We start from the raw sequence: 59,218 nt of genomic DNA, 5'->3' as shown, positions 1-59,218 counted from the left end.
TGTTGATTCAGCATTTGTACCTTGACTCAGCAATTCTTGTACTTTTCAGGACAATCCTTGGGGACAGCTCCGTCCACCTTTATTTGCTCCCTAATCTTATGTCACTTTCAATTCACAGTGAATTCTGAGTATCAACCAACTTCTGCATAACCAGGATAAAGACTGTTACTATTTGTGTGGTCCCTTATTCTAAGATCAAATGGAGGTAAGGCAGGAGCCCCCATGAGCTTTCCTCCAGCTCCAGTTAAACCCCTTGATCACCTAAAACACTGATTTTAAGAGGATGTTGTCATTTCAGGGTAACTGATTACGAAAGCAAGTTCCAATGGCTACAGTGAAAGGGAAGGTTTATTTCATTTGGTAATGCTGTGTATTCTGATGATTAAAAAAAATAAGTACATAGCTTCCTGCTGAAAATGTTGTGTTAAAAGTCTATTTCTTACCTGCAAATACCCAGACTTTTGTGCCCTTTCTTGCTTCTCTCCTTCGGTTTTGTCCTGGGAAATTGCTTGTTTAGACAAACTTTGGGTGCTTCCAGACAGGGACTTAATACTGTAAATGATCATATATATGTATCTCAAATGGGTCATAGGTTAGCTTTTTTAAAAAAAACTTGCTGTATTTTCCCTGGAAGGGAGGTGGGGATATGGACTGATATTTTGATTCCAGCAATGCCTTGTTGATGCTACAAAACATTTTATGGCCCTTCCTTATTGCTTGTCCAGCAGTAGTTAAATACATACTGCACCTGCAGTTTGATGCCATGGTTAATAGCCAGAGACATCTATCTTCTAGGAATTTCTCTCGGGCTGCACTTCCTCTACACACTTACCTTGGCAGGGACTGGGAGTAAGCCTCAAATAATTCAGTGGGGCTTGATTCTGAGTAGACATGCACAGAATTGCATTGCCAGCCCTTTTTAAATGCCTGATCTAGGCACTGGATTGCACAAAGCTGTGTGTCCACGCAAGCCAAGAATGTGTAACCAAAACCGGTTTGCAAAAGAAGACAAAGTGCTTTCTGTGAATGATAGAGGTGAAGGTATTCAGACAGCCTAAATAAAGATGAATACACCAGTCTTTGGTGAATGAGAAAGGGGTTGCTTTTCAGCTGCTTGTGTATCTGCCAAATTATATCTCAGTGACAGAGCTTTAGCACTGCATGACTGCTAGCAGAGAATAGCCAACAAGAAAGTGGAAGCTGTTTCAGGCTGGGGCATGCCTTTTACCCTCTGGTGGGTTGCTTTTTAAAAAATGTGAACCTCTGCTTTTGTGTGTGTGTGCATGTGAACTTCTGTTTTAAATAAATCAATTCAGCTAAGCAATGACTCCAGTCTGACTAGCTTTAACCATGCAGCAGAGAATGAATGCTATGGTTGAGCTACATTATGGGTAGCATTTTTCAGTTTTAAGACTGTTTGATAATCTACGGGCAGCTGGTTCCCATATGCACTTTTGTTATTTGATTGAATGATTATTTGCAAAAAGCATCATCTTAATGACATTGCTTTCTAGTGGACTTTGTTTATGGCTCCACTGCCAAGCATCATGCTGGGTAATTCCAAGATGCACACATGCATATATTATCCAAGCTTGTGATGACCCTGGTCTACTCTCTCCATGTCCATTCCAATGTGGTGTTCCTCATTCATTGATTGGGTTCATCCCTCCCTCACTTGTGTCCTCTGTTTGCGCCATCCACCCCACCACTCCCTGGTGATGGAAACAGCTTGGCACTGATACTGAGAAGGGTGTGTTTTTATCTCTGAACTGCAGGGTCATCAAGATGGGAAGGCTTTACAACCATTCAAATGCTATCCTATACATAGCTTCAGGGCCACCCAGGAGGTAACGAGAGGTGACCACCTCAGGTGGCCAGATCCATAGGTCCTGATGTAGATCTGCATTCCCCTCTTGTTCCTGATGTAGATCTTCACTTACCCTTTCTTCTTTGGGGGAGGTGGGGGGGTGTCATTTTGTACCAAAATGTTTTGGGCCAGCCCTGCATAGCTAAAACTTATCCCACAGCCTACAGCCATGTACATAATGTAAAATATTAGGTTGGTATACTCAGCAAGTGGACAACATTGCATCATGTCATTCCAACTAGGGTAGCTTCAGTTACCACCTCTTCAGATGGCCCATCCCCACAGTGGAATCACTACTACTTTGAAACCAACCCCCAAACATGACCCAGTTTCAAATGACTTGTGTTGCATGTGTAACAACAGCAGAGCTAATCAAACTTCCTCTCCATCTTCCTGGGACAATCCTGAACAACCTTGGGACCATGGGGATGGATTGGGAAGGAGAAGATTGGGGTTTTTTTCCCTCTCCCTGCCATGGTCCTGATAAAAATCACTTTTCAGAAGCTCTTCTCTGTAATTCAAGGGAAGCTCCTATTGGTCTCAAAGGACTAGGAAATGTTCCTTGGAATGCAAACTGTACCCTTGGATTGGCTATTCTTGTCAGAATTGTAGAAGGAAGAAAGTTAACTCTTCCCCTTCTCCATCCCCACCAACCATAGCCTGCTCAGACTTTCCCGAGGTTGCTTGCTGTTTACGTAACAAAAAGTGAACTCCTTATTTGCATTCACACACTGAATGTCATGTCTTGTTTGGCCGGCCCCTTGACCCTTCGTTGCTACCCGGTACTGCTTGTGTCCTCATTAGGCTAGATTGTAAGGAGATGCAATTGCACAGGCAAGCACAAGGGTGAATTCATGCAATCTCACATGCATGTCCTAAGCACTAGGTCCAGCTTTTTACATGAGTAATAGCAATCTGGAGTGAAGATAGAGCAAAGGTAGCAGATGGGTATGGCTGCTGGTGCCATCTATGCCTGGAGTAGCTAATATGATGTCCTTCAGTTGTTTGTGTGACTCCTGTCAGCCCCAGGCAGCCTGGCCAATGGTCAAGGATGATGGGAGCTGGAGACTGGCAACCTCTGAAGTGCTCCATGTGCACTACATTAGGCCATGTCCCATGTAGTGGGACCCAGGTGGCGCTGTGGTTAAACCACTGAGCCTAGGGCTTGCTGATCAGAAGGTCGGCGGTTCGAATCCCTGTGACGGGGTGAGCTCCCGTTGCTTGGTCCCAGCACCTGCCAACCTAGCAGTTCGAAAGCACGTCAAAATGCAAGTAGATAAATAGGAACCGCTACAGCGGGAAGGTAAACAGTGTTTCCATGTGCTGCTCTGGTTTGCCAGAAGCGGCTTTGTCATGCTGGCCACATGACCTGGAAGCTATACGCTGGCTCCCTCGGCCAATAATGCGAGATGAGCGCGCAACCCCAGAGTCGGTCACGACTGGACCTAATGGTCAGGGGTCCCTTTACCTTTTAATGTGATGCCAGCAGCAGCCATATGTACCATATATTTGGGGGAATTTGCAAGTGAAACAGCTGGAAAGAATCCCAACCAGCCTGGCCAAGGTTCAAATAATTATTCTTCAGAAACATCTTGAGGACCAGATATTCCCATCCCTGAGCCAAAGAGGTGGGGTGGGGAGCTTGTATACTCCTCCCTAGTAACCATTGCATTTTTCGAGTAAAAAGGTAAAGGGGCCCCTGACCATCAGGTCCAGTCGTGTCCGACTCTGGGGTTGCGGCGCTCATCTCGCTCTATAGGCTGAGGGAGTCGGCATTTGTCCGCAGACAGCTTCCGGGTCATGTGGAAACGCCGTTTACCTTCCCGCCAGAGCGGTCCCTATTTATCTACTTGCACTTTGATGTGCTTTCGAACTGCTAGGTGGACAGGAGCTGGGACCGAGCAACGGGAGCTCACCCCGTTGCCGGGATTCGAACCGCCAACCTTCTGATCAGCAAGCCCTAGACTCTGTGGTTTAACCCACAGTGCCACCTGGGTCCCTATTTTTCAAGTACACGCACACACGCACACACACACAAAAATCTAACAGAAACCCAATTCTGATTGTGTGGGCACCTTTTGGACTGCCCTGAGAAGTAAATGATAGGCTATATAGATTTTTATGGTGAAGGTGTCATATCACAATTGCAATTCAATGGGAGAAGTTAATGTCTTGAAATTGTGCAAGTATCCTTGCAAAACATTAAGTAGGGCAGTATCATTTGCAACATCTACACCTCTAGCCATCATTAGCAACTTGCTTGCTAGCCCAGCAGTACTAAATATCCGTGATGTATGAAGCATTCAGAGAAGCGCAGCTTCACAATACTGTCCTCCAAGATCGAGAAAAAACAATGGAAACTAAGAGGGTTTGCTCAAGATCACATGCATTAATAGTTAGGAGAGAGGTGCTACTATTATGCTTACGACTACATTAAAAATATAGGCACACAAGACCCCTATAAATTTTGCTGATGTTTAGGGATGGGAGACAGATTTGATTTTGTTTGCATTTTGATGAAAGACTACCCTATTCATGCTTCTCAAACCAATACACGAACCGAAACACAGATACCCATCGAAATACACACTTCTCTGAGTTTTACAATGCAGTTCTCCAATGAAACAATGTGCATATATGTTAAGGAAAAATGCATGCAAACATTTATGTAATTAGTGAAAATAGCATACAAAAATGCATTGCATTAGGGAAATTGCTTGCAAAAATACGTGGATTCGGAGAAATGTGCTCGAAAGTGATGCAAATTTTTCACGAGGATTAAAATAAATCAATCCAAAGATTACTGTGGAAACAGAGAGAAGCAGAGAGCATTTAAGATTGGAAAAGGGAGAAACAGACATAAAGAGAAATTGACAAATCCATCTGTCCCTAATAATGTTTCTTCCTTTGCCTTGAAATCCCTGCAAAGCTTTCATGTGCTTGAGTTTTGCTTTAGCTGAAATTCAACAGCAATATTATTGAATCATTTTAAAGCTTTTTTGGAATTTCCCGTGGATGCCTTACTTTCTCAAATTGCCCATTACATGAAATTCACAGGCATCTTTAGCCCCTTGACCAATGATAGCCATAGATGCAGTCCCCGCACAGAGCAAAGAATGGGAATGTTGCACTAACCCTACCCCTGATGCCACGTAGCTGGCTAAGCCTCAGTACCTGGCCTCTGTGCACTATGCATGTACAATTACTCATGTAGAGGGGATTCACACTATCAGTAGGGCTATGCAAATAGGGGGTTCCGACCACAGAAACGTGTGAAGGAGGCTTCTCTTCACAACTAATCTAGAGATCTCTGAGACAGTTCTACCCCACATCACCCTTTAGCCTGGGAAGGAGTAACTCCAAGAACTGGGCTTGGAGCCCACATGCTAGAGACCTATACCCCTTTCTGAAAGGGGAGTCCCCCTCACAGTTTTCAGGGAGACTGTGTGAAACCCATGCCTGCCATTGGATTCCCAATTCTGTTTCCACTTCACAAAGACTCTGCTTCTTCAGCAGCTTGGAGAGATTTTGCAAAAGGTCCCATTATGTTGCGCAGCAATGACTTTGCTACATCAAAGCCACCTTTCATCTCCAGGCAGCACATCTGATAATTAAGCCTCTCAACATTTTTGGGTGTGTGTGTGTGTGTGGAGATCATAGAATCTTAGAGTTGGAAGGGACCCAAGGGTCATCTAGTCCAACCCCCTCATTATCTTTGCTAAGAGGTCTATAAACTGAGATGCAGAGGTCACACAGCCAACTGCCGACAAAACCAGGAAGGGGTGTCAACTTCAAAGCCCAAGTTCTTGATATCTGTGTCATAATTACAAGTCTAGTTTCCTCCATGTATAAAAAGGGGAAGGTGGAATCAGCCCTTTAATACAGCATTGTAGGTGCTGTAAAAAAAGGGGGGGGCCTTTGTGAAATCCCTGAAACTCTTTTTCATCTACCAGGTGATCAGCCATCAAACAGTGTGGATGAGCACATGGGGAGTTGCTTCCCTAAATGTCCCAAGCTAATAAATGTCAGAGAAGTTGCTTTCTCTTCCATTTCAATGCTGCCCAAACCCAGCTGTCCCAAACAGATATAAAGGGAGAGTTTCCCCGCAGTTAACCACACTACCTCTGCCTCTTTTGCTCTGCTGTTTCGCTTCCCCCTTTCCTCTTCCAACTTCTGCTCTCCTGCGAAACCATGTCTTGCCACTCAAACTCTGCATGTGGCCCCAGGAATTTCAGCTCTTGCTCAGCTGTCCTGCATCCTGCAGGCCATGCTTCCCGGGTGAGCACTTCCTGCTCTGCTAAGGTCACTGAGATCAGCTATGGAGGAGAGGGTCACTTTAGTAGCAGGAGCCTGGGTGGCGCTGGTTCATGTGGCCCCAGGATTGCTGCCAACAGTTGCCTGCCTCCGCGGTGTGGATATAGCTGTCATGGTGTCGGCACTGGATATGGCTATTGTGGCACTGGATACGGCTATGGTTTCAGGCGCTCCGGAGTCTGCCCACCCTGTTCACCTGGCATCACCCCTGTCACTTGCAACGAGACGCTGCTTCAACCTCTCAACCTGGGGATCGATGCCACAGCCCAAGCAGCGAAATGCCAAGAGAAGAATGAACTCCAGTTCCTCAACAGCAAGTTTGCCTGTTTCATTGACAAGGTGAGTCATGGAAGGGCTACAGTTCAGTGGTAGAGCATCTGCTTTGCATGCAGAAGGTCTGTCCTAGCTTCAATCCCTGGCATATCCACATGAGACAGGAATGTCCATTGCCTTGGAAAGAGACACTGCAATACTGAACTAGCTGTACCCATTGTCTGGCTCTGCATAAGGTGGGTATGTTCCAAAGAGTTTGGCAGGGAATGTATGCAGAATGCTTACAGCTGAGATTGGAAGATCAAACACCACTCTTTGGATATATTTCAGAAGAAGCCAAAGTCACATCATAGATGATCTGAATCTAAGCTGGCATGTTACATGCGGCAGGGTAGAGGAGGCAGGTGGCATCTCATCAGCTTCCTCTGTGTATTGTGAAGACAGTGCCACAAACTCCGTTGTTGGAGATGGATCAATATGTCTTTTCCAAAGGAGGAGAGAAAATAGAGTGCTGTTGCACTCATGCAGGTTTTCCAGAGGCATCCACTGGGGGGAAAAGATGCTGGACCAAATATGGCACTTCTGACATTCTTCTGCCTACAGTAGGGCTGGAGAGCCTGATGTCCTCCAGATGTTGGACTACAGCTCCCATCATCCCTGACTATTGAGCAGGCTGGCTGGAGCTGATAGGAGCTGGAGTACAACAACATCTGGAGGGCTACAGGCTCCCCATTCCTGATACAGTACAGAGGATAAAGGTAAAGGTAAAGGGGCCCCTGACCATCAGGTCCAGTCGTGTCCGACTCTGGGGTTGCGGCGCTCATCTCGCTCTATAGGCCAAGGGAGCCAGTGTTTGTCCACAGACAGCTTCCAGGTCCTGTGGCCAGCATGGCAAAGCTGCTTCTGGCGAACCAGAGCAGCGCACGGAAATGCCGTTTACCTTCCCACCGGAGCGGTCCCTATTTATCTACTTGCACTTTGATGTGCTTTCGAACTGCTAGGTGGGCAGGAGCTGGGACCGAGCAACGGGAGCTCACCCCATTGCAGGGATTCAAACCGCCGACCTTCTGATCAGCAAGCCCTAGACTCTGTGGTTTAACCCACAGCGCCACCTGGGTCCCATACAGAGGATAATGGTAGCTAAATTAAATCTGCTAGATTAGACAGGCCTTTGATCTGACCCATGTTGCTCTTCAAGAATTGGCACTGGGATAGCAGATTGAGCAGACCCACAGGTCAGCTGCGCACAGTCTTCTTCTCTATGGGAAGACCCATTGTATTGCTACTAAAATGATAGTCATTGTTTCTCAGTTTGCATCTATACCTAAAACTCAGCACATGCACATTTTATGCAAATGGGTGTCCCTTATTTAGTGACACATTTCTTCTTGTTTGGCAACGAGCATGTAGTCATTCTGCACTAGTAGGGCTTTTCTTATGCTTTCAATGGTGTCTGCAATTGAATGTGTGCAATTTTACAGTTCTGCAAAACCCACCGAGCTTAGCGGGACTCAGGCATGCACCTGGACCCCGGGAATGGCCCTCTCTTTGCCTTTCATATTGGAATCAGTTCTTGTTCAACTCTGGAATTAAACACTCCTGTCCTGGTGGGGGCGGGATTATTGTTTCCTTTGATTGACAGGTCCGATTCTTGGAGCAGCAGAATCTGATGCTGAAGACCAAATGGGACTTCTTGCAAGAGAGGAAGTGCTGCAAAAGTAACATGGAGCCCATGTTTAATGAGTACATTGCCAACCTGAAGAAAGAGCTGGAGTGCTTGGAATGTGAGAGGGCACAGCTGCAGGCAGAAATGAAAAACTGGAGCAACACCCTGGAGTGCAACAGGAAAAAGTGAGTGAGATCCATCACCCCGGCCTGCTAGCAGAGGGACATGCTGAAATGCAGAGCCCAAACCAGACCTGCACAGTCCAAATGCAGTCATAAGCTATCTATGGTGGCCCACCAGCAGATCAGTAAATGGTGGCTACCTCAGGTCGTGCCTCTTCTGGCCTTGTGTGAAATCTTCTGTGACAGCTCCATATCTGGAGTCCTGTTCATTACAGAAGACATGGAAGGGATGGAAGGCAGAATGGGCAAGAGAAGCCACAACTCTGCCTCATGCTCTGGGGCAGAGATAGGGAACCTGTGGCTTTCCATAGAATCATAGAATCATAGAATCATAGAGTTGGAAGAGACCACAAGGGCCATCCAGTCCAACCCCCTGCCAAGCAGGAAACACCATCAAAGCATTCCTGACAGATGGCTGTCAAGCCTCTGCTTAAAGACCTCCAAAGAAGGAGACTCCACCACACTCCTTGGCAGCAAATTCCACTGCCGAACAGCTCTCACTGTTGTTGGAATCCAACTCCCACCTATCCCAGTCAGGGATGACGGGAGCTGTAGCCCATCAGCATCTGCAGGGCATTACATTGACTAACCTTATAGGCAGGCTGTCTTTTTTGTGATTTGTAAAGCCTAGAGTTCACTCAGCATTAAGCAAAGTCAGTCTTCCAAGGTCATCCCAACATGAACATGAGCAGAATAATTGTGGATGGAATACGCACAAGTACCTGATAAGCACCACCTGAAATAAAGTCCTGTACAGTGGAACCTCTGTGACGGAGGCATGTCCGCAACCCGCAGCATTCGTAACCTGCAGGGCCGTGTCTGCTAACGCGCATGACGTGATTTGGGGCTTCTGCACATGTGTGAGCAGTGAAACCTGGAAGTAACCCTTTCCGCTACTTCTGGGTTTCCCATGGTCCACAACCTGAAAACGCGTAACCTGAAACGTTTGTAACCCGAGGCACCACTGCAAATACTTTGCTCTTTGCCTGGGTTTCCCCTTTACTTTTAAGATCTTGCTTCATATGCTCAAATCCCCTGAATTTTTGTTACTTTTGTTGTTGTTGCTGGCATCTACTTGTCTTCATGCTGCTTTTTATTGGTTTTCGGTATTATTTTTGTTTTAATGACATTGCTAGTTTTATTTTACACCATAAATGGTTTAGAGGTTTTTAAATTATCAAGCAGTCTATAAATGGTTTTATAATAAATAAAATAAAAATTCAGATGTGAGGCCAAACTGTTTCACTTACCTCATCAGGTTCGAAGAGGAGTGTCACCGGCGCACATGTGCTGAAAATGAGTATGTGACTATTAAAAAGGCAAGTGGCAAGTCTTCCAAAATATGGCATTTGTTTCTATTTTTTTTAAAAAAAGACAATTTATTAATTTTTCCAATTGAACACATTAAACAAAAACAAAACATCCAACCACACACAACAACAACACATAATAAACACAAAATTTCCTCTTTTTAACATCTAATCAATTATTACAATTTACTTTGCTCTGCCGAGCTTTGACTTCCCTCCTTCCCCCCATTCGGTTTTCTTGTCCACTCCTATCTCGCAGTTCCTGTATTCCTTCTACTTAAAGTCAGTTTGTAGGATTTATTTCAGTCCTGCAAAATATGGCATTTGTTTCTAGACCTGAGTGGGTTTTAGCACTCTTCTTGTCCTAGCACCTTGAATGGTAATTGTTAAGATTCATGGCTTCTTATCAATATTTCCCCATTTCATTCTCCTGTTCCTGTAGGAGGTGGATTGTGTTTTCATGGACAAGTCAGAAAAGGAGACGAAAGTGGACGCCTTGATGAAAGACATCTCCTTTTTCAGAGCTACCTTTGAGGAGGTAAGGCACTCTCCCATTCCATACAGAGATGGAAAACCCATGGGGTTTTTGGACCACAGCTCCTATCCCTTGTGACAGGTTGTAGCCCAAAAGGCAAACACAAAGAAAATATTTTCGAATTGGGGGGAGAGCTGAGAAAGAAAACCATGTTAGAACTAGATCAGACAGAGATATTCTTGACCTCCCAGGCAGAAAGCAGAAGCTTTGGTGTGAGCCTCCATGTAGCTGAGAGAACATTTGGATTCTTTTTGATGCCAAGACCATCAACTGCCATCACTGCCCATGGTATTCAACCAGCTCACAACACAGCAGTCAGCTGAAGGCAAATCAAACATTTCTTCAGCTGTGCGGAGGCCCCAACTATTCAGATACAGCAGTGGATGATAACAGCATGGTGGGCGTGGATGACTTAGGCCAGGGTCACCGGTAGAGGTTCATGGGATAACTTCATGTACATCATCTTGGGTGGAATAAAATGTGATTGATTAGAGGAGACGATGAGGTAAAGAGGAGCAGGAGCAGAAGCAGAAGGGGGCATTCTAGACTGGGTTGAGCTCATGACATTAAGGGCATTTTAGTGCAAATCCCCCACACCTTAAATCATGCTCACAGAATAATAGGAAGGTAGTATGGGTGGTTGACCCTTACCACAATAGGCTCCCATCAACACTTATCAGGGCAGCTGAAGATTCAAAACCAGCCTAGTTCTGGCCAGTTGTTCTTGACCTCCGATCATCCCTGGCCTTGCTAACTAGGGCTGAGTCCAGCAACATCTGGAAGGTGGTGGCTACCTCTCTTCCAAACAGGCCATCAAAGGCAGCCTCCCACATAGGCTAGAGAACATGGAGTGGGGTGTGGAGTCAGGTATATTCAAAGGAATTCTTCCATCTTCTCTGAAAAGTGCAGGCCAAATCTGGAGGGGATTTCATGAAAGTAAAACTCCGTAGTATTGACAGGCCGTGTTCTGTCCCTCTGGCAGGAAATCCGCGAGCTGCAATCCTGCATTTCGGACACCTGTGTCACAGTGCAGATGGACAACAGCCGAGGACTGAATATGGACTGTGTCATTGAGGAATTCCGGCGTCGGTATGAAGATATTGCCTCTCGGAGCCGGGCTGAGGCGGAAGCTTGGTGCCATTGCCAGGTGAACCCTGTGGTGGAAATATCTAGCATCCCTTAAGGCAGGATTGGGAAACCTCTCTCATTCCATACAGTGGACATACAGCTTCCACATTTCTGCCTTCAGTAGTGGAGAGTTGTTTGCTGGGTTTAAGACAGAACTGTGTTTCCCACATGCAAGGATGTGTACAGCGTCAATGTACTGGAGGAGGAGGGGGAGGGAGGACAACTGGTGGCTGGGAGGAATCACTGGGCATTGGGACCTGGCAGAATGAGGCACTGCAGGGAGAGCAGATTCTCCTGTGGATGGGAAGCGCAAGATAAGACAAGGGAAATGAATGATTGTATAAATAGAAGTGGCTCATGGTATGGGAAACAATATAGAGAAGGGAGTTCCCTCGAGGATGGGTGGATGTCAAAGGATGCTATGGGGGTGCTGTTCAGTTTCCATTGTTTTGAAGTATCTTCTCCCTTTGCTGAAGCCATTTGCCCTGATAGTCATTCACATCCTCCTCTCAAGATTGCTCTGGGTTGGGGCCCTTCCATCCACTTCTCCTTGGCCTCTATCTTTTTCCCACTGAGGCCACATACATTGACTAGAGCTGCACAATAAGAGCTGGGCTTCTGAAGGGAAACAGGGGTGGTGATTGTGTGGCTTCCCCACCACACCCAGCTTTCAGTGGTTCCAACATCTTCTCTTTCACCTTAGTATCAAGAGTTGAAAACAACTGCGGCCAAACATTGTGACAACCTGCGTAGCGTCAAGGAAGAACTTAGTGAGCTGACACGGGTGGTCCACAGGCTGGAGGCAGAAGTTTCAAGTGTCAAAGCCCAGGTAAGACAGGACAATGTCGATTTTTGGAAGTCACAATTGTGAGGTTAGCTGCAGATTAGAAACGTGCAATTGAAGTATCACAGCTGCTTACCAAGGAACCAAGTGACTTCAAGTTCAGTCAAGCAGGAATCTTCTTTGATCGCAAAATATCACTACTGGGTAAGGAGTTCAGCATGCTGAACAAATGCTACTCTCATCTCTCTCTTTTTCTTATTTAAAAAGTTCCAATTTTTTAGTCCTTAATACCGCTTAAAAACAGTTCCAGGTAAATTTGTAGGAGATCTGATGTGAATAAATAGTACGGGAGTAGGGGTGGGAATTCTCTTAAATGAAACTAAGAGTGTTAAGCTTTTAGTTAGGAAACATAGATCTGAATTAAACCATTGTTCTTTGATTGGAGGCAGAGCAAGGGATGGGAGATTTTTTGAGTTTTTATGCATACCAGAGAATATGACATTAGAATAGATGGACCAGTGGCCTGATCCAGCAAAGCCCCTTATGTTTAACCATTTTGAAACGGAATGATCACAGTGTGGGAAAGAATATATGAAGCAATAATGAACCTATCACTTCATCAGCTCACAAAATCTCCAGGGGAACTCCTGAATTGTTGTGGAATATGCAGATAAATTCCTGGAAAACCACTCCTCCTAGTTCTTTAGAGTTTGCAGCAAATAAGGCATTACATTAACTAGGCAAACCACAGTCCAGGGACCAATATAGCTGAGTTCATGTGCTGTTATGATGCTGTTGCCTTTGCCACCACAGAGGGCAAAACTGGAAGAGGAGGTGGCTGCAGCTGAGGAGCGTGGGGAGATAGCTGTGAAAGATGCCAAATGCAAGTTGGCTGAGCTGGAAGATGCCTTGCACAAGGCCAAGCAGGATATGGCCTGCCAGCTGCGAGAGTACCAGGAGCTGATGAACGTCAAGCTGGCCCTGGATATTGAGATCGCCACCTACAGGAAGCTGCTGGAAGGAGAGGAATACAGGTGAGCACCGTAGGAGTGGGTGAATTAGCACACCTGCTGCACTGCAGCACAGTCTAGAGGTCATCAAGGTTTACCTCGCCTGGGTCGGTTCACTCCAGTGGAGATCCCGCTGTGGGCTGGATCGTGTGTGTGCATGAGTGCGCCGGCCCGTGATTTCTGGCGTCTTCACAGGCGTTATTTCCAGTGTCTGCGTCTGCGCAGGCGTGATTCACGGCACTGTGCTGCACCAGGTGGCTCGGTTCAGGGGTGGCTCGTGGGCCAGTTAAACGACCCCCATGGGCCGCTTGTGGCCCATGGGCCTTAGGTTGCTGACCCCTGTTCTAGAGCCCTCCAAGCAAAAAGTAGCACACTAGCTATCTATTGTGTACATGAGGCTGGATAAATGCATTGTGTTCTGTTTTGTTTTTGTGCCCGCCCACAACTGCAAAAATAAGAGGATATCAAGCACCTAGAAGAGCGTAATATGTGGTGCTCAGAGAGCATATGTTATTCGGCAATTGATATAAGTACAGTAAATAAATAAATATCATCAATAAAGAATAGTTGTTTTCTTTATTGATGCTTGACTTAATGGGTCAGAAGTCGTTCAATATCACTGTTAAGTCTCCATAGGAGAAGGAAACAGATGAAATCACAAAACCATTATTGAATCCTTGTGGATTTGTCTAAATAGTTGCAGGCTTTTAAAAGTTGTTTTAGTTCCTTTAACAGCAATCTGCAATGCAGAAGTACAGCAGGCTATGTTTTCCTATCAGTTCACTTGCCAAAATCGTGTCCAGTGGAGGCTGGTCCTTTAGGGTAACTTCAACCTTGTAGAGATGGATTTAGACACCAGGAGAAGATACATTGTTTAGTTATTATCCTTCCTTGCCAGTGATACCAGCAAGAAAGAGTGACAGTGGCACTTAGCAGCTGCCTTATACCAGATCAGACTGTTTGTCTGCTCAAGTCTAGCATTGCCTACTCTGACTGGCAGCAGCTCTTGAGAGCCTCAGGAGGAGGATGTCTTCCCCATTATCTGCTTCCCCATTATTATTTTTTAAAAAAGAAAGAAAAAGAAAGGCAAGCTGGAGATGACAGGATTCGAACCTGGGGCCTTCTGCAAGCAAAGCAGGTGCTCCGCCATTGAGCTACAACACTCCCTTGCTCTGCCCCATGGTGCCTTGGAGGGTATAGGAAGAAGCTTTGGGTGAATCATTGGTGGCCATTGTCAGAAAGCCCCAGAGAGAGGTCATGAGATGAGAAACAAGCTGGCAGTTCCATTCTACATCCTTCATGTGTGATATCAGGCCAAGATGTTTTGGTGAATGATGCATAGCAGTGATGGTGATTTCCTAGCAAAGAACCCATTTATTTACCATTTATTTATTTGCTTTTTTAGGTTGGGTGAGGGAGAATGTGCTGTGAACATCTGTAAGTATTCTGATGACCCCCTTCTTGGGTGGCATTGGGGGTGGTGGTTATTAGAGAAGTGAGATATGGTCATGTTTTCATCAAGAGTATTGGGGTGGGGGCAAGGATAAGGAAATAGCGGCCCAAGCTATGCGAAAATGACTTTTGTGAGGCCAGAGAGTTGAAGGCCAGACAGTGGTACAATTAGATAAGTTTAGACTCTGGAATAGTGGTCTTATGGAGGGCTCTTTAGTTGGTATTTAGGAGGACTCCCCTCATTAGGGGAAATGTGTACATATATATATACTTACTGTCATTATGACATTTCTGTGTCCCACTTCATAAGAAAACCCTAGAGCGGTTCAGAAATATGAAGATACAAAATACACACCCTTAAATATCAAATTCATTAGATGTTACTCCAAAATGTGGAGGCCCTGACCTCTGCCCTAACGTCTCCTCCCCCTGGTCTCCTAGAACCAGTAGAGGCCTGAAGAGGGCAGAGCAAACACAGGCAAGGCTACAAAGTCTCAGATTGCTTAGGAAGCACCTAGGGGAGCAGGAGGCTTAAGGAACTGTAGGAAGGTGGGGACCTTCAGTCCTCACAACTGCCCCATTGGGGTAAGATCTACCAGAAAAGAGTTGCTCAGCTCACTGGGCCTGGTCTCTCGAGCGGTCTTGTTTCTTTGAATACAGAATTAACTTCACTGACGCTGTGTGATTTATTGCTGACCTGTTCCTGACAGTTTTGTGAGTTCACACAGTTATGGAACTCACTCCACGGAAGAGAGGAACGGCTTAGGGAGCTGGGCATGTTCGGCCTGGAGAAGAGAAGGTTAAGGGGTGATATGATAGCCATGTTCAAATATATTAAAGGATGCCATATAGAGGAGGGAGAAAGGTTGTTTTCTGCTGCTCCAGAGAAGCGGACACGGAGCAAACTACAAGAAAGAAGATTCCACCTAAACATTAGGAAGAACTTCCTGACAGTAAGAGCTGTTCGACAGTGGAATTTGCTGCCAAGGAGTGTGGTGGAGTCTCCTTCTTTGGAGGTCTTTAAGCAGAGGCTTGACAGCCATCTGTCAGGAATGCTTTGATGGTGTTTCCTGCTTGGCAGGGGGTTGGACTGGATGGCCCTTGTGGTCTCTTCCAACTCTATGATTCTATGACACCAACTTGGATGGCTTCAAAGGAAGATTGGACAAATTCATAGAGGATAGGGCTATCAATGGCTACTAGCTAGGGGGGTTGTGCCTCCACAATTGAAGGCAGTAATGTTTCTGAATACCAATAGCTTGAAGCCAAAGGAGGGGAGAGGGCTCTTGTGCTCAGATCCTGCTTGAGGTCAGGCCACTGTGAGAACAGGATTCTGCCTAGATGGGCCATCGGCCTGATCCAGCAGGCTATTCTGATGTTCTGATGAGTTGACCTCTAACCACCATGTTGCTTTTCTCCCTCTTCCACACCAGCTGTGCGAAGGAGTCAGGGTGCAGTTGTGTGCGACACCGACCCACGACCTGTGTGCGGGCCCCGCGGCAAGATCACAACAACCTGTGGCCCTCGAGTGACAACCTGCGGGCCAGGCAGAGATCCGTGTGCGGATGCCATGCATCCTTGCAGGGATGGGGTGGCGTGCGTCCCTCCCTGTGGCCCACCTTGCAGAGAACCATGTCCCCCTCCGCAGGGTTTCAGTTGTGGGAGTGGCAGGGGCTCCAGTGTCAAGTTTGTAGCACCCGCTGGCTACTGCGGACGAAGATACTAGGAAGGTCAATAGGCAGCTGGCACGTGGAATACCAATAACGACAACCTCCCCCTATTACTGCCTACCAATAGCAAATACTCAAAACCGCAGAGTTGCCAAACAAACCAACAAACCCCTTTGCAGATGTTACAAATGCCCTCCTGTCAATCTGATATTTATTCAGAAATACTAAAGTGATGGCTCCCACCATACATTTCTACAAGCTATATGAACTACCAATTTCGCTTAATGACTTGGCTGTTGCAGCACAAATGTGTCTTCTTGGTAGCTATAGTAAATTGGCTTAGGTCCAAACATAGCTGCCAAGTCTCCCGTATTCTCTGGGAAATCCCTGTTTTTCCAGCTGTTCTTAGCTGAAAAAACGGATTTTTTTTGTTCCCCCCCGATTTATTCTGGCGCGGTGGCCATTTTGGAACTGGGCGGAGCATGCTCAGAAGCAACTTTTGATGCTGCTCTGCCCAGTTCCAAAATGGCTGCAGTGCGACTTCTGGCGCGGCGGCCATTTTGGAACTGGGCAAAGCAGCACCAAAAGTCACTTCTGAGCATGCTCTGCCCAGTTCCAAAATGGCGGCAGCGCTACTTCCGGTCTGCTACTTCCGGCCCGGTCCCTTATTTCTCGGACAGCAACTTGACAGGTATGGGTCCAAAGAACACAGCTGTACCATCTATGGATACTGGGAGCTACTTTGCAATTTCAACCCTCTTCTCTTACTGTTGGAGGCAGTGTCTCCCTCCGTTAACCTGTCACTACGGCTGTGTTGTTTCAGCCTCTGCACTCCTACCAGCCAAGATAATCACTTGAAGCCCAGACCTGATCAAAGAGCTTGTCTTCCCAGGACATAATACTTGTGATTAAGTACAAAGATGGCCAGAAACTCCTGTGTGGGTGAAAACGTACATGTTCTTTTCTAAGTATTCCAACTGGCATTAACATAGAAGAATGATCAATTTTCATTCCCTATACCAAGGATGGATAAACTTATGGCCTTCCAGATGTTGCTGGACTACAGCTCCCATTGTCTTTGCCCGCTGGGGCTGATGGGAATTGGAGTCCAATAACAATTCGAGGGCTACAGGTTCTCCATCTCTGCCCTCCAATGTGCATAAGGAGACTAGTGTGCCATTCTACCTCCAACTGACTGCCCTAAGCGCTTCTGTATAATACATTTCTGCCTGCATTTTGTTTTCCATCCTGTTTTGGAATTCTGTTTCTAATAAATGGATTGTGCTGAGCAAAAAAATAAAAATAAAAAATAAAAAATGGTTTGAGGGATTCCATGTTTCCCCCCTCTTCATTATTGCCAGACTATTGTCCCTATAAAGAGAAGGATAAAGCATTTGAGAGTGAGAGAGAGAGAGAGAGAGTGTGTGTGTGTATGATTTGTTTAGAAAAAAAGATGACCAAAGACCCTAAGGTATGCTTGCAGACCTGATAAAAAGCACTGCCAAAAACTCTTATGACATTCTTTTTTTGGCTTGGGGTTTTACTAGCAAGCAGGCATGGATTTCTGCATGAGTAGAGTGATACCTTGAAGCTACGAACATGAGTTTGACCAAACTGCGGGAGGCAGTGGAAGACAGGAGTGCCTGGCGTGCTCTGGTCCATGGGGTCACGAAGAGTCGGACATGACTAAACGACTAAACAACAAAGAGTGTGATACAATGAGGATTTTGGTACAATTGCAGAGGGAAGAAATAATGCAAAGAAAATATGACGGCCAGATACAAAATGCAATGGTTATGTAAGCTACATCTGCTGAAATACCCTCCATTCTACAGCTATTGATGGTGCAGAATCCCACCTGAGAAGCAAGCAAACATTGCAGCAAACCACAGTGTGCATACACACGAAGGCTCACACCAGCGACAAACTTAGTTGGTCTCTAAGGTGTTGCTGGAAGGATTTTTTGTTTTGTTCTTTTGTTTCGACTACGCCAGACCAACACGGCTACCTACCTGTAACTACACACATGCATCAGTTCCTGAATCATTTTAAGAATTCTTCCTGGTTAAATCTGAATTCACAGGACGAAGTGGAGAATTCAAGAAAGAATGAAAAGCAGAATAGAGGAAAATCTAATCCAAAGTTGTAAAACATGGACCTCCACATGTGATTGAAATTGAGATCCCATCAGCCCCTGCCAACATAGCTTAAGAATCAGGGATGAGGGAGTTGTAGCCCAGGAAGATCTGGGAAGCTACAGGCTCCCTGGACCCTTGCTAACCCCTCTTCTTTAGCAGTTCCTGAAATATGCTGGCCTTGAGCAAATAATAGTTTCACGAGACCTAATTGACCTCTCAGGGTTCTTGTGATGATGACTCCTATGTATTCTGCCTGACCTCACAGGAGAATAGATCAGATAGATGCAAATGGATACTGAATGCAATATTGTTGTTGTTGTTTAGTCGTGCCCGACTCCTCGTGACCCCATGGACCAGAGCACGCCAGGCACTCCTGTCTTGCACTGCCTCTCGCAGTTTGGTCAGACTCATATTCGTAGCTTCGAGAGCACTGTCCAACCATCTCATCCTCTGTCGTCCCCTTCTTTCCCAACATCAGGGTCTTTTCCAGGAAGGCAATATATCCTTTTCTAAATATTGTACATGGTTTTATGTTCTGGAGCCGATCCAGAGCAGTTTGTCCTGGGAGCAAAATATTTCATGACTGTCAGAGGAAATATCTGGGTGTTTTTTTTTAATCCCTTGTCAAAATGAGATTCTAGGGCAGCCACCATTTTATCAGACACTGGCTGAAATCTGCAGATGAAATATCACAAAACACCTGTGTGTTCTGAAGCCTGGCCAAATTTAGAGGTGTGACCTCTAGTGGTTGTACTAGAGTGGAGCAACAGGAGGGGTAGCCCCTAACATGTAAATAAAATGATACACCCCCAAGACACCACAATCTCCTTTGACTTTCATTCCAAGGAAACGGAACCCTGGGTAAAAGCTTGAACCCCTGGAGCTTTTCATCGCTTGGAGACTGCGATGTGTGGAACAATTTGTTGCGTACAATATCTACCAGTCCTGGACTCAAAATACCAAAGCCAAAATGACTGGCTGAGTCAGGGGTCAGCAAACATTTTCAGCAGGGGGCCGGTCCACCGTCCCTCAGACCTTGTGGGGGGCCGGACTATATTTTGGAAAAAAATGTAAACGAATTCCTATGCCCCACAAATAACCCCGAGATGCATTTTAAATAAAAGGACCCATTCTACTCATGTAAAAACACCAGGTGGGCCCCACAAATAACCCAGAGATGCATTTTAAATAAAAGGACACATTCTACTCATGTAAAAACATGCTGATTCCCGGACTGTCCGCAGGCCAGATTGAGAAGGCGATTGGGCCGCAGCCGCCCCCCGGGCCCAAGTTTGGGGACATCTGGGCTGAGTGATAGTTAATTTGTAAACATTTCTAATTACACAGTTGAATGAAATCAGGATCTCTTATGCTAAAATCATGGGAATGAAACTGAGAGGAAGAAGAACACGTCTGGTCTCGGAAGCAACTTTCCAAGGGATTTTCTTTTGACTCTGTGCCTTGCAGATTTTCTTGGCAGGAATACAAAGGAAACAAGTAGGGACAAAGCTAGGGTGCTACGTTATGCTGGCACATAGAGCAATTGGGAACTTTTCTCACCCAAATCTCTCACACAGTCTTGGAACAGAGATTGTCATATATGGGTGGGAAAGGAGATCTCCTGGAGGCAAGCACAGAACAAGTAGAGTTAACACAAAGAAGGCGGCAGGTTCTAGACCAGGCATCCCCAAACTTCGGCCCTCCAGATGTTTTGGGCTACAATTCCCATCATCCCTGACCACTGGTCCTCTTAGCCTAGGGATCATGGGAGTTGTAGGCCAAAATATCTGGAGGGCCGCAGTTTCGGTGTGCCTGTTCTAGACATAAGAGCCCTGCTAATAGGATCAAAGACACACCAGGCCCTAAAAATTATCTTTCAGCAACTCCTGAAACTGCTGCAGCCTATGATCCATGCTATCTCTCCTGGGTTCCCTCCCCAAGTCCAGAGACGCCAAAGCAATTAGCAGTTCGCTGCTAAATCATAGTTGGGTGAGACTTAGCCAGTCCTCTGATGGGCATTTACAGTGGTTATACAACCAGTGGCGGAGCAACATGCTGCAGCCCCCAGAGCAGAGAACAGGCGGGGGTTTGGCTGGCACGCCTCCCGGGGGCATGTTGCGTCACCTGCAGGGGTGTGGCAAGCGGTGCAGGGGCGTGGTGTGACGCCCGCGGGGGTGTGGCACACATCCGGGGTTGCACGGGGCACGTCCCGGGGTGGGGCAGCATGGGGCATGCATCCTGGGGGGGAGCGGCTGCAATGGCACCCTTTCCCCAAATGGTGCCTGGGGTGGTGCGCTCCCCCGCCCCTCTTCATACACCAGTGCATACAACAAGGACTGGACAGGGGAAGGGGCAACACAGCCCCTCCTCTTGCCCAGTTCTTGTTGTATCACCACTGTAAATAGGCCCAATTGGGACTTCCGGTTTGCTGCAGCCATCAGAAAGAAGCGTGGAATAGCCCTCCGGGGAATTTCGTGCTGTGCGGGGCTTCTAGAGGTCACACAAAGGCTCTGCATATCTCAAAACCTCAGGGAGGGTTGCCCTGAGGGTCGTGGCACCCAGTGCTGCCCTGCGTGCTCTCCTGCTTCCATCAGCCCCAGATGGCATGGCCAGAGCAGACCTACCCGCGAGACAGACTGAAGCAACAATTTTGCTTCTCTAGCCTCTCTCTGTGAATATCAAATAAAAAAGGATGGTAAGAAACCTTCCCTTGTCTTTATACTTTCCTGGACAACCAGCCAGGAGTTGCTGGCAGCATCCTGGCATACAGCTGTGGTTAGTGTTGGGGCTACCTCTGCTTCCATATGTGCCACCAGCACTAGTGGTACAGCAGTAAAACTTCTAGCACATTTGCAAAGCTAAGCAGCGTCCAGTATGGGGAACTGTGTGTTTGGATGGGGTTGGACTAGATGACCCCTGGGGTCCCTTCCATCTCTGTGATTCTATGATCATTCTATGATTATCCAAGAAGGGTGTGGAGGCAGCAGAAGTAGGATGACAACAAAAATTATCTCATTTGCCTTTCCCAGCTTTCCCACAAATTTTAAATGTGATAATTGCATCGCCATTAGTATCAACACGATTCCCCACACACCCCCAGGCCCCCCAGGTAGAGGCAAGAAGCATAGGTAAGGATGGTGAAGTGATCCTAGCATGTTAGAGCCTGCAAAACAAAGTTCTAAATTTACAAGTTTAACATACATAATAGCTGGTGTGCTCCAGCCTGAAATCCTTCTCACACCATGTAGCAAGTTTGATATTACAGTGATGCCTTGGTACCCTATGCTGTGTGAATCATCTTGTAATGAATTTCAGAAACAGACCTTTTTGTTGTTTTCTCAGCGAAGTCATTGCTCCAGCTCTCAAATCCTAGATTTCTGAATAAGGTACCATATTTTTCCATCTATAATAAACCCCCATGTATAAGATGCCCCCCCTATTTTGGGAGACTGAAATTTAAGAAAATGGGGGGGGAGATGGCCCAGAGTATAAGATGCCCCCTAATATTTGACATTATTTTTAAGGGGGGAAACCTAGTCTTATACATGGAAAAATACGGTAATTGATTGCTCACTTACCCCTCTCCCACTGCAAGCACCCACTAAAGTTATAGCTCAACTGTGTGATTCATATAAAGGGTTAAAATGGTGTCTTGAAAACCACGTGTGTGTGTGTGTTTTTTTTTTAAAAAAAGCAGAATGTGAGAACATGTGGCACCATGTGAGAACTGGATACTTTTAAGTGGTTTGTGACTACAATGTGGAGTAGGAGGAAAAAGCCACCATGAAACAGAATATCATTCGGAGAAGAATTTTATTTTTTGTGACTTCCACATCCCCCCCACCCCCCCAAGAAAATTGGGAGGGGGTGGTAATCTATTTCTGCATCCAAAACAGAGGACATGGAAATTGCCTGGATAGTTTGGAATTTCATTTTCCAATTATACTTTGCTCTCAGTTAAACTAACAGCGAAACTCCCCTTGATCTCAATGGGAGCAGCACCACAATTTAAGCAAGAGATGGGGAACCTGTGGAGTCACCCCATAACAGACAGTGCACTATAAGTATACCTGTTTCAAAAGTGCAGGAATGGGGAACTCTCTAGAATTCTTTGGCTATACTTGCTGGGGCTGATGGGAAATGTAGTCCACAACACCTAGAGGACTGGAGAACCATTTTGGTTCAACAGGCCAGATCTTTATCTCCCACCATCCTGCAGGCCAACTTTGACAGGTGGGTGTTCCCTGTCAAAGTTCATCCGTGGAACTGGGGGTAAGATAGCAACAGAGCAGGATTGAACTCCCCGCACATCAGCTGATGAGCGGCCAATTCAGTCCTGCTTCATGCAGGGTTCAGGTGTCCAAGAGAGTTACGGGGAGTTCAATCCTGCTTTCTGCAAGGACAGGCTGCATGAGCAGCTGAGCCAGCCAAACCTGACATCATGAGCAGCTGACCTGCGCCAAACCTGACATCACATATGATGTCTGACGTAGGGCAGGTGGACATGGTTTGGGGGAAAGGACCTCATGGGCCAAATCTGGCTGGAGGTTCCCCATCCCTGATTTAGGCTGTTGATGTGGGAGGAGGGAGAATGCACTTGCAGAACGTGGCATCATCATTTCATTCATGACTGCTGGATTTTGCAGCCAGCTTGGTTCTGGGGTGATAATGATCTCATATTCCCTGTCTCTTCTTTACTTTATCTACCTCTGTTCTGGGGAAAGGGGGAAAGGGATGGAGATGTGTTCAGGCAGTGATGACCTTGGTTTTCTCAGCTTAGTTTCTGACACTTCTTCTGGATGAGCTTGTTGTCACGCTGTATGTTGATTTCACGGCACCTGAGCCACCTCCAGAAGAGAAACTGAGGCCTCCGCCGCTGCCCATTCCACTCCCAAAGCCGATTCCTCCTCCGTAGCCATAGCCACCTCCGCTGCCATAGGAGCCACCAGAACTGGAGTTGAGCACAGCTGTAGCACACCAGGGAAACCGTGTATTAAGCTTTGATACAGTAACAGTGTGGCCTCTTTGGGTGGGAAATGCATTTCCAACAACAAGGGGCTGTTTCCAATAACATGGAATGGGTTTATTACCTAGGGCTCAGCAGAAACTGCCCATTACCTTTTTCTATGAGCTTTTGGGCACTCTTTGCAAAAAACCTTTCAATTGCTCTATCTTCCTCCCACATTCAGCTAATATTCCTTTTTCTGAGAGATGACATCATCTTGCCAAATCTGACTGGCTACATAGTGCTGCAGTTGTTATCCAACTCGCTGGGTGATCCCTGATGGGCTAGGATTACCCATGCAACCAATCCAAGAAGCAGCCACCAAGTGAAAAACACTTCTGATTTTGACCATACGCTATTCATTTCAACAGCAATCCAGGCCCCAACTGGCACACCTAAGGTAAAGGGTAAAGGGACCCCTGACCATTAGGTCCAGTCACAGACGACTCTGGGGTTGCGGTGCTCATCTCACTTTACTGGCCGAGGGAGTCAGTGTACAGCTTCCGGGTCATGTGGCCAGCATGACTAAGCTGCTTCTGGCGAACCAGAGCAGCGCACAAAAACGCTGTTTACCTTCCCGCCAGAGCAGTACCTATTTATCTACTTGCACTTTGACGTGCTTCCGAATTGCTAGGTTGGCAGGAGCTGGGACTGAGCAACGGGAGCTCACTCCGTTGTGGGGATTCAAAATGCCGACCTTCTGATCAGCAAGCCTTAGGCTCTGTGGTTTAGACCACAGCGCCACCCGTGTCCCGTACAGCAAAAAAAGCGGATCTCCCCCACAACTGCAGAACCTCTAATGATGGAGGAGGAATCTATTTTAAATAATTTTATAGACAGAATTTGGTGGTTCTGACCAATCAAGCTTTGCTCACATCAGGTCAATTCTTAGATTGAGCAACCACTTATGTCCCAACAGCTTGTGAATTTTTGGTTTGGTTTGCCCAACTTAATTATAAACAAAAAAATTATATGGTTATATGTATGAAAGAGTTAGAGCTGATGCTGTATTATATTTCCCACAGCATATTCATATTAACACACACACATTGCATATGTATTAACATTCTACCTCTTCTCCATCTGCTAAGCAGTGCTTACATTAGGCTGTGCTTGCCAAATAGTCTGGATGTATTATGAACAGTTCTTGTAGAAGGGGAACTGAAGGGAGAGAGGAGGTGGGAAAAACAAACTTACTCATGCTCATAGAACCAACTCCATCACCAGCCAGGCTATTGAGAAAAGAAATAAAGAGCTCCTGTTAGTTCTTAACTTTTAATGCCTGAAGGATTATAGATCTTGGCAACAGAAAGGGAACACAAAATAAATTGTTGTCTATATAAAATATTCAGAAGAGACAGCTGTGTGCCTGTAAATAGTGACTGATAATGAATGGACATGTTCCAGTCCTGGGGGGAACCATTTGGAACCGCCCTGCTGGACCAAGCTACAAGCCCACTTAGCTCTCCAATCTTCTCTTTCCAGTGCCAACCAGCTTGGGCAAATGGCCTGCAAGTGGAAAGGCAAAATTGAAGTAATAACGAACCAGGCCTCCCCTGTTTGGAAACAGCTTCCACAGGCCTTTCCAACCACTGTCACTTAGTGGCATGTGAACTGTGTAAGCACAGTGGATAAAGAACAGTCCTGTCCCAAATCCAGAGATCTCAGCTAAGCAACCTTGCAATTTTTCATGGCTCAATTGATCAGTCACATTTGTGTGAATTTGCAAATGGGTAAAGCCAGCAGTTTGAACGCAAGAAGCAAACTTTGCTTTTGGATGATGTGTGGATGCACTAGAGCAGACAGCAGCTTAGAAGGGCTACGTGAGACATTAAAAATAGGGTGACGCCCCTCCTAAGATCTTACAGGACACACCACCTGCACTGCTTTTAAAGTACATGTTTAAAAAAGCAATTACCTGCTTGAAAAAATTGCTGCTTGGCAACACCTCTTTAGTTTATTGCTTTTAAAATAAACAATGGCTTTTATCCCATAACAGTAATACCCAGAGACGACACATTAACATGAATGGCCGTGACTAACTGAGATACATTCATTTGAATGGGTCTGCTGAGCAGGACCTAGCTGGATGCAGCCCAATTGAGGCTAACCAATTGACGGATCAAACATTGCAGCCCTAGTGAAGAGGCTGGATGATGTGAGCATGGCATCTGGCACTCACCGGCTCTCCTCTCCTTCCAGCAGCTTCCTGTAGGTGGCAATCTCAATATCCAGGGCCAGCTTGACGTTCATCAGCTCCTGGTACTCCCTCAGCTGGCGGGCCATCTCTTGTTTGGCTTTGTTGAGAGCAGCCTCCAGCTCTGCTTGTTTGGCCCTGGCATCTTTGATAGCCATCTCCCCGCGTTCCTCTGCCTCAGCAATGGCAGCATCGAGCTTAGCACGCTGGTGGGGAAAACCAAGGCATAAGATTGTTCAGAGGTTCTGCCTCTCCATCTCTCTGCCCCAAAGGAGAAAGAGCAGCTCAAATGGGAGAGGGTGTGAATTGCATGCAGAAGGTTCCAGGTTCAACCCCCAGTGACATCTCCAGTCAAAATGGTCTGTAATCAGGTAACCGGAAGGACCCTCTGCCTATGACCCTGGAGAACCTCTGCCAGTAGGGTGGGTTCACAAGCCTCTGCATAGAGCGAGGAGAAAAGAGGGCATGGATTGGCATAACCTTTGCATGCGCTAATTTGTATGATCGGCTGCATTCCTAGCAGTACTTTAAATGGAATTGTGATGCAGCTCACCATTGCAGGGACGACTGTGGCTGGGTTACCAGTCTGTGCCTGCTCAGCCTGCTGTCCTGGCACTAACTGTGACCGAGCAGCTTCATGTCCCCTCCCTGCTCAGGGCTCTTTCTCTTTGAACTTGACTTGGATTGTACAGTTCTCCAAACACAAGACTGTCTGCTGCAATTTTAAAGTGTTGGTGCTGACCTTTAAAGCCCTAAATGGCCTTGGTCCAGTATACCTGAAGGAGCGTCTCCACCCCCATCGTTCTGCCCGGACACTGAGGTCCAGCGCCGAGGGCCTTCTGGTGCTTCCCTCATTGCGAGAAGCCAAGTTGCAGGGAACCAGGCAGAGGGCCTTCTCGGTGGTGGTGCCTGCCCTGTGGAATCGCCCTCCCATCAGATGTCAAAGAGAAAAACAGGTACCAGATTTTTCAAAGACATCTGAAGGCAGCCCTGTTTAGGGAGGCTTTTAATGTTTAATAGATTATTTTATTTCATTTTTCTGTTGGAAGCCGCCCAGAGTGGCTGGGGAAACCCAGCCAGATGGGTGGGGTATAAATAATAAATTATTATTATTATTATTATTATTATTATTATTATTATTATTATTATTATTATTTGGGACATACAGTCACTCTAACCACCAGGCAGAATGGAAAGCACTGGCCTAGATGAGCCTGTTGCATGACAAGGCAAAGTAGCCTCCTATTGCTACTTGCCACCTGTTCCAGTCTCCACAACAGTGAGAGATTCCAGGCATGGGTCTGTTTCCTTGAGAATATGAGGCACAGTGGGGCTGTGGTGTCTTTGTGATAATGTTTGTTACAGGTAGGTAGCCATGTTGGTCTGACGTAGTCAAAACAAAAAATAAAAGAAAATTCCTTCCAGTAGCACCTTAGAGACCAACTAAGTTTGTCATAGGTATGAGCTTTCATGTCCATGCACACTTCTTCAGATCTTCCGTACATGCAAACGAAAGCTCATACCTATGACAAACCTAGTTGGTCTCTAAGGTGCTACTGGAAGGATTTTATTATTATTATTTTTTGTTTGTGATAATGGTTCCTTTGTACATATGCCCAACCTGAGCCTGCCATGGAGGAGTGCAAAGCATTCATACCCCAAGAGGTTCTGGCTTCTCCCATAGTAGACACAGCAGCATCTGTTCAAAAAGACACTGGGCGCTTTCTCTGCTCCTGCCCCCCGTTTGTCATATCACTCCTAACACTCACACCAATCCACAGGGCCAGATTTAGGTTTGATGAGGCCCTAAACCAGGCATAGGCAAACTCAGCCCCCCAGATGTTTTGGGATTACAACTCCCATCATTCCTAGCTAACAGGACCAGTGGTCAGGGATGATGGGAATTGTAGTCTCAAAACAAGGCCAAGTTTGCCTATGCCTGCCCTAAGCTACTGAAGGTAATGGGGCCCTTTATATGTCCAGCTGTCCTTTGTCAACAACAAATTGCCGCTGTTTTTTGTGTTGAATAGATGTTATATGGACCTAATAGATATCTAAAGCCATTTGCACATAACAAAATATGTACATTATAGGAGCCTACACAACACAAAACACTGTTGCTGTATGTAGGTTTTCTTTCATTTGTTTTTTATCTTATATTTTGGAAATGTACTTCCAGTTTTTTCCCTTTATTTTTTTTGGGGGCCCCAAGAGAGTGGGGCCCTAAGCTATAGCTTGTTTAGCTTATAAGTAAATCTGGCACTGCCAATCCACATTGCTCTTGGCTTTATCTGTGGAGTGAAAGGGGGTCCCACCTATTGTTGCCTGCTAAAATTTCCCCTTGTTGTGCTAATGGCTCATTACCCCAGGCTAACACCTCACACAGTCCTGACTTAATTGACTTTTGATACTTGGATACTGTGCTTGGTTCAGTATCCAATGTCCATGCTTCAACAACTGCTTACAGCCAGATTGCCGCTTGTAGGAGGCAAAGATGACTGAGACAAAGATGACAAGCCATTTGCATTGCTGCCAATGACTCATTTATTTCTTGTGCTCCCATTGCTCTGTTATCAGTACTAGACTCTCCTGTAATGCAATGTTAAGCGGGCAAGCAAATATAAAGGAGAGGAAGGGCGTATTGCTGAGCATCTGGGCTTCCATTCTTTATTCAGAGGCGGTGAATTGGGTCTCACTGTTTGCTTCAGTGGGGATGTTTGCTGGAGCTGCCCTGCCCCAAAGCCAAACAAACACTATGGGGAGTGATTTACAATGACTTATCTCCCCAGCTTTTGTGCAAGCAAGCTTTCTGGTTAATTCATCATGAAATATCAGCACAATTACTTTTAAAACACACACACACACACACACACACACACACACACAACCCCACCCATGTCATTCACTCATCGAACTGCCAATGATTGCCAGAAGACAGAAGGAAACAGTAGTAAACTTCCTGGCCAGAACTGTCACGGAGCCAACATTCATAGGAGACCTGCAGGACCAGGCCAAAAGGATACCTTATCACAGTGGCTAATGCAATGCCTGTTAATGAGAAATCCACAAATTTAAACCGAAATTATAGTTTTTGAGCAGGGGTAGGCAAAAAAAGGCCCGGGGGCCGGATTTGGCCCAATCGCCTTCTAAATCTGGCCCACGAACGGTACGGGAATCAGCATGTTTATACATGAGAAGAATGTGTCCTTTTATTTAAAATGGATCTCTGGGTTATTTTGGGGGCATAGGAATTTGTTCATCCCCCCCCCAAAAAAATATATAGTCTCCCCCCCCAGGTCTGAGGGACTGAGCCCCAGGCTGAAAAAGTTTGCTGACCCCTGTTTTTGAGGGTCAAAACAAATATGACACAGCAGATCAGCTGGGAGGGGGCAACAGTTTCTTCCAGGGGTGAAGGAAAGGGGTCTCTCTCTCTGTCTGTCTCTCTCTCTCACACACACACACATACACACAAAAGTTGGCAATTATAGAAGCACAAAGTCACAAGAGGTGTGGGAAGTGGGGCCTGTTTGGCCTATGCAGAGACATCCCCATAATTCATTTAAGTCAGTGTGTGTGTGTGTGTTGTATCATGGAAAACCCCATGAGGTTTTCTTTCCAGCTACTCACCTGATTTTTCACATTATCAATCTCAGCCTGCAGTCTCAGGATTATGCGGTTAATCTCAGCAATCTCGTTCTTTGTGCTCCGCAGGTCATCACCATGCTTCCCAGCGCTGGCTTGCAGGGCTTCATACTGAGATTAACAGAGAGGAGAGATGCTGTTGAAGGTGCAGGTGGGATTTGTTATGGCAAAACAGTCTCCCTTCCTCACCACAGGCTCTTCTTTCTGGTGACGGGGCCAGTGCTTATAGGGCGGCATTTAACTAAATAATGTGCTAGTCCAAGAGGATTTCTCCCGGCACCATTGTCAAGTCTAGGGGAAGGAGAGGGAGAGAGCATTCTGTTGCACAAGGAGAAATCTTTGCACTGGTTGAAAATTTTGCTGATTACTGCACTGAATGCAACGCATTGTATGCACTCAGGAAGAGTTAGTGTGCTTGTGGAAAGTGAGTACAGGAAGAGATTACAAAAATGACGTTACCCTTTCATTGTTACAAACATCAGCTCATCTGTCTCTTTGATGATTTGTGCGAATTATTCTGAGCGAATTAGCCAACAGGCATCACACAATAACACAATGCAGAGGAGGAGGAGGAACAATTGGTTAAACTGGAAATTATGACATCACAAAGGGCAGATCAGAGAGCTCGGAACTATGCACTCCCATTATAGAAGTCCTGGAAGCTTTAAAAGGTAGGTGTGATCCTCGTGGGTGGGGTGGGGGTCTCCTCTGCGGATAACACAGCTCCTCAACAAGATCAAATCAGGGAATGCAGCAAATATGAAATGTCACTGACTTCTCATTAGTCAAGACTGTAATTGGTAACCAGGTCATTATGGGAGGATATTATTCATATCTCCAACCAGCTGTTTCCTTATGAGTTCATCTTTGCCGCCATGGCTCACCTTGCTTTGATACCAACTTTCTGCCTCAAGCCTACTCTTATTGGCAATCTCCTCATATTGAGCTTTGACTTCAGCAATGATGCTATCCAAGTCCAGGTTTCGGTTGTTGTCCATCTGAAGCACCACAGAAGTATCCGAGATCTGGTTCTGCAGCTCACGCAGTTCCTGGGAAATTAAAGAGATGTGCATTCATTGTCTGTTATCCTTCTTAACATCCTGCCTTTCCTCCAGATCAGGGACCGTTAGGGTTTATGAGTAACAAAATTCAAGTCTGGCGGGGAGAGGGAGGGACACACCCACCCCAGGCAATTTCAGCAGGCATGCAGTGGGAGGGGGGGAGCAGAAGACCTTACACAAGGCTTCTGCTGACAGGACTTGTTAAGGGAATCCCATCCTCTATCATTTTCATCTCCGTTGGCTTATTTTCAATTTGCATTTAAGGTCTTAAGGGTATTTCTTCTTAGTAGCAGTATTGAAAGGGTGGGAGGGCAGCTACTACATTTTCCTTGCCCCTGAAAATCACTGAATAGTTCCCCACTTTTGCCAGAACCAATGGTCATGTGAAAATGTGTGCCAATTTAACCCAGGTTTCATTGACACAGAATGATATCAGGAGCAGATTTGGAGCCCACCATATTTCAGGGTAATCCTGATTCCACTTGGGGGAGAATCTGGAATTAACTCTTAAAGTACAGGTGGGTCCTCCAAATGTTGCTGGGCTACAGCTCCCATCATCCTTGACCATTAGCCATGCTGACTGAGGTTGATGGGAGTTGAACAACACCATGAACACCCTCTCATTCAAATTATAACTCAAAATGAATATAACTCGCAGTGCCAATTTCAACACACCAACTTTAACTTTCCTTTTGGGGGGTACTTGTGGTGGTAACTGACTCATCCATCCATCCAGTTCACCACAAGGTTAACACAGCTGCTTGCACGCAGCATTTTTAAGTTGCTGCAAAATGGTGGACATAATATCCAGATAAACCATTATTGTATCTTTATTGGTTATGTGGCTTACCATGCACAGAGAATAATGGGGACAAACATCCCACTGAAGCCCAGACACCAGTTTCAATTATCAGCTGGTACATGCTCAGAGGAATTACCTGCCCCTGTTCCTGCAATGTGGCCTATAGTGAGTTCATCCTGCCACACAAATATCAATATTAACTCATTAAACCAACAACATCTGCAAACTCCTTTTGACTTTCATCTGCTGCAGATGAAAAACACGTGAGGAAACCAACTGGAGATGCTAAACAAGGGCTGATGTACTTTTGTGAGTACAACAAAAAGTAAATACAGATGACAAGAATGATATACCTTCAATGTTTGTTGCTTTCATCATAGAGAACAAATAACCATCATTTGCATTCAGTGACTTATATAGCAACATATACTGCACCTGGATTGTCCAATCTAAATTTCTTTAGACTTGATCATTCTCATTTTGAACAAAGTACTGCTGATCACAAAAGCCTTTTAATCCTAACCCTTCATGTGTCTTTCCATGCAGCCCCATGCAAATGGCACGTTGTTCCTCCTATCCAAATGGTGGGATTAACCATGATCCTGCAAAATATGGCCCCTAACCACAAGTCTAAAAGAGTTTTCTGCTGTTTGAAGAACAAGCAAAGCTTCTGCTGAAAAATTCTACCCACCCACCTGCGGCATTTAGGTTTTACCTTCATGGTTCAAAAAGCAAACAATGTCTACTTGTTACATTTGCATTTGGCCTTTAAGAACATTGATCTTCTTCATCATTAAAGTCTTCAAACGTTCTTTCATGCCTTTTTGATGGGTATATTTTGTTCTTTGAAAGGACACGTGCAAACATAACCATGTTCTTTTCTTTTTCCTAACCAATGTTAGAATATTTAAGTCAGGGGTGAGCAAAAATATTCCCTCCCATTTTAAGAGCTCAATTTGGGAAGGCGACACCTGCTTCATCTGCAGAAGCTTCCAGTGTTCAATCCATGGTATCTCCAGGTAGGGCTAGGAAAGGCTACTGTGTGAAACTCTGGAGAACTACAGAGACCTTCACCATCCTAGTGCCCTCCAGCTATTTTGATCTACAACTCCTGTCACCCCTGACCATTGACCATGCTAGCTACGAGGCTGATGCGAGTTGGAATCCAACAACATCTGGAGGGCACCAGATTGGAAAAGGATATCCTAACTGGTGGAATGGGCATAGAGAAGTTTACTTACATTTTCATAGAGTGCCCTCAGGAAGTTTATCTCATCAGTCATTCCATCCACCCTGGCCTCCAACTCCACCTTGTTCATGTAGGATGCATCAACATCCTAAAACACACAATCAGAAAACCAAGTTTGATAACATAAAGGCACATATTTACATGTATGGTGGGAGTGTCACCCATTGGCAGTTTTGGGAGAGATGGTGTTCCTAGCAATTAATCTAATAACAAAACAAGAATTGATACCAACCCCTTTCTTAGCATTACTGGGGATATGCGATGGGGCCAAATGAAGGTGGTTAGAATAAAGAATTGATTCTCTAATTACTGTTTGCTGTCAGGATGGTTATTGCAAGAAAATATTTAGAGGGATTAAATAAGGATTTATGGTACAGTCAAATCTGGTCCATAGCTATTGCTGAAAAATAGGAATTCCTGTAGTAACTTTTCAGTTTTAAGTGAAACTGCCATAAAAATCAAGGAAAATATCCTGATATTTATAAATAAAATAATGATTTCCCCCAGCGACTGTGAATAAAATTACCCATATATATGTTCTTCTTTAAATAAATAACAGAAAGAAAGTAAACCAAGAACACTGAATGAGATTTCACTGGATGATAATGAAGAGAAAACTATTGTCACCTTGTTGCAACTGATGGAGAATTGATACACCTCCATGTATCAAGAGTTAATCACCCTCAGACTGAAAACCATTGTACCCTGCTCTTAATATGAACTGTCCTAGTCCAGGGGCTACCAACCTTTTTTGGGCCTGTAGGTACATTTCCAAACTGGAGAAATTCTCCTAGGCACCAAACCACACACCAAGCAAGCACACACAGCCATCTATTCTTTTGGTTACAACAGTTACCGTAATATCAAGACTAACTTCAGTGGGAGGGTGTCAGGCGTGTTCATTCTCAGAGTGAAAGCGAGGAATCAGAGGAGTTAGGAGGAGGGTAGGCAGGAAGAGATGGAGGCTTGTTTTATTCACAGGCAGAGGGGGAAGCAAGCCCCTCCCTCCCTGGAATGCATATTGTTAATTCACAGGGAGATGCAAGGCAGGAAGAACAGACACAGCTTTCAGGGGAGGAGGGGGAAGCTGGACAGTCGTTCTCAAAGATGGGGCAGACTGCAAGCTTGGCGTCAAGCCCACAAGAAGGGGAGGAATCAATAGTGTATTTCCTGCTTACGCAGAGCCCGCTCTTTAGTGGGCTCAGCTGGAATCTGATGACGATTGAACTGTGAGTGATGATGATTGAACTTTGTGCTCTGATTGAGGTTCTATGAAAAACCATAAAACCGCCAGCCTACTGTCTCTTGGTGTGAGAGGGTGACCCTAAATCCTAACAGAGGAGGAGACACTGTGGGCTCCAGGAAGGCTCTGGGGGGCACATGTGTGCCCACAGTGACCATGTTAGCTGCCTTTGCCCTAGATTTTTTACAACATTGCCAATGTCCTGTTTGACTTTGGGTAAGTCACCTTCCCTCTTTGTGTGTCTTTTATTATTCTCCTTGTCTATCTTGTCTGTTTGATTTGTAAACAAAGGGAAGAGAAAGGCCGTGTCTACACAATGGAAAATGTGCTTTGGGTGTCCAGCCCAAATAATAAGGAAGCGTGTGCAATATTCAGTGGGATTCATTGCATCAGAGGTGCCCAAGAATTATTTCTTTACTGAAAATGATCTTCAAAGGTGTTAGAGCATCTCCCCCCCCCAGTAGAAGTAGAAGTCTGCAGCACACTGATCACTCTGAGAAATGATTCTCAGGCCTTCCCATCTCACCCACCTTCCATAAACGTAAGCCTGATCTTTGTTAAGGTTGTTTTTTCCAGAATCTTTGCTGCATTCAGTTGTAGCTCCTACAAAGAGCAAGTGGAGTGCTGATACAAGAACTGTACCACATATTGCAGGTGGGGATAACATCACTGAATGCTTCTCATGGGGCAAGGGGAAGTCCCTATGTATGGGGAACTAGCACATCAGGGAGAAGGCAAGTCTATGTGCATTGTGGGTTTTTCCAATATGGACCAACATTCAGCTACGTGACCCCTCATCTCCACTTTGTAGTGCACTGTCTCAAAACTGTTTTGTCACCTCCTTCACTTTAGCAGATCTCAATTCATAGAGAGCTGCAGAAATACTACTGGAAAAACTTACTCGCAGCATTAGCATCTTGAGTGTGGCTATCAAGGCACACAACCAGCCAGCCATAGGTTTTGAGTCAGAACACATATGATTACCAATGACACTGTGACTAAAAAAACAGTTAGGGCTTCTCACCTTCTTGAGCACAACAAAGTCGTTTTCTGCTGTTGTGCGCTTGTTGATTTCATCTTCGTATCTGTTAGAAAAAGGGAATAAAAATACATCATTTAAAGGTACATGTAGGTTAGTAGAATCATAGAACTGTAGAGTTGGAAGGGACACTGAGGGTCATCTAGTCCAACCCCCTGCAATACAAGAATATGCAACTCTTGCATACATGGATCGAACCTGCAACCTTGGCGTTATCAGCACCATGGTCTAACCAACTGACCTAACAAGGCAAAAATCATAGCACACAAACTCCCGAGTGCAGTTCTGTTCTCAAACAAATCAAGACCATTAACCATATTTCATCCCACTTCCCTTTCAATGACAAGCAACTTTCTCTCTTTCCCTCTCCTCCCTTTGCAGAAAAACAACTGTACCTTGTAAAATATTCCTTCGCCCCAGATTCTCAAGTCCCGAAAGCTACTAATTAAGCTGGGCTGCAGAGTTTAAAGGGTGCAATCCTGTGGCCCCTGGAAGGGCATTCCAGGGACGAAGGAAAGAGCTTCCTTTTCAACCTTGGAGATGGAGTGCTAAATGCTTGATCCAGCCTCCCTGCCACCAGGGAAACTGGCAACAACCTGGCCCAAACAAACGTAAGTTTTCTGACATTGGTGTGGCCAAAATGGATGTGTGCTAGGTGTGGTTCAGGGATGTGTTGGGGGGGGGAGAGATTTGGAAACAGCTTGGTTGTTCCCACTGAGTTGGTCCAAATCTCTCTTGGAAATTTCCCTCCTGTTCCCAATGATATAAAAAAGAAAAGAAGACCCCTGAGAAATAGATTGAGAATTGCAGGAGCACTTCCAGCCTGCTTGTGAGATTCCAGCAAGGCTTAGGGAGAAACTACTTTTGAATTTCTCCTCCTACCAGTCTTAGCACTTTGTCCTTAAATCAAATAAATGTATATATGCTAGGCACCAATTACCAATATGCAACATGAATATGGCATTCTGGTTTAGCCTTTGCTACTTGGCTGTCAAAATCATTCACTGGAGCCTCTATTTTCTCTGGTTCTACAATTTGAGCAAACTTGCCAAATACGAACACAACAAACATCTGTACTTTTCATTTTCAGGAGCAAAACTGATCTGTTCATAATTGCAAAGGTGTGTCCTAAATCTAGGAAGCTAGTTATTTTGGATTTGGAGAATTGGGGGGGGGACTGGGGGAGAGAAAGATACTACTCTAAGAAACATTTTTGCATTGCTAGACCAATTTCACAGCATGGGTGGAAATGCAAAAGATGGGAGAGCAAGATGGAATGGAAAAAGTGTGATGATGAACAATAAAAAACCACCTTTGTGAAAATTAGATACCCTAAGTTTCCTGACATGGGCAAAAAATAATCATCCCGTTGAGAAGCATCTAAGGATTAGAGTTGACCTTCAACTATGTAAGAGTCAAGAATGTGGCACTGTTTCAAAGAAAGAGGAAGAAACAGTCATCCCCTCCCTTCTCTCCACTCTTGAAGATGGATAACTGGTTTGGCAATGGCCCTTAAGCATAAATACCAGAGGACTGGAATGAATTTCAGTTTCCATAATTGGTCAATACTGTTGCAAAACCCCAAAGGCAAAAGAGAGAACAATAAAATTCTCTGCCCCTTCAGTGGTGCCAGAGCTGCATTTGTGAGGCTGTTCCTATTTGCATCGCATTTCAGATGTCTGCCAGTGTCTTTTCATGAGGTTATTGGAGAGAGAGAGAGAGAGAGAGAGAGAGAGAGAGAGAGAGAGAGAGAGAGAGAGAGAGAGAGAGTTCAAAAGGCTGTGTGCAAAGATAGTGTAGTTAAGGCCAGGCCTTCCTCTGTGCCATTTACAGCATTCATGTAAATGGACTTTGCTTTTATTCCACAGCCATCATGACTTCAAAGTACAGTACTTCACATCCCCCTCTCTATTGTCTTGTTGGTGCTTGTTGAACACTTTCCTCTTTCAACAAGCCTTCTCAGTGGAGTTTGTTATCCTATTTGGCCTCTTTCTTGGATTTTAAATGGATTTTATGTATGCAATTCTCATTGTCATCCTTTTGATTCTAGAAAATAACTGATTTTACATACTGTATGCAATATTTTAACTTTTTATATGTATGTATTTGCCTTATATATGTTTTTAGTGTATTGTAAGTCACTTTGAGATGCCCCACAGAAAACAATTCATAAATTGCTACTACTACTACTTTTGTTTTTGGCAATTTCCCCCCACAATATTTATATATTTAATATCAAATCTAACCTAGAACCCTTGGCTATTGAGCCAGCATAGATCACACAGATTTCTTTTTTCCCTCCCTTTTGATTTTAAAACACCTTGCCCTTCCCTGAAAGAGCTTGGGTGGCACATATTAGTCTCAAGAACAACTCTTCAACATTGCTTAGAATGTAAAAGGAGCTTCATACTGAAGGCCCTTCTTGTGCTTTGGTGTAACAGTGGCCAACTATGGTAGATGTCTATGGGAAGTTCACGAGAGGCACATGATCACAACTCCTCTCTCCCCACTGGTGCTCCTCAGCAACTGGTATTCAGAGGCAAAGGGTCTCTGGTGGTGGAGGAGGAAGAACACAGGCAGCATGGCTAGTAGTCTTCTCCATGAATTGGTCTGACCCCACTTTAAAACTATCCAAGATGGTGGCTATCACTGGAAGAACAGCCTCTTGGGCCACAGGCTGTCAGGTGCTGCATGCACACAAGTGATCTAGTGAACAGGATTTCTTTGAAATAGGAAGCAGCACTTTCACAACTAAATGTTCTTCCATGGGGTCACTGATCAGCTGAGCACAGGTCCTGCTCAGGTATCAAAATTTGGCAACCCTTATATGCATTCTGTGAGTAAGACTTGAATGGAGTTCAGAGATCAAGGGTGGGATTGGGAGGGGCCAGAAAGTAGATTAGGGGCTCACTGGTAGATCTCTGAGTGATTTCCAGCAGATCACTAAGGGTTTCTACTACCAACTGTTTAAACAATAGCAACTCCTTCTCTCTCATACATACACTGTTCTGAATTAGGCTGCTGAAATGAAGAAAGCTTAAGGGGAAAACCAGGAGTGGATTTGTGAGTCAGCAGGCTGTACACCCAGTTCTGGCCCTGAAAACACATTCCTGGATGGATCATGTGCTTAGGGGCACCCTGTTCTTTAATTCTATGTTTGCTCCTTATCCCTCTAGCAAATAACAAAGTGGATCCCACAATCTTGAACTCTGCCCACCCCTGACCTGGGGCATATAGTAAAGAAAGTCTACCCTGAGCAACAACAAGGTGTGATAAAATTGTACTAAAATAAATGGATTGAATCTTGGCTTCACTCTCAGTGGAAGCAGCAGCCCCTGAGTTCTGCTCAGGGCACATCCCACCGGTGAATAGGATACGGTGATTTTTGTGTATTCCTCCTTCCCCACACCATATGGGCAAAAGTGCTGAATGCTGCAGGGGAGAGGAAGAGCAAAAGGCACCTCCCTTTGAAAAACCTGGGTCTCCCACATCTACAGATGGACAAATCTGTCAATTTTGGTTTCTCCACATTTCCAAAGAAAGTCTTCACGAAAACTCATCAGCATTTCCATGAGAATTTCTCCAAAGAGGCACATTTCTGCAGAGCAGTTTTCCCAAATGCAAGACATTTCTGTATGTTATTTTCATTTTTATGCACACTAGTATTCACATTTTTGAACATGTCACTTGGCAGGGGAACAGCATTGCCAAATTTGGAGAAGTGTGAATTTTGTATTTCGGTCTGCATTGTATTTCGTAAACAACACATATGGGAAGTTCATCTTAAACTGATTCAAATTGCTTCCCTCTCTTTTTAGATATCACCCATGTCTATGTTTCCTCAAGAATATTGTTGGCAGCCTGAGCACAGCTAAAGTTGTCTTCACACTTGGTCTTCGAATCATCTTTGTTTGAAATCACAAGGCAAGAAATAAGAGACTGTTTCAAATTCACTTATTAGGAAAAAAAACTACTCCATAAATCTATATCACTTTTATAGAATTCTCATTGTCATGGCTCCCTCTGCCTTCCCCCAAAACATTGTGGGAACTGTAGTTTTGCTGAAGCTGCTGAGAATTCTATGCACTGAATATCTTTAAGTGCACCCTTCTCACATAACTATGTATCCCAGGGCTGACTGTTGAAAAAGAATGACTTTTATACCAGTTTAAATATGCATTATAGATATGCCCTTGGTTCAGGAAAACGCCCTTTGATTGTAAAGCATTGGCAGCTGTTTCAAAGGGGTAATTCAGGTGATTAATAATATAGCAACCCTAACCAAGCCCTACCCAGGGTCACTGTCTCTCTGCGTCCCCCACCAGTTATCCCAGCTATGCATATTACGGCTGCACCTGGGGAAGGATTACTAGTTATTGACTTTTCTCTTTTGTGGGTCACACCCTGGGGGTTTATCAGTACTGTTTGCTTTCCGTTCCGGTCTGAGCCAGTTTGCCAACTCATATATATTTTAAAGCACTATAGGTGGGGAGGGAGGTAGGGTGGGGAGTTGGTTCCCATTGAGACTTCCTCTAGGAGCATGAAGGACCTCTTGTACAAGATGAAACCGCCAACCTTTGCTCCTCTCGTCTCCATGGAACTCTTTTTAATAACACCAGGTGTGTTCCTTTGTGAACCGCAAAGTTTGTCGACAGATACAATACAACGTTTAAACTCCCCCCCACACACACACGCACCTTGTAGCAATTCTTTGCCAAGGGAGAGTGAAAGCCAGGGAGGGGGGGGGGGTAGCTGCGTTTCACTCACTCGAATTTTTCCTCTTTGAATTAATTGCACAATGCAGCTAATCTCGATTGTTAGAGGACACGAAATGCGCACACATTGCTTTTAAAGTGTGTGGCCGTGCATGAACCCAGCATATGGGTACATAGTGAAAGCGTAACAGCTGAAACTTGATTCACTAAACACTGGATATGTGATAGAGCAGGAGCTTGGTTGAAGTTCTGGAGATTCAGGATGTGGCATAGTAGTTAAGAGGGCTGGGGCTTGGTCTGGGGACATCTGAGTCAAAATCCTCACTCAGCCTTGAAGCTGGCTGGGCAACCTGGGGCCAGTTACTCTCTCTTGGCTTAGCCCACCTTGAGGGGACAAATAATGGGCGTGGCTACAAATGGAATAAACCATCTGAGCTGGAATGGCAGGGGCAAAAAGCCATCCGATCCAATCCTGTGTTGTGATTGTGCGGGGAAACCTTTTGATCCACAACCTCACAGATGACACCTGACCCTCCTAATCCAAACTAGGGAGGGGAGGAGGGATAGGGAGAGAGAGAGAGCGCACCTGTGACAACAGCCCCAGATGAGTCGTGCAACTAATCCAAAGGCATATAATGCAAAAGGAAGTAAAACATCATCGCAACAACCACCACCACACACATAACAATCTAAAGACCACAACTGAATCCAGTAGCCACCTTGTTAAAATTGCTGCTTGACATGAGCAAGCTTTTAACATTAAGGTCACTGCACCTCTCTAATAAGTTATGTATACCAGGAAATTATTAGAAGATGGAGTTGTTTAAGCCCATAAACCTGCTAGAAATTCCTTCTCCAGCCATATGCCAAAAAGATCAGAGAAGGTGGCTTTAGCCTAGCCCAGCAGGACTGCTTTTCATGCGCGGAGAGCTACAGGTGTAGGCGTATGGGCGAGGGCAGCATTCAGACATGTGCTTTCCCCTCCGCAGCCTGAAATGTTGAAGTCCATAGTGGGCTGTGCCACGCCCAGGTACTATTTTGGCATGAAGAAATCAGCCCTAAGGCATGATATTTAAAAGGCAAATCAGAAGGGCTTAATGATGTCTCATGTGACATACATGCAAGCCCATTTGGATTAAACCATATATTCTTTCTACATTTTTGACACACACTCACACCATTTCCACTGCTGTTTAATGTTCTTGCACTTTAACAAAACATCCTGAATCTGAAGTCTCTCCTCTAATATCACAAATATGTTTTTATCAGCACAGTCCTGCTGCCCATCCCAGATCGACCCCAGAAGATTTCCACGACTAGCTTCCAGCAAGGTAAAAGCCTGCTTTTTTAAACCAACCAATACCTGCTATACCACAGATGGGGAGCCTGTGACCTTCTAGATGCAATTGGACTCCCAACTCAGCAACATCATCCCCAGGAAGTATAGCCATTGGCCAATGATTAGGTATGATGGGAGTTGTAGTCCAGCAATACTTGAATGATTGCAGATTTCCTATCCATGTGTTATACAGCCCAGGTGTTTTCCTTGTACTTTTTGTGGTATTTGCCAATGTATTACATTACTGCATTCTAATACTTTTCTTTTTTTAAAAAAAAATATATTACTGTTGTAAACTGCTTTGATGCATTTTGGTGGTAGAGTGGTATGTAAGTATTTTTATAGTAAAAAAATAAACAAAATTCAACTAGGTTAGCGACAAGTTTGTTCAATCATTCTTCCTTGAACTAATGTAGATAAAAACTGTGAATGCCGCCTCCATGGATTCCCATGAGCAGTCCTGCAAGTACCCAACACAGGCTGAAGCAAAGTCATTCTGCTTCCATACCTTTAAGTATATGACGTTTATTTAACATTTATTATACATCCTTATTAGGGACGCGGTTATGGCGCTGTGGGTTAAACCACTGAGCCTAGGGCTTGTCGATCAGAAGGTTGGTGGTTTGAATCCCTGCAACGCGGTAAGCTCCCGTTGCTCGGTCACAGCTCCTGCCAACCTAGCAGTTCGAAAGCACATCAAAGTGCAAGTAGATAAATAGGTACCGCTCTGGCGGGAAGGTAAACGGCGTTTCCGTGTGCTGCTCTGGTTCGCCAGAAGCGGCTTTGTCATGCTGGCCACATGACCTGGAAGCTGTACGCCGGCGCCCTCGGCCAATGATGCAGGATGAGTGCCACAACCCCAGGGTCGGTCACGACTGGACCTAATGGTCAGGGGTCCCTTTACCTTTACTATACACCCTTAAGCAAAATATTTGTCCACATGAATGCACTCTGAGGTCCTGCTCCAAGGATGGGGAGCAGGAGCAGGTACAATAATGGACCATGAAGTGTGTGGCTTCCAATGAGAATAGTCTAACAACCTTACAATCAAACCATTGCGTCAGTTTGGGACACTCAATGTGAGGCAGGCCGGCTTCTGGCATCTATGCAGGAAGGAGGGGCATCACAATGAGATATATTCAGACACTAAAGGGCTACCAGATCTTGGATGCTTTCAATCAAGGGTGGGGAACCTGTGGCCCTCCAGATGTTGCAGGACTCCAGCTCCCATCAGCCCCAGCCAGCATGGCCAATAGACAGGGATTATGGGAGCTGTAGTCCAGGAACATCTGACAGGCCAAAGGTTCCCCACACCTGCACTTACCCGCGCCCTTGAAAATACTCCAAGATTATGTTTGTCTGATGTTGCCTGTGCTGTTTATTGGATACCCAATGCAGTTTATTAAAAAGTTGATGCGTCTTTTGCATGCTTTGGAAGATGCAGCAGACCCTCATACTGAGGTTGCAATTCTACACTCATTTATCTGGGAGGAAGTCCCATTGAACTCAATAGTTGGTAGTTTTGAGCAGACACTTGCATGCTCGCACTGCGAACAGCGTGAGAGTCATCTCAGGGTACCTCTGCATACACCTGCTTAGACGTAACCTCTACCAAACTCAGTGGGGCTTGCAGCAGCCAGGGGGGAAAGGGGACAGGGCTCTTACACATTTGCAGGTTGCATTAGGCCACATCCACACCACAGCTATAATGGACATTTAATGCATGTGGCTTCCTCCAGGGAATCCTGGGAACTGTGGTTTGTTAAGAGTGATGGGAACTGTAGCTCTGTGGGATAAATTACAGTTCCCAGGATTCTCTGGGGAAAGCCATGTGCTTTAAATGTATGTTGTGTATGTGCCCTTAGAATAGGGGGATTCAACAGCTGCAGCTTGCCATGCCAGCTAAATCTGCCGGAATTCTTTCTTTGGCATTAACTATGAAAAGTGCCTGTTGTCAGATCGTGAAGCTGAGGCTCCAATACTTTGGCCACCTCATGAGAAGAGAAGAATCCTTGGAAAAGACCCTGATGTTGGGAAAGATTGAGGGCACTAGGAGAAGGGGACGTCAGAGGACAAGATGGTTGGACAGTGTTCTCGAAGCTACGAACATGAGTTTGACCAAACTGCGGGAGGCAGTGGAAGACAGGAGTGCGTGGCGTGCTATGGTCCATGGGGTCACGAAGAGTCGGACACGACTAAACGACTAAACAACAACAACATGAAAAGTGCAGGAATCCTGACCTCTATTTTTGCACCTGACAAGCCTAGTGGAACTTACTTTGGAGTATACATGCAGAGGCTCCCAGTGCACAATTACAGTTGCTTGGGAGTTGGCCCCCACTGAAACCAATGGGATTTGCTCTCAAAAAGAAATGTGCATAGGATTGAAGCTTTACGATTAGAGCAAGGTGATGCTTTGTGAATGGGCCACCTGAACCTGCTCATCTCTGCAAAAACCGTTATGAATACATTACTTGTTCTTGAAATCCTCGACAAGATCCTGCATGTTCTTCAGCTCTCCCTCCAGGCGTCCCTTGTCATTCACCAGGGTATCCAGCTGCCTCCGCAGGTTGCTGATGTATGCTTCAAAGAAGGAAGGGATGTTGCTCCGCGTGGTCTTCTGCTCCTGCAGGAGGTTCCACTTGGTCTCCAACATCTTGTTTTGCTGCTCAAGGAATCGGACCTGAAAGGAGCCCCCAAGGCAAATTCCATAAAGCCTGTCATTCTGCCAGCATGACTTGAAATACCATAAAACAGTAGAAGATTATGACCCTTCATGGCTCTCAGCTCTTAGATGTGGGGGTAGATGGGGCTGGGGGAAGGAGTCCTCTGAGGAATGTAGATAGATGAGGGTGTGGGAGGAAGGAGATTCACTGATTATTTGTGGGAGAGGAACAGCTAAAACTGCAACACTCTGCATAAAACTATTCCGAAAATGGAGCTTTTTTAATATCAAGTATTTGGATTTAGCAGGTGAGCAAGAACCAGATACAGAGCAGAGTGTAAATAATAGAAGCTTGGATTCAGGTAAAAGTTTTGCAGAACTTTTGGACTTCTGGTATTTATTTAGATTTCTTTTGATCTACATCAAGATTGATTAACTATACCTTTTACTGCATTACCCCCTCAAAACAACCCAGTTAAGGCTGTGACTGATCAGTGATTCCACCCCCTAAACTCATGCCTAAACTCACAGCCTGCTGACTGCATCACACTTGTGATGGGGGAGGGATGTGAATACACAAAGTTACTGGGGCTCATTGTGTGTGTGTGTGTGTGTGTGTGGACATAATACTTCACAGGAAGTCAGCGTGGGCTGACTATCAAACTCAACACATTTCTTCTTGGGTAAGTGATGCAAACTCTATTGCAATGTGCCATGAGGATTACGGGTAATGAATGCATGTGATATACCACAGGGTAACAAATAAGATACTCCCAGGTATCTGAGAGAACTTTTTTTAAAAAAAGTGGCCCAGGAGCTAGAAGCAGGTGTAATAAAACTTTTATTAAAAATAAATAAATGGATGATAGACTACGGTATATCTCCATGGGGTTGCAATCTGCCCTCTTTTGCCTTATAAAGTGTGGTGCACTTTAACAGGCATTTGTTGATCAATCATTAAAAGAGGTGAAGCTTCAGATTCATATATATATCTATCACCTATCAAATCCTTTAACCATCTTAATTTCAGATGTTAGGTTCAGAGAACTGAAGCTGCAGCAAGCAAAAGCTCACTGTAAGTATGTTTTGCTTTGGGTCCCCTTCCCACTCCCCTTCCCCCAGTGTGTGGTGTGCTGGTGACCGTCTTCACAACATGAGGGGATAAAAGCGACTGTGTTGAAGCTGCGACACCAGCACACCCTGCTTTTAACCAGGCAGTTAATAAGGCAGGCCACCAAGAAAGCAATGGCAGGGTCATGTTGGTCACCGAGTTACGAATCAAAAGCAGAGAACAAAGGCCAGGTGCTGCTTCAAATAAAACATCTAGCAGAGCCGCGGGCTGTTTTTGAGCTTACAACAAAAGACCACTCTTCTAAGCAAAGCACAGCCATGAGACCCCATGAGGCCTATAGAGAAGCTCCTATCGATTGCTGGGACGTTAGAGAAGGCTCAGAATAAGCTATGTATAACTCACCTTATCGATGAAGGTTGCAAACTTGTTGTTGAGGGTCTTGATCTGTTCCTTCTCCTCCTTGCGCACCTTCTGGATGGTGGGGTCGATTTCCAGGTTGAGGGGGGACAAGAGGTTCTGGTTGATGGTGACCTCTTGAATCCCTGCAGGTGAAAACCCTCCAGCAAACATCCCTCCATGTCTGCTGGAACCAAGGCCACCGTAGGAAGACTGGACACTGTAGGAGCTGGCGGGGGCAATCCTCCGGACGCCAGAACCCAAGTTATAGAGGCTGGAGCTGCCAAAGCCCCCCGGCTTGCTGAAACTGCCGCCCCCTCCAATTCCACGAGACGACGAGACAGAGCTGACTCTGACCTGGGTGAACCCGCCGGACCCAGCCGCTGAGCGGGAGCTGTAACCAAATTTCGACATGGCCTATTCAAGCAGAATTTTTTCCTTATTTCGAAGAGAGAAGGGGGGGAAATGTACGGGGTGGGAGGAAACAGCAAGTGAGGCTCGGAGGAGTTAAAGAGAGAAGAGTCCCTCTGAACCTGCGGGCTGGCACTTCCTCTCCTTTTATCCGTTAGAAAGAGCTTGGGGGCAGAGCAGGGATCGTTTTACTGCCTGGACTGGGTGTGTCTGGCGGCCGTCCCACTGCTTGCCTTCAACCTGCTGAGCATACAGTGGAGCAGGAGAAACACAGCCACAGAAACCCTATCGGCTCCACTCCCTGCACCTTGCACTCGCCCCACCTTTGCTCAGAGCTGGCTCTCGCCCTTTGTTGCTGCACAGAGAGAGCAGGTTGCACTCTGAATACTTCCATAGCCTTAAGACATTCTCCCTTCCCTCCTCGATTTGTCCATGTTTGTGTGGGAATCGGGGAAAGGTGCTGCAGTTAACACACCTTTTTTTCAACCTCTTGCTGCGAGCAAAAGGATTAAAAAGCAGACAAAGCCAGGGTGGGCAAGGGAGACTAAAAAAACAGATGAACAAAATGGGATGGGAGAGTTGTATTTCATTGTTGTTACGGGCAGGGGAAGCCTCACATTTGACGTTTGCCATTTCACTTATGTGCTATTCTTGTGAGGCATTATTATTATTATTTATTTATTTATTTATTTATTTATTTATTTATTTTAAAAGATGATTTACTTATCTTGTAGAGTTCATATTAGGGTTACCATTCCAAGCACAATTACCAGGAAATAAGAGGCAATGGCCACACTGAAGCAGAAGGCTGCAGGGTGTGGGAGGGCGTGGGGAATTCTGGAATGTCCCTCTTTGGCCGGCAAGTAGGGGGAGCGTATCTTTCTGAATGCCTCCTCCCACTAGAAACAAGCAAGCCTCTCTACAGGTAGAAAATCAGCAAATCGGGGAGAATTTTTCTCTCTCTCTGCTGCCTCCCTGCTGCTTTATTTTTCTAATCACAAGGAATCCATTGTTTGCTTGTTTTCATGTTGGGGAACATCCAGGGAATGCAAATTCTTATCTCTTCGCTGACATGATAAAACCTTCCACCTTTGGATTTTTATCACCTTGTTCTGTTGCCTGGCTCAGACATGCTGAACAACCCCACTCAGGGGTACACCCTATTGTGTTCAATAAAGGTAAAGGGACCCCTGACCATTAGGTCCAGTCGTGACCGACTCTGGGGTTGCGCACTCATCTCGCATTCTTGGCTGAGGGAGCCAGCGTATAGCTTCCAGGTCATGTGCCAGCATGACAAAGCCGCTTCTGGCAAACCAGAGCAGCACACGGAAACGCCGTTTACCTTCCCGCTGTAGCGGTTCCTATTTATCTACTTGCATTTTGACATGCTTTCTAACTGCTAGGTTGGCAGGAGCTGGAACCAAGCAACGGAAGCTCACCCCGTCACAGGGATTCGAACTGCCAACCTTCTGATCAGCAAGCCCTAGGCTCAGTGGTTTAACCCACAGCGCCACCTGGGTCCCATTGTGTTCAATAGGGCTCAGCAAATCACCTTAGAATTTCAGACTTAGTGCCATTGAACTTATTGGGCTCTGCTTCTAAGCAGGGCCGATCCAAGACATTTTGCTGCCTGAGGAAGAGCAGCCAACTGCACCCTGAGCCAAGACAAGGTGCTAACAGTACCTTCTCTAGCTGGGAATATTAGAAAGCAGCCAAGTAAAAATTAAGTGATGATTTGCATACATGGGTGCGGCGATAGGTGCAATCTGAGCACATGTGGCATAACAGCCAGGGTCGGTTTTCTTTAGCTCATCATTTATTTTAATAATAATAATAATAATAAAAATTTTTATTTATACCCCGCCCTCCCCAGTCAAAACCGGGCTCAGGGCGGCTCACACCAATAAAATTACAATAAAACATAAAAAGCAATTGATTAGAATACAGATTAAAATACAGTATTGAAATTTAAAATGCAGGCTGATTTTAAGTAGTCCATAAATCCAAGCCATGAGGGAGGAAAACACAGGGGTCAGACTAAGTCCAACCCAAAGGCCAGGCGGAACAGCTCTGTCTTGCAGGCCCTGCGGAAAGATGACAAATCCCGCAGGGCCCTGGTCTCCTGTGAAAGAGTGTTCCACCAAGTTGGGGCCAGTACTGAAAAGGCCCTGGCCCTAGTAGAGGCCAATCTAGCCACCTTATGGCTTGGGATCTCCAGAATATTGTTGTTTGTGGACCTTAAGGTCCTCCGCGGGGCATACCAGGAGAGGCGGTCCCGTAGGTACGAGGGTCCCAAGCCGCATAGGGCTTTAAAGGTCAAAACCAGCACCTTAAACCTGATCCTGTACTCCACCGGGAGCCAGTGCAGCTGGTAAAGCACTGGATGAATGTGATCCTGTGGCCAGGACCCCATAAGGAGCCTCGCCGTGGCATTCTGCACCCGCTGGAGTTTCTGGGTCAGCTTCAAGGGCAGCCCCGCGTAGAGCGAGTTACAATAATCAAGCCTGGAGGTGACCGTCGCATGGATCACTGTGGCCAGATCAGGGCGAGAGAGGTAAGGGACCAACTGCTTGATACGGCGGAGATGGAAAAATGCCACCTTTGCTGTGGCTGCAACCTGCGCCTCCATGGAAAGGGAGGCGTCGAAGGTTACACCCAAACTCTTGACAGAAGGTGCAGGCACTAATTGAGCCCCTGCAAGAGATCTACCACCTTCACAGTTTGGATGTTGTTACTGCTATATCCCATGGGCAGGTGTCACTATGTCTTTATTTCATTTTGCTCGCTGCAGGCTAGGCTGAGAGATTTTCACTTTTCCACAGCCACCAAGTCAGACTGGAACTTAGATCCCCAAATGTAAACACCCGGTCTACTACAGTACACTGGATGCGAGAGCCAACATGAACAATGAAGCTCTTTGTATCTGATCTACGCTGAGACAGAAGGAACAGGCAAACTGCTCTAGCGCAGCTAGCTGGGGGCCTTGCATCCTTTCATGTCTGGGCTTTCAATTTGCAGGAGGCTTTCTGAGGCTTACATCCCAGAAATGTGTCCCAGATCTCCCATTTGCAACATGTAAATAAGTGCACCAACCTCCAATCTGTATTTTAAGCACTGTGCCAGGAAGAGCAAAGGAATTACTGGCCACATTCTGTTCTCATTTAAACCTAATGTTTGCAAATGATCACTCTAATAATACAGTAATCACCACCATGTGCTCAAACTTCTCACCTTGTGTTATTAGGGCAGATTCATGTCATACCTTTGAAGGACATCCAATACACATGTAAAGCATGTGGCTTTCCCCAAAGATTCCAATCTTTAGTGTTTAATCAGAAAAAAAACAGCAAGTGGGTTTTCTGTGGATTGTCGTTTGTTCCGATGTAGCACTAAAGAACAGATTTTTGGGGGGAGAAAGCAGTGGAGCAAAGGCAGAACTGCTTGGACCCACAGCTAGAAAGCACAGGTCAAGTGGGAAAGCGCTTGGACTCATGATTTCTAGGCACAAGATAAGCGAAAGTATGGATGAGTCTTCAGACTGCAAAAATGGGACAAAGGGGGAATTGTGATGCACTTAGGGTTACCAGCATCTTTTGATACAAGTCTTTGTTTCTGTGCTTTTAAGCAAAGGAGTTGTGGGACCATGTTTAACCCTGCCCCTCATTTTGAAGAGCTCCTTTCCCACCCCCTTGTGTGCCAAGGGGCATCATTCATTATATGCTACACTAGAAGTTATATGAAATTCCAAGGGCAAACTGTTTAAAGAAAATCCTAGAGCTGACTGATTTGACGAAGAAAGCTCAGTTGTTTGGAGCGTGGTGCTGATAGTGCCAAGGTTGCATGTTTGATCCCCATAAAGGACAGCTGCATATTCCTGCATTGCACGAGGTTGGACTACATGAGCCTCAGTGCCCCTTCCAACTCTAGGATTCTATGGTTTGATTTCATTTATTATATTTTCATGCCGGCTAACAGATTGAGATTGAATCCTGACAAGACAGAGGTACTGTTTGTGGGGGACAGGAGGACCAGGTGTGCAGCCTGGGAGTCATTTTGGACTCACAGCTGTCCATGGAGGCACAGGTCAATTCTGTGTCCAGGGCAGCTGTTTATCAGCTCCATCTGGTACGCAGGTTGAGTCCCTACCTGCCCGCGGACTGTCTCGCCAGAGTGGTGCATGCTCTAGTTATCTCTCGCTTGGACTACTGCAATGCGCTCTACGTGGGGCTACCTTTGAAGGTGACCCAGAAACTACAACTAACCCAGAATGCGGCAGCTAGACTGGTGACTGGGAGTGGCCGCCGAGACCACATAACACCGGTCCTGAAAGACCTACATTGGCTCCCAGTACGTTTCCGAGCACAATTCAAAGTGTTGGTGTTGACCTTTAAAGCCCTAAATGGCCTCGGTCCAGTATACCTGAAGGAGCGTCTCCACCCCCATCGTTCTGCCCGGACACTGAGGTCCAGCGCCAAGGGTCTTCTGGCGGTTCCCTCGCTATGAGAATCTAAGTTACAGGGAACCAGGCAGAGGGCCTTCTCAGTAGTGGCATCCACCCTGTGAAATGCCCTCCCACCAGAGGTCAAAGAGAACAACAATTACCAGACCTTTAGAAGGCATCTCAAGGCAGCCCTGTTTAGGGAAGCTTTTGATTTCTGTATTTTAATGTTTTGTTGGAAGCCGCCCAGAGTGGCTGGGGGAACCCAGCCAGATGGGCGGGGTATTGTTGTTGTTGTTGTTGTTGTTGTTGTTGTTTAGTCGTTTAGTCGTGTCTGACTCTTCGTGACCCCACGGACCATAGCACGCCAGGCACTCCTGTCTTGCACTGCCTCCCGCAGTTTGGTCAAACTCATGTTCGTAGCTTCGAGAACACTGTCCAACCATCTCGTCCTCTGTTGTCCCCTTCTCCTAGTGCCCTCCATCTCTCCCAACATCAGGGTCTTTTCCAAGGATTCTTCTCTTCTCATGAGGTGGCCAGCGGGGTATAAATAATAATAATAATAATAATAATAATAATAATAATAATAATAATAATAATGCCCCTTGTCATTCAAGTGAATCCTAAAGCAGCTTACAAACAATAAATAATGGCAACACGATAGAATGTAACGGAACATCACAAACATCACAAATACAGCATAAATCATATAGAATAATTAACAAATCATCAGTGAAACAATGGCAGTCTATGAAACACTGCTAACAAAGCAACAACTAAGAAATAAGTTAAACATCACAACTAAGTTTGTGGTAAATCTTATGCAAGAAATAATAAAAAATAATGACAGCTGCCCAGCTCAAGAAGCCTATAAGTGTAGCCTTGTGACCTGAAATATATACCATGTGTTAATACAGGCAGGTGTCACCCCCCCCCTCAGCGAAGACACCTGGGGCGGTCCACCCCCACCGCACCCCCCTTCCTCCGCCTCTGCCTCCAGATGATCTTGATATACTTGACCACTGCATAGGCGGAGATGAGATTATACCTGGTCCTTATTGTGCATCCATTCTGATTTGTTTCTGGGGAGGTTATATGACAATGAGTATTTGTCTGCATTCATCCCAAATGCTTTTGCGCAGAAATTCACAAGCCTTCCTGTTTGTAATTGGTTTATTCCATACTTTTCAATGCATTTTCCTGTCACTTTCCAAACCGCAAAAAAATAGCTGCTCTTTTCAATTGAGCCCTTTAATCTATTTTAACTGTGCAAACCTAGATTTCAACGTATGTGCTTGAATCCCACCCACAAAATAGTAACCACCAGGAGACAGGTTGAGCTGATGTGGGCCTGCTTTAGGTGGAATGTGGTAGCAATCCATTCCTCTCATAAATCAAGCCGGTCTCACTTGGGTAGATTAAAAAAATCAGACAGGAATTTGCCCTGGGAATTCTCAGGCTAATACCATTATCAGAAGCAATGTTTCTCTCTGTTGTTTAGAAGCCATGGTAACTCTTCTGTGTGGTAGAGCACCCCACAGACGTGACCTTGCAGGCCTCTTCCTCCTGCAAGACAAAGAGTAATGCTTACTTAGATAAGATATCAAAGCTACAGGAACAGCTTTTTGAACGTCTTTTGCAAAGGTGTGCTTTGTGTGGTATCTTCATATATAACCGAGCAGCAGCACAGTCTCCTAGGGGCCAAGTCCTTTTGCTCCCTCTATATTTTTGGGAGAGGGGCCAGTAGCCCCCAATGTTCTAAAAGCACAGAGCTTTTAGTGTGGAGCCAAGCTCGGCATGCTTCCAGTGGCTGCCGGCCATTGAGCCATGTGGCCGTCACGTTTAGCCCCACTCCGAGCTCCTCCTGGTGTCCTGATATCATGTGCATGGCGTTGGGACGTTGCAACATCACACGTACAAAGTCATCTCCCCCAATCACCCTGGTGCCTCTGTAGTCCTGGTTCCTTCCTAGGGACGCAGGTGGTTCTATGGTCTAAATCACTGAGCCTCTTGGGCTTGTCAATCGGAAGGTCGGCGGTTCGAATCCCCATGACGGGGTGAGCCCCCGTTGCTCTGCCCCAGCTCCTGCCAACCTAGCAGTTTGAAAGCACACCAGTGCAAGTAGATAAATAGGTACCGTTGTGGTGGGAAGGTAAATGGTGTTTCCGTGCGCTCTGGTTTCCGTCACAGTGTTCCATTGTGCCAGAAGCAGTTTAGTCATGACCCAGAAAGCTGTCTGTGGACAAACGCTGGCTCTCTTCGCCTGAAAGTGAGATGAGCACCGTAAACCCATAGTCGCCTTTGACTGGACTTAACTGTCCAGGAGTCCTTTACCTTTACCTTTACCTTTACCTGGTTCCTTCCATGCACATAAGGGTTTGGGAGGAGAGGATGGAAGAAAACAGGAACTCTCTCTGAGACAATACAACCTTGGCTGAAGCAAACACCAAGGCATGCAAGCTGAAGTCTGGGCCCTGCAGATCTCTGCATTAACACAGCCCAGTGCAAGACAGCCCAATTTTTGTTATGCTCCACTGCAAAACGGGAGTTTTATCTGGGGGCAAAATCTGGTTAGACAGTAGGTGTAGCCCTTTGGAATGCACTAAATCCCTAAGCTTCTTTGCACACCTGCTTTGTTGTATTGTGTTTTCCCTAAGAAAGGTAGTGTAAGGTATTGAGAACAAAGAAAGGAAGGTGCCTGAGCAAAAACTGTTGGTAGTAAATCAATGTCCAACAGTGAAACAGCCAAGCGTCATCTGCAACAGTGCTTAAAGTTTACAACATTGTAAAAACAAAGCGTATTGCATGGCCCTTGGTTTACGACAGAAAGTCACTGAATATTTTCTGTTGGCCATACCTGCGCAAACACTCCTGAGATACTCCTGTGATTAACCAGTATCAAGGCCTTTAGCTAGAGAAATTCCCCTGTCTCAGAACCACACCTCTTATGGGGAACTCTGAAAGCTTATCAGATGTGGACCAGGGTTCCTCAATGAGAAGCCCAGTAATGGCAGATCTCTAGATAGATAAATTTTCCATACTGTGATGTAACCCTCTGAAATACAGATGCTCCAAATGTCCCTATTTTCCAGGGACATTTCTGATTTAGAGAAGCCTTCCTGGTTTCTGATTTGATCCCTGAATGCCCCACTTTTCCTTAGGCTTAGGATGCCCCTATTTTCAGTGGAGAAATGTTGGAGGGTATGGAGTTATCTGGCCCCCGAGTCATCAGAAGGCGAGCCTGTATAGGAATGTTTTTTTTTTAAATAAGTTTAATGTTTTAGTATGTTTTTATATGTGCTGGAAGCTGCCCAGAGTGGCTGGGACAACCCAGTCTGATGTAGGGTATAAATAGTAAAAATATCATTATGGATTGGGATGTCCCTATTTTCACTGGAGAAATGCTGGGCGGTATGGAAATGGGGAAAAGGTGTGCCTGAGACCTTGCTTTCACTTCACATGGATCGCTTGTGAAGCCCCACATGCCTAGTCCGTGCCAGGCACACACTGTGTACCCTAAAATATGTCCCAGAATCCTCTGTAACACTGACAGGTTCAACAGCAGACACCGAAAGGTTATGGGCAGACCAGTTGGTGTAGAAAATGTTCCCCGAAGGCGCCAAACGTTGTAAATGACTGTTCTATGCAATTTTCATTTATGACTCAGGCAACACTACCCGGGATTCGTACCAAATAGGCACAGTCTCTTTCAAAACCATTTATTTCCTTTGTCACACCCACAACATACATTTAAAGCACTCTTATAGAACATAAACAGTCATGGCTAACACTAAAGAATTCTGGGAACTGTAGTTTGTTATGCATGCTGAGGTGTATTAGAAGACACCCCCCCCCAAAAAAACTGCAGTCCCCAGCATTCTTCACAGACTACTTCCCAGGATTCTTTGAGGCAAATGTATGGTGTAGGCGTGACACACCTCCGTCTCTTTCATCTTTAGCACTAGGGCAAGACTAGAGAGTAAAGATTCAGTGCCCATGCAACCTGGAGCATCCATCTTAGGCCAGCTTCTCCCCTAACTGCCCCCAAAATACCCCACCACCACCACCACAGCACAACAGGAGTCGCACGTGAGGAACTGAGTGCTCTGGCTGCCCAACATTTTAGGTTTTAAAATTATCTTACCCCAAAGTGAGAGTGACAGTGAACTAAGCCAATATGACTCTAGTTTGGAGATCACAGAACCAATGAAAGAAGTTAGGGTGTGGTCTGAGGGGAAATGGCCTTTCCCTTGTTACAGTCGTACCTCGGTTTACGACCACCTCGGGTTGCGAACAATTCGGGTTACGAACTGCGCAAACCCGGAAGTATTTTCGCCGCGCGCGCAGAAGCAGCACATGCACAAAGCGCAAAAATAACGCTTTGCGCATGCGCAAAATGGCGGTTCGGGTCGCGTTCGGGTTACGAGCTGTGACCCGGAACAGATCGTGTTCGTAACCCGAGGTATTACTGTATTTGAATTGCCTTATTGACCCTGCAAGTTCCAAGCTGGTGTCTGTAGAACCTCGGAAGTTGAATGCCTTGAAACTGGTATATTTTGGCTCCCAAACGATCAAAAACTTCCTCACTGCGAGAAGTGAGGTTACAGGGAACCAGGCAGAGGGCCTTCTCCAGGCAAAATTCAGTGGAAACTCGAACATTTACAATCCCTGCCAAACATCTATTCAAACTTGTGTACATAAAGTGATAAACGATATGTTGGATGTGGTTAAGAAATACATGCCCGGAAATGCTAGAGCATGCTGCTCCTCTGTTTCCAAGCTTCCCTCCACATCTATAACAACAAATGTTTTCCTTTTGAAATGAAAGCCAAGACTTTAACATGAACTTAAAAGCCAAAGATGACTAGCAGATATGTGACCCCAGAGTGCTGTGGAAAACGGATGGGGAAAATACAATACGTTAGATAAGTTATCTTGGATAGCAGCCAGTCTTAGGGTTTGGGAATCCTTTCTAACATGATTTGCTTTAAAAAGGAATAAAAGAAAAAAGATAGTAGATTTAAAAAAAAAAACGAACTGGAAATAAATGGGAATGGGAAAGGAATGAAGATGAAGTAATAAATAATTTATTTAGGCTGTAATTTTGCATTCTGAATAAGCAGAGTCTTTTCAGGTCTCCCATGGACCTGGAGGTGACAACCATTTTGGGGTGCATTTTGAGTCTCCCATTTTGGAGACACTGTTTCCTAGCCATTGCAGGTTCTTGTTCGATATGCATACCAAATTCCAGGTATCTAGGTGACGTGCAAATACCCTAACATTGTCTATTTATGGCCCCGGTGAGCCTACCTCCTTGGCTGTGTTCAGTGGCAAACTTTGTCCCTTCAGTTTTGTGATGCCTGTAGGTGGAGTTGCAGTGTCTCGATGCTATGGCAGGGGAACCTGAAGATCACACCTGAGCACTGCTGCTATGGAGTACTGACTGCAGAGACTAAGTATAAGATGTTGCAAGACTGTTCTAGACTGCATTATAACCGGCTTCACAGTGATGGTACTATATATACTGTTGAGTGGGTGCTGTGCTGCAGTTAGGGATGCCAACCTTTTGGGCACATACCTGCCAAGTCTCTCGTGAAGAAATTTGGGATCAGCAGCCGCATGACACCGGACGTTGCGTAGACGCAACGTCCGGTGTCGCTTTGCCCATCTAGGGGCACCAGAAAATGGCCGGTGCTGGCACCGGGAGTCGTGTCTACGCATGTCCGGAAGTACGTAGGCGCAACTTTCGGCAGCGCTTTGCCCATCTATGGGCACCTAAAATGGCCGGCACCGGAAGTCACGTCTACGCATGTCTAGAAGTGCGTAGGCACACTTCCGGTACCGGCGCCGGCCATTGCCCATAGATGGGCAAAGTGGCACCAAAAAAAATGGCAGCCGACAGGAGCCAAAATAAGGGAGATTAACGGGAGAGGAGCTCAAACGGGAGACCAGCGGGAAAGGGTAAGAAAAAACGGGGGTTTCCCGGGAAAAACGGGGTACTTGGCAGCTATGTTTGGGCACTATGTCTCTGAATGCTCCTCTTACCCCTTTTCAGGGTCAATCCCCCCCCCCATTCTCAATAGGCAAAGTGCACATATGTCCGTGCATGCATACACACAGAGAGAGAGAGCACCATTATTTGCCTTTCCAAAGGGCCTGGGTGTCAGGAACGTCGCTTCCCAAAGTGACAGCAAAGACTCTGGAGAAGAAGGGAAGCAGGCTGAGGGGAGTAGAGGGTTGATTCCTTCCCACATTGAGAGTGATGCCAGCCTCTTCCATTAGGGAATGCAGACTATAAATCCTCAAAACAGCACAGAACAGGCAGAGCCTGCTTCAGGGGAAGGAAATAAGAAGCAAGAACTCGGGAAATTAGTAAATCATAAAGGTTTATTTTGTAATTGTGATGGATCAACTGTACAAATGTATAATTATTTAATAAAGAGATGCTGAAGTAAAAAAAAAGAGGAGGAGGAGGAGGAGGAGGAGGAGGAGGAGGAGGAGGAGGAGGAGGGGAATCTTGCCCCTGAGTCTCTTCGTAGTAGGCAGAAGAGTAGAGTATAGCCACAATGCCAGCCTAGAAGGAAGTGGGGCAACTGGTGTGGAGTATATCCTGCTGGCGGCGGCAATGTCAGCCAGTGGGTCCAAACTGCCTCATCAGGGAAGGAATCTGGCATTCACTGGTATACTGCTTATAAATAAAGAGATTGCATTAAATATAATGGATAGTTGCTGATGATAGCCCTGTCTTCTGCAACTTTCTCAAACACTTTTCTAACCACTTGAGATCATGGTCATTATCTCCATATCCGTTGCAGAAGTCTATTAGCTAATTACATGTCATGGGGAAAATCTGGTCTGGTGTCTATCCAGAGCAATTTGTGAGATTATCCAGGTGGAGCCTTCAGGATTCTTCACAGGAATGACATTTCTCCCTGGACAAGGTGGGTGTGATAGTCCTCCACACAAGGTGAACTATAGTTGAGAAGGAAACACTGTGTGTGTGGTTAATATTAAAATAGCAAGGGCAGTAATTAGAGATAATTGATTCTAATATATGGATGTACAGGCCTCCGGGACTCTAGATGTCTCAACTAAGTTGAAAACCATCATTACCTGTGCAGCAAATTCTGAAAACAGAAGCTAATGACACCCACAGAGGAAACTCCCCTCCCAGAAGGATATCCAGAGATGGGCAACAAAATGGAGTCTTCCTTGCTTGAAAGGGAACCGCAGATGGTTAGACAATAATATATGTGGTATAGCGTTGTCATTCTACTTTGACCATCTCTGAAGATGTTTCTCTGCCTCACAAGCAGAAAAAGATGACTAATCTCAAATAATATTTATTAGTTTTCAGACATTTTTAACACAAAAAGAAAAACAAAAAAGCAAAAATAAAACATAATCAAAAAAGAAAATAGAAAGAAGAAAAAAGCAAAAACATATCAATTCATTACATTAACTTGACATTGTGGACTTCCTCAATTCCCCCCACACTGGGTCCATTTATTAAATCTAAATTAAGCAATTTTCTTTTGTCATCTTAAATCATTCTGACACAATTTTTCCATTATTTCCCAACCAATTCTAATCTACTCAAAAAAAACAAAAAAATCTCGACTACCCTCAAACTATAATTCATTAATTAATCCAAATCTAACTTTATTTTCCATCCATCTCTTATTCTTCCTTTAGCCTCACATTTTATACCCCGGAATTTTTCCATACATTAAAATATCATTTCTTCTATCATACCTTTAACCACATTTGTCTAATTCTACCCCCCTTTCCCCTGGACTCCGAATCTCCCAGATGTATCAACCAGCTCCATAAAACGTTCCAGTTTCGGACCATCTTAATCAGTCAGAAAATAACCCATTGTTACTCCTCACCCTATTCCCACTCTTTCGCCACCTGTCCACCACTCTCCTTTCTTTGTCCCCTGCTGACCCCCCAATTTTCTAACTGTAGCACAGTACCATCTAGCTATGTTTCCACTTTCCAGCCCTATCACAATTTTTTCCCCCAGTTAAGCTCAGGCCCCAGCATGGATCCTGCCCTCCCTCTCTCACTGGGAGGACGTTATTCCATGCTGGTTATTCTTTGAGGACTCCTTAAATCAAACACAAGTCTTGTTCCCCCTCTCCCACTGGGGGAACAGTATTCCGTACATCTTCCTCCTCTTTTTTACGTTCAGTTATATTGTCTAGGACTGATAGGTCTTCCTCCTCTTTTGCAAAGTCATTTACAATGCCCCCGGATGATGCTTGTTCATCTTGCTTCGATTGTCTTATTTTACGAATCTCTCTATTGTTCTGCCGCAGTTCATCTCTCACGTCCAAAATCAGTTCCAGGAGTTTTTGATAATCCACAGAGTCTATAGAGCCAGATGATGTTGTGTCTACTGACATCCTGTTTATCTCACATTCCATGGGAGCTGCAGAGATAGCAATTTCAGGAAGTGGTGCAGTTCATATTTCCAAACCTCAAAAACAAAGTTTACGTCTGATCTGGTTCTCAACTCTCATTTTTAATTCTTGTTCATAATTTTAAAAATCTTGTGTCTATTTCTGAAAAGAGCATTATCAAACTTCTTATACAGAGCCTTATATTTGCTCTCTCTTCAAAGTTAACAGTTCTCAGCCTCAAAGAGGTAATCAGATTCCTTACCTCAAAGAGGTAAACAGACTCCAGTTCCAGGGGGGCTTCCCCCAGTCCAAATTAGAAATTTTACAGGGATTTTAATGTCATCAATCCTTCTCCCCTTTACCCTGCCTCAGGGGGAAGGTTTTAAAACCAATCCTCGGAAGCTGTCAAAGTCCTGTCAAACTCTCTGGCTGCAGGCAAGTTAACTGCATCACCGTTCTCTCAATGGGGGAGACCAACTTCCTGTTTTAAATCTCCTCCCGTGGCCAATTCTTTCAATTAAAAAAAAGGTTTTTAATTCTTTGTGTTACTCACGGTGTCCAATGTATTCTGAATCCTTTTTAAAAAAATAATCCACCGCTCTCCACTGCCAGCTCGGAGCTTCGCTCTGTGAGGGTAGCGATTTGCTCGAAAATGGCACCCGCGACTGCAACTCCGCTCTGACTCGGGGCTCTCAAAGAGAGCTTACTGGTGAGCGGAGGAGTCACCTTAGGGCGCAGCCGAGCTCTCATGTCCCCAGAAAGCTCAATCTGGGGTTCTTTTGGGGGGACGCGTTGCTCTCGTGGCTCTCCCCCTCCCTCACAGCACCAGGAACTTCGGAGCTCGAAGAAGAGTTTGGATTTGATATCCCGCTTTATCACTACCCGAAGGAGTCTCAAAGCGGCTAACAATCTCCTTTCTCCTCCTCCCCCACAACAAACACTCTGTGAGGTGAGTGGGGCTGAGAGACTTCAGAGAGAAGTGTGACTAGCCCAAGGCCACCCAGCAGCTGCATGTGGAGGAGCGAAGACACGAACCCGGTTCCCCAGATTACCGCTCTTAACCACTACACCACACTGGCTCTCAGTGTGGCCGATCAGTGTGGCTGATCACACTGGCCGATCAGCGCTGGCAGTAGACCGGAAGTCCAAGATGACTAGTCTCTAGTACAGGGGTCCCCAGACTTACCGCGCGGCAGGCCGGTGCCCG

General features: G+C 45.6%; 2 protein-coding genes across 2 annotated transcripts; one reads left to right on the top strand and one right to left on the bottom strand.

Annotated features, from left to right (window-relative positions):
• Positions 1–6,058: 6,058 nt before the first annotated feature.
• Positions 6,059–17,049, top strand: LOC118081546 (keratin, type II cuticular Hb5-like). Its single transcript, XM_035108040.2, has 10 exons — positions 6,059–6,520; positions 8,097–8,305; positions 9,561–9,621; positions 10,055–10,150; positions 11,130–11,294; positions 11,979–12,104; positions 12,873–13,093; positions 14,475–14,506; positions 15,955–16,080; positions 17,015–17,049. Exons 1-10 carry the CDS (start codon positions 6,059–6,061, stop codon positions 17,047–17,049), a joined length of 1,533 nt encoding a protein of 510 aa, XP_034963931.2.
• Positions 17,050–22,125: 5,076 nt separating this feature from the next.
• On the bottom strand, positions 22,126–45,381 carry KRT7 (keratin 7). The gene is made up of 9 exons (XM_035101036.2): positions 44,761–45,381; positions 43,096–43,304; positions 34,553–34,613; positions 32,278–32,373; positions 30,058–30,222; positions 29,159–29,284; positions 25,517–25,737; positions 24,532–24,566; positions 22,126–23,296 (listed from the first exon to the last, which is right to left on the bottom strand). Exons 1-9 carry the CDS (start codon positions 45,166–45,168, stop codon positions 23,106–23,108), a joined length of 1,512 nt encoding a protein of 503 aa, XP_034956927.2. The 5' UTR covers positions 45,169–45,381; the 3' UTR covers positions 22,126–23,105.
• Positions 45,382–59,218: the final 13,837 nt, after the last annotated feature.

Source organism: Zootoca vivipara, chromosome 2 (assembly GCF_963506605.1).
Source record: "Zootoca vivipara chromosome 2, rZooViv1.1, whole genome shotgun sequence".
In the NCBI taxonomy this organism is placed as follows: domain Eukaryota; kingdom Metazoa; phylum Chordata; class Lepidosauria; order Squamata; family Lacertidae; genus Zootoca; species Zootoca vivipara.
The sequence above is the reverse complement of the archived record's forward strand: the minus strand, read 5'-3'. Positions and strand labels throughout refer to the sequence as shown.

Coding starts and splice junctions, on each gene's coding strand:
- LOC118081546 (XM_035108040.2), top strand. CDS start 6,059: ATGTCTTGCCACTCAAACTCTGCATGTGGCCCCAGGAATTTCAGCTCT. Junction 10,151..11,129: donor TCAGAGCTACCTTTGAGGAG/GTAAGGCACTCT, acceptor TCCCTCTGGCAG/GAAATCCGCGAGCTGCAATC. Junction 14,507..15,954: donor AGAATGTGCTGTGAACATCT/GTAAGTATTCTG, acceptor CTTCCACACCAG/CTGTGCGAAGGAGTCAGGGT.
- KRT7 (XM_035101036.2), bottom strand. CDS start 45,168: ATGTCGAAATTTGGTTACAGCTCCCGCTCAGCGGCTGGGTCCGGCGGG. Junction 43,305..44,760: donor TTGCAACCTTCATCGATAAG/GTGAGTTATACA, acceptor GGCTCCTTTCAG/GTCCGATTCCTTGAGCAGCA. Junction 24,567..25,516: donor CTGGAAGGAGAGGAGAGCCG/GTGAGTGCCAGA, acceptor TTTTCTCAATAG/CCTGGCTGGTGATGGAGTTG.